General features: G+C 38.2%; 3 protein-coding genes across 4 annotated transcripts; all 3 read right to left on the reverse strand.

Annotated features, from left to right (window-relative positions):
• LOC109830563 (phosphoglycolate phosphatase 1B, chloroplastic-like) lies at window positions 5097-12396 on the reverse strand. Its single transcript, XM_020397863.1, has 11 exons — window positions 11999-12396; window positions 11833-11900; window positions 11648-11740; window positions 11486-11557; window positions 11261-11332; window positions 10234-10293; window positions 10041-10093; window positions 7567-7664; window positions 7092-7191; window positions 5470-5573; window positions 5097-5392 (listed from the first exon to the last, which is right to left on the reverse strand). Exons 1-11 carry the CDS (start codon window positions 12228-12230, stop codon window positions 5286-5288), a joined length of 1059 nt encoding a protein of 352 aa, XP_020253452.1. The 5' UTR covers window positions 12231-12396; the 3' UTR covers window positions 5097-5285.
• Window positions 20987-27478, reverse strand: LOC109830564. 2 transcript variants are annotated; one of them, XM_020397865.1, is made up of 4 exons: window positions 27000-27478; window positions 22129-22606; window positions 21417-21529; window positions 20987-21305 (listed from the first exon to the last, which is right to left on the reverse strand). In XM_020397865.1, the coding sequence occupies exons 1-2, from the start codon at window positions 27446-27448 to the stop codon at window positions 22354-22356; spliced, it is 702 nt and encodes a 233-aa protein (XP_020253454.1). In that variant the 5' UTR covers window positions 27449-27478; the 3' UTR covers window positions 20987-21305; window positions 21417-21529; window positions 22129-22353. The 2 variants fall into 2 exon arrangements, with proteins under 2 accessions (XP_020253454.1, XP_020253453.1); XM_020397864.1 differs by having other exon boundaries at window positions 20987-21529.
• On the reverse strand, window positions 46084-47035 carry LOC109830963 (protein ALP1-like). The gene is made up of 3 exons (XM_020398314.1): window positions 46943-47035; window positions 46633-46861; window positions 46084-46544 (listed from the first exon to the last, which is right to left on the reverse strand). Exons 1-3 carry the CDS (start codon window positions 47033-47035, stop codon window positions 46084-46086), a joined length of 783 nt encoding a protein of 260 aa, XP_020253903.1.

Raw genomic sequence — 62920 nt, forward strand, 5'->3', positions numbered from 1 at the left:
CTATCATAGCTGTGGCCCAACGTCCAGATTCTCCGCATGAGACAACTTCAGTAAAGTTTGATGACTCTGGCTCTTGAATACACATCTCTTCAGCTATCGTGAGAGCATACGCCACTAATTCAGCACGTGCATATCTTTGAGGAGGTCTGATCTGTCTCCTCTCTCTGCCAGTGGCTATAAGGTTCTTCAGTCTCAACATCATCATCATCTGAGCCTGAATCATGTTGCTCTTCTACAAGTGTAGGAGCAATTTTTATAGATGACTTTTGAGAAGTCTCTCCCTCGGGCTCCACCTGAAAGTTCACCTTATCCATGGTCTTCTCTACCTTTCCTGTAGACTCAACAAAAACTTTTTCATGATCAAGCATATATCTTTTATTAAAAGTAACATCTCTACTAATAATGAATTTAGGAGAATCAGGTTCAAATATCTTTTATTAAAAGTAACATCTCTACTAATAATGAATTTAGGAGAATCAGGTTCAAGACTCCACAAACGATAGCCTTTAACGCCATCAGCATAACCAATAAATATGCATTTCTTAGATCTAGGCTCAAGCTTATCCTCTCTAACATGATAGTAAGAGGGACATCCAAATACCTTTAAATTTGAATAGTCATTTGGTTTACCTGATCATACCTCATTTGGAATCTTGTGTTCAATGACGGTAGAAGGAGACCGGTTCACCAAGTAACAAGCTGTGTTAACAGCTTCAGCCCAGAAGTTTTTATCCAACCCAGAGTTTGAGAGCATACACCTAGCTCTCTCCGTCAACGTTCTATTCATGCGTTCTGCCACCCCGTTTTGCTGAGGAGTGTGTCTGACTGTGCGATGTCGTACGATCCCAGAATTTGAGCAGAATTGATTAAACTCATCACTGCAGAACTCTAGGTCATTATCTGTTCGGAGACGTTTAATCTTCTTTTCAGTTTGATTTGCAACGAGTATTTTCCACTTCTTGAAAGTTTCGAACACCTCGCTTTTGCACCTGAGAAAGTAAACCCAAACTTTCCTGAAAAAATCATTAATAAACGTCAGAAAATAAAGAGCACCATCTTTGGATGGAACCTGAGCATGTCCCCACAAATCTGAATGGATGTAATCGAGAATGCCTTTCGTTGTATGTGAGCCAGTCGAGAAGCTGACCCGAGTTTGCTTCCCAAACACACAATGCTCACAGAAATCCAGTGATGATGTATGGTCACCACAGAATAAACCACGTTTACTCAAAATAGTCATCCCCTTCTCACTCATATGGTCTAAGCGCATGTGTCACAACTGAGTAGTGTCCCTATCAGCATCAGAGGACACACCTGCAGAGCCTGTCACCGTACTACCTTGGAGAACATAAAGACTGTTCATCTTACTACCTTTCATCACAACCAATGAACCCTTAATAACTCTAAGAGCTCCACCTCCACCAGTGTAAGAACACCCAATAGAATCCAAAGAACTCAAAGAAATCAGATTTTTCTTTAAGTCTGGGATGTGTCTCACATCTGATAAAGTTCTCATTATCCCATCGTGGCACCAGATATGAACTGTACCAATGTCAACTGTCTTGCAAACTGCATTGTTGCCCATCAAAACTGATCCACCACTTCTAGATCTATAAGTAGTGAACCAATCTTTATTTGGACACATATAATAAGACGCACCCGTATCCAAAACTCATTCTCTATCGGAACGGCCATCCAAGAAACAAACTGCAAGAACCGTCTTAGCAACAACGACAGTATCATCCTTTACCGTATTAGCTATATCCGAGGTTTTACCACGCTGGTTGTCTTTCTTCTTTAGAGCATAGCATTCTGATTTGTAATGCCCTTTCTTGTGACAGTAGAAACACTCCACATGTTTCTTGTTTTGGGCTGACCTAGACTTTGATCGATTTATGGCTTGCCCTTTATCACCCTCTCTGGTCTTCGTTCTTCTTCTAGCTAGCAGACCATCAGCCTGCCTATCGGTACCTCTCCCATTGAACTTTGTTCTTAACTCAGCAGAATTCAAAGAGGCATTTACATCCTCAATACTTATGGATTCTCTTCCATACAACATAGAGTTAACAAAGTTTTCATAAGAGTCAGGCAAGGAACACAATCTCTTCCATACAACATAGAGTTAACAAAGTTTTCATAAGAGTCAGGCAAGGAACACAACACAATGAGAGCCTGGTCTTCATCATCAAGCTTTCATAAGAGTCAGGCAAGGAACACAACACAATGAGAGCCTGGTCTTCATCATCAAGCTTAAGATCCAGATTTTTCATATCTATGACAATTTTATTAAATTTATCATGGTGTTCCTAAATGGGTGTTCCTTCCTTCATCTTCAATGTGTATAGCTGCTGCCTCAAGTATAATCTCGTAGTAAGAGATTTCTTCAAGTAGAGACTTTCGAGCTTTGACCACAACCCCGCTGCCATTTCCTCATCGGCAACTTCACAAAGCACATTGTCGGATAGTGACAATTGCAAGGCGCTGTGAGCCTTTTCATCCATCTCTTCGATCTCAGCACTAGTCATATCTTCTGGGTATTTCACATCGATAGCTTTAACCGTGCCTTCACGTTGCAACAAAGCCTTCATCTTTATCCTCCATAGGCCGAAATAGTTCTGGCCATCGAAGATTGACACCGAGAACTTCACAGAAGCCATTGTGGAGGATTGAAAGTTGTCCTAGAACTGAGAAGCTCTGATACCAGTTTGTTGGGTTAAGAAACCCTCAGCGGTCCGCAGCGGTCTGATCAAATGTACCAAAATAACACACTAAACACAAAACCAGAAAATAGAGAGACAATTACAAACACACAATATTTACGTGGTTCGATCAAATTGATCTACGTCCACGACAAGAGGGGGCTAAATTTTATTTCTCTCCGAGTTTCCACACGAGTACAAATTTTTTTTGAGAGCTCTCGTAGTTATCTATCTCTCTATCTCTCTGATGTTTGTTAAAACTCTCACCGAAAACAAAATGAGAGTATGATTGATTGGGGGGACCCACAAGTGAGAGTGACCCCCAATCAAATAAAAAATCTCCCCGATATATGCTGTCATTCTACAATCTAAAATTGAGAAAATAGATTTGAAATGGGTCCCACCCATTTTGGATTCAAGCCAAAAGGTCAACACAAATGATATACTGTCTTATACAATAATACTCACTTCCCATGCATAGTATTTGCCAGCATGTATTTCCTTTTCCCTTACAATATCCTTTTACTCGTCACAGTTTGCATGTGTGTGCATATGTGCTATAGTGGGTATGTGTTTATGATTCGTTTGTGTGCATGCGGTGCATGAACGCATTCCCGTTCATTCTTGGATGCTACATGCACCTGTGATTGTTTATGTGCGCGCGCACGTGCGTGTGTATGGTATTTTGATGTTTTTATTACGCTTTTGCTTTGTCTGGAAATTTCCTGACAACTTATAAATGGGATTGACACATTGCAGTGACATCTATTACCGAAAGCACAGTAAATACTTCTGTGGAGTCTCTCAGAGAAGGGACTGAGGGAAGCTTCATTGTCTTTATTTCTAAGGAGTATGGGGAGAAGTGAAGGAGAGAAGCTTCTTGACCTCAGCAAGAAATTTGAGCTAGTCCCATAATTTATGCCATAGTGTATATGGTTGCATAATAGTCATCTGCAGGATGCTCTTAGAGCTGTGCTTCATTTCTTACTTGTATTTGTGGCCATTCTCCATGCTAAAGAGAGATGATTTGAAACTCTCAAGCCAGCTGGTTCATAAGCTTTCGCTTCCTGAACACACCAAGAAATTCATATTTGCTATCCAGGACCCAGATTCTCATTCTATAGTTCACATCATGGCCGCACAAAACCTCTCCAAACAATCTGCTCTTGATGCGGAACAGCCGATCAAAGAAGTTCAGCCTGAGGGTGTAGTATGCTTGGTTGCTTCATCCATCCTGACAGAAATCCAGAGAGTTTGCCAGATGATCAAGAGATCAACGTGCCCACTTCTTCTTTTGGAGTTCTTAAAAAAATGTCTAGTTGATAAGATCAACAAAGAGCAGTACGAGGCGTCTTCTAAACCTCAGGTCTTGAAAGAAATCTTCGGAGTATAACTGTATGGTCACATCTTCGCTGCCAAGAAAGCTACGCATGAGATTAGTTCACAATTCATATTACTTGAATCCCCATACAAGAGGTCTGCTGCACAATTGCCAAGCAATGTTAAAACTGGAGACCATATATCCAAGGTACAAATTCTGTCTATCAGCTATTTGCTTAAGAAAGAAATGCAGCCCAACTTTGTGTCTAAGGAGGCATTGGGCTACACCTGTACCTCTTGAAATTGCTAGTTTAACTGATCTATGCTTCACACATTATTTTTGTCGCGACGAAGATACAGAAACTGAGATATTAGCAGACAATCCTATTGCATTGGGCGCAAGAGCAACTTCTCTATTGAAAGTTGTTCCTTTCTATGCACTCGTAAAGCTTGCTATTTTCAAACTACCCGTTCCAGTGAAGTTTGGTATAGAACGTCTTCAAAGAAGTGCGGGAATTGCTAACGCTGGTGTCAAAACTTGTCCAGTAAGCCTCTCAGGTTTATTTTCCTTAGCTGAAAGAACAGGTTTACTTGCAGTTCAGACTTCATTCTATGAAATGATGAGACGGAGGTCGGTGAAGATTGTGCCATTGGCTATATTTTCTGGTAGCATGGCAACTTGCAGAGGGTTTATGGTGTATAAAGATGGTATATTGTGCAGCTAATCGGTTCATTCAGTTCCTATGATTGCTCCAATGGGTCGTGGGCTCGAGCGCTTGCAACAGCCATCTCAAGGAATTCAGCAGGGGGGGTACTGAACCACAGGAGAGGCTACAGTTTATTATGCCATACCTGAAAAAGGTTAAAATCCAGTGATCAAAGGATGCATTTTTCAGTTTGATGTGCATCTGAAAAAGGACCTTTGCTTCTCTTCTTTCTTGTTTTTTTCATAAACCGATCTGTATATATTGTTTCTTAATAATATTTTTGAAATGTAGGGAGAATTGGATTGAGCAGTGCAGTCAGAATTTAAGTCACTGTCTTTTTTAGCCTCATAAGTCAGATACTTGGCTCTCAGAGTTCTAACAGTGTTCAATTTTATATATCAAAGTGTGCCTCTCATTACAACTCAAATGTTTTCATACAACCAAACAATTTGAATAGAGAAAACTTCACTTGCTTTCCCTATTCCTCTTTTTGGTGTTAAAGAGGGGCTACACCAATGTAACGGGTATTTTTGACATCAGATTCCATGAGTATAGAGCCTCATACTGCTGCACCTTTAAGTGTAAGCATATCAGATATTTTGTTGGTGTAGAAATCTGGTTGAATGGAGTTTTTGGGGCTTTGAAGCGTTTCCAAACTAGTCACACCTGTACACAAGGAAAACACCAATTTTAGAGGAACTTCTACAAGGCTATAAGATAATATTTTAGCACTATAAAATCACCTGAGAGAACAAGAAGGGTTTTGCAGCCACCGTTCTGACCAAACAATATATCGGTATCGAGTCTGTCTCCTACCATGCATATTTGTGATTTAAGAATACCAAATCTGCACCAGAAAAAGAAGGACAATATTACAATTGATTATGACAAAACTATCAAAGGACCATCTCACTTTATGCTATCAACTATTATATATACACTAGCTTGAAACAGACAATTTTTTTAGCTCCTCATAGACAATGATTATGAGAATTTTTTAAATATACAATTGATTATCAGAAAACAATCAAAGAACCATCCTACCATGAATATTTGTGATTTAGATACTGGAGGTTAAACTTCCCTCCTGACTAGTTTCAGGGTCTAAATTTGTTAAATATCCATGTTCGAGAAGATTGCAACTTCAGTTCTGCAATCAAGGTTGGCCTCTTTCACAGCGCTCTGTTGATCAGTTCACAGAGACCTCACTGACCAAGTTAAACAATATGGATGGAAATAATATTAATAGTTGATTCCAGGTTTTTCAAGTGCTTTACATAAGCTACAAAAGTCCTTACATCAAGTTTTTGTATATAATACCTAGCTGCTTATAATGTCACTATAGGTAAATAAAGAAGATTTCTACTTCAACAAAGGGATATAGGTAAGACTTTGTTTTTAGTAGATTTTAGTACAGTGCTCTTTGTAAAATTGCATTTTCTTTAAATTAAAAAAAATGAAATAGTCACAAGTAAAGTTGTGCAATGCATAATTGATCTCTTAAACAGCTTTCATAATGTATTGCTTCTGGCAGTGGAAACCATTCATGCTATTACATTACGACATCTATACGTGAACCCTTTAAACCAGTGTACTATTTGTTATACAAAAACATAATATGTTTGGTTCCGGTTAATGGAAAATTGATTTCTTCATCTAGACAAAGGAAGTCTACATTGGCATAGTCAGATATGAACCAGTATCCTATTTGCTATAGGCAAAACATAGTATGTTTGGTTCCAGTTAATGGAAATTTAATTTCTTCATTTTAGACATAGCAAGACTTCATTGGTATATGGTTAGCAAATTGATGAAATATTCTAAAGATTTGTGAATTATTGTTCTTCCTTGTCACTATACACAAATGCCGTTTGATGCCATTTTTTGTAAAATGGAATGCCAGATCGACTCACATAGTATCCAAGTGAAGATTATAAGTCTACGGCTGAAGTCTGCATGATTTAATACACGAACCAATTTTGCAAGGTTATCCCCACCCCTAATTTATCCATACACCATGATCATTCTCTTATAGTCGTCACTATATGAATTGTCACCAATTGCATGGAACAACAGTCCAATTTATGAAATGATAAAACCTAGAGCATACACACAACATATCTTACTTACAAAGAGCTGCTCTTGTTATGCTCCAATCCCCTCTGTTGCATGAATAAACAACTATGAAGCATGAAACTATATATTTATGTTAGCCTTGACCAAAACACCATATAGTCCCATGTTGGTCATTCTACTATTCTGTCATTTTCGTCAGCCTTCTAATTTCATGTTTACAAAGCCTGTATGTTTATTTTCTCTAGAGAAATGGAAAACTGTTGTAAAGAACAGATTTTTGTTGGCTTACTTGTCTGACAAGTAATCCATCATAAATGTTGAAGGCTTTCCTACGACAAGTGGCTCCCTTTGGGTTGAACCACAGAGTGCACCAACCATTGAACCACCACCTGAAATAGATAAGTAAATTAGGAAGGCATGTATTGTATGCTTCTGTTAAGTTTAATGTTTTAAGAAGTGATATGATATTTTGCCAACAAAACTATATTATCGGGTGCCTTGCAGATGAAGACCCATGTTTTATTTGGTAATATCTGACAAATACTACAATGACTTGAAAGGAAAATTGTAAAACAAAAATAAGGCCCATAGTGATAGGGTTAATAAGAGGTTTTAGATATAATATATAACCTTCTTGAAATGGAAAGATGACCAGGACTACTTCAAGCTCATCTCAGTTTATAACTAAACAATTAACTCCATCTATTATTTTTGTTGAATAGTATTTACGCTTGATAAATGAAAAAAGAGTTATAGAGGTAAACCTGCCCATTCTTGAGCATCAGTAAGATGAGTTACAGCATCTCGGTTTGTTGCAATGAAAAGACAGCCAGGATTTTCACGTATACAAAGAGTTCCATACCTGCAAATAGAAAATGAATATTGGCATCATTCACAGTAAGATAGATTTGACACTCAATCCTTGATTTCACGTAGGGTGTTGAAATTTTCAAGATTTTGGTTTTTTTGAGTGTTTCGGTGAAAGCAAACATGGATTTATGGTGTAATTTTGGGTTAGGGTTGATAAATTGGGGTGAAATTAGGGTTACTGTGTTAGAGTTTGAAGAGGGCATGTTGGAGGAGAGACCTATTTGAAGATGGGTCACAACTTTGGAGCTGAAACTTGGAAGGGGAGACCTGGTATGAACCCTAAGTTCAAAATCAAACCTCGCCCTAAGAGAGGCATGTGCTTCCCACGTGCTCTCAACTATCACTGCCTAATCTTAAAAACTACCTGCCATGTCATTATTTTTTATCCACGTCAGGGCTCAAATGATGCTCAGACCTTTTTTCTTTTTCTTTTTTCACCGCCTTTGAACTTACGGGTCTTCTTGCATAAAGGCGTACTTGTAATACCAAAAAGACTCCGAGCTATTTTTAATACCAACAGGTAAAAGTGGTCTATTTTAATACCAATCTGGTAATTTAGCCTTATCCAAAGTAAGATGAGTTTCAAAGCTATAACCTAACATATTGCAATGTATAAATTTTAAGAAAACCTGATACAGTCCATATGGATGCATATCCAAAGTGATGTTAGTTTCAAAGCTATCTCATCAACCAAGGATTCTGGCAATCCCTTCAGACTATTTCTAGTCAACATGAATTTCATACTATTTGTGGTAATTGGTCTTTCATATTGGTTAACATGATCCTTGAATTTGCAAATGGTACGGAAACAGAGGAACTGGATTACACCACTTCAAAAAGGAACGAGGCATCGATATACTATCCTCATTCTTGAATACAAATCCGATAAGGTCAACGTATTAATGCTAATCAATGAAACATCAGATGTAAAATGACTAAAGAAAGCGACAAGACGTTAAATGCCAGGCTACACCATAAGGGATAAGAATGGATCTCATGCATGGAAGCCGTGACAGAGGTAGAAAAGGGAGACTCATGTTCCTTTTCTGTACTTCCTACCTTTTTCTTGGAGATATTTTTTGCATCTACAAGCCACTTAAATCTTTTTCCTTTTTTGCTTTCGTTCTTTACCTGTTCATAATTCTTTTGCGTCCCTTTCTGCTACTTTTTTCTGTAAACAAGAAGAGAAGGTGCAAGCCCTTTCGGATAACCCAAGAGTTCTTTCTGCTTGGTTTATTTGCATCTCCAGTGGCATTATACCAACATTGACTCCAGTGAGAAACAGGAACATGAATGTGCCCAAGATACAATTTCCCTTCTCTTATAGTCACCAAAGATCTATTTCCCTTCCTCTTTCACCTAGTGAGCCACCATAAACCTAATGAGTTATACATAACTACCAGGTTTTGCCTAGACCTCTTCTACAAAATCATCTTTCTTGATACCCATCAAACTCTATGTACTATTTCATTACCAGCTTGTCAACAACATTTGTTAGTCTTGCTATAATACTAAGTTGCGTCCATATAAATCAGTTCCTATTTTTCACTATCTCCATCCATTATCTGTTATAGAAGTCATTTCTAAGACACTGGGTTAAGTGTTACAAAGTCCAAGATGTCAACATTTTCATCTCTTCATGAAAGTAACAACAAGGCTACTTACTCCATCATAGGATGATGAAGCATTCCTATTAGACAACTTTCAGTGACAGGATGTGGTTCCTCAAAAATTGCCAGAAGAACTAAAAAGGGTTACCTACTCCATCATAGGATAATGAAGCATTCCTATTAGACCACTTTCAGTGACAGGAAGAATGGTTCCTTCAAAATTTCCAGAAGAACTAATTTCTGAATTTATACATGTCCACCTGTTGGTATAGCATGAAAATTTCATTTTCATGATCTTGAAATCCTTGTGCACAGACCAAGAAGAACTTGGTACCAATAAATATACGATTGACTGTATCAGGATAAAGAATAATAAGAACTTGGTTAACTATTGCAGATCTCACTCAAATTTCACCCTTATGATCCATAGCTAACCCTATTGATTGACAAAGGTTCAGAAGATGATGATGATGAGGAAAAACCATAAATCCCGTGCCTGCCAATTTAGGCAGATAGCCTACAGAATTGTTGCTTACAAGGCCATAAAAGATGTTAAAAAAAGCATATGGACTGCCCTTGCACATAAACGTTAAGTTAATAAAATGAACTACGAAGGAAAAGAAATCATGGTGTTTGCTATGAGTCACTAAGTGACACAATGATGAAAAATTATACAAATGCAAATTAGTACCCTATAGTCTATGCGAGTCTTTCTGTCCTCTGATAATACAAACAATACAAGTTAGGAGGTAACTTACTGGACTTTGTAGTAATTGAAATATCGATCAAATCCGACTACAACCGCTCCTACCTAAAAGTTGAAATCCAAAAATATGTTAGGTGAAATTTTGGAAAGATATAACTCCTCCTTGGATCTACATCAGGAGCTCCATAACCAACCAAAAGAAGAAGCTAGATAGTAAACTGGAAACCAAGGGAGAGGAAAAATACACTCTCGTCGTGCTCCATGTAATAACCAGGTTTCAGCTCTATCTTTTTCTCGCCATCTTCCTGAAAAGAAACATACAAAAAATATTTCTATTTGCATAACCAGAAGTTTATATAGAAGATAAGCATAAAATTCCAGCCTGATCGTAAATTTCTGTGGAAAGGGTAGCATTCCTAAGTTTTGTAAAAGTTAAAAGTAAAGATTCATCATACATGAATCAAACTGCAAATTTAAAGCTTAATGCTCCTGCTCCCGACATAAAGTAACTTATTTCCTGTGAAAGGTGATATGTATGTCCACAAACATGCATGCCTTGGGAAGAAAATCTCCACACTAGTCTCTTAAAGAAATCCCTAGGAAGTTATGTAAGGACTACTAGGTCACATTTATTCCTAGTTATCACTGTGGATAATGTATATAGGTTAGAAACCATAGCTGCTTGAGTTTTCTGATATCTTGTTGATTCTTCCTCCCGCTTTCTTATCGCAACTTTGAGCGGTAATTGGTAAATGGATGATTTTGTTATTTACTTCTATCCATCACATTTGTCGAGAAGTCTCCGATATGGATGTTAGGTCCTGTTAGCAATTTTGTTGTCTACTTCTATGCACTCAAGAACACATTTTTCCTTTTCAGCATCTATGCCTAAGGCTCGAAGAACCAAGCACTTGCTGATCCAACCCCTTAGAAGGACTATTCACTTGTCTAGTTTGTGTTTTTTTCCCCCTAAGAACTTCTCAGCCCTTCCCTGTATACTTCATATAACAGTATAGTCCTAACTTTAACATGAACCCAGACTTCCCGCAATTGAAAAATGACCAAGAATTATCGAGTACAAAGATAACAACTTGAACTGGGAGAGGAAATAGAAGCTGAAACTCTAACATTCTAGTCGATGAAATGTATTCGATAACAACTTGAACTGGGAGAGGAAATAGAAGCTGAAACTCTAACATTCTAGTCGATGAAATGTATTCGTTGCTTCTTATTTAACATAGATTTTATAGGAAAGATTATAGTTTACCATACCGGACCACCAAGATACTGGAATCCAGCAAGTTCAAGCTCCTTGAGAATTCCCTCCTCACCTATCACATACACCTGACATTTGAAGAAAAACATTTCAGATCACTAGTTCCTTTCCGCTCAAGGTAAAAACATAACGGATAAGTTCATGAAAAATGCGCAAATTTTAAGGCGAAAACAAATTGAAATAGGTTTCAACAATTAATGCGGTGAAAACAAAGCATGAACCTTCTTATCCTTAGGGAAGTCAATGGACTTCAAGTAAGCAGCAGCAGCGAAAGACGAGGCAAAGATCTCTTCCTACACCAATCCACAATAACCCAACTCAAATAAAAAAACAGAACAACACATAAATAGATACCCAAACGGACATAATAATAAGTAACTGACCTCATTGACTTTCAATCCCAAAGTTTCGAATTTCTTCCCGTATTGCTTCCGGGATTTTGTCGAGTTGTTCGTCACAAAAACCAATCTTTTCCCCTAAGTTACCCAGTTAACAGGATAAAATTCCAATTTTAAATAAGAAAAAAAAAAGCAAAAGCAAAAGCGTTAAAAAAAAAACCCCCCCCCACCTTTGAGCGGAGCATATCCAGGGTTTCAGGGACGCCACTGATGAGACTGTCCCCTTTCCAAATAACCCCTGCACTCAACGAATTTGACAAAAAAAGAAAGAATCAAAAACTCTGAACAAAGTTCTAGTAAAAGGTGGTAAGATAGGCTCAAGGGGACAGAGCTGACCATCGCAATCAAAGATGAAGGTTTCGACGGAGCCGATGAGCTCATCGGGGTCGGTGAGGGTCTGGGCTGACGCTCTGATCGCCGCCGAAGAATTTGATGCCATCCTCCCCGCTGGAAAAAGACCCGCTCGTTTCTTGAAGAGGAGAGGGTTCGCTACAGATTTCGAAAAGGAGCAGAGAGAGGGAGAATAATTAAGGAGTGAAGAGTTTGGGATTCTACTCAACAACATCATTTACTTCCTTCTTCTTTCTTTTCCCTCGGTGAAGACGATGTTGGGGGGGGAGGAGGAGAGGCGCTTGTCTCGGGTTTCGACGGACATCTCTTTTGGACTCGTCGAGCCTTTGAAAAGGGATGATGGATTGTGGATGTGTGGTGCGGGCGAGGGAAATTTGAGCTTGAGATATATAAAAAAAAAAAAAGGTGTGGTGCAAATTTCATGCCTGTTTCCTTTTGACCCCCCCTTGTACATTTTTTCTTGGCCCATTATGTAAAAAATAGGACTGGAAATTTGTTGCTGACCAAGTTCATTCAGAATCGGGGCCGAGAAATTAGTTTTGCCTTAAAATCACAGCTCCCTCTTTTCAATTTCACCTTTATTTTCTTTAAATTTCTTGAATATTCAGCGTGTCCTCTTCAAATTCAAGCTCAAATTCAAAGAGAGGCAAAGGAATTTTATAAAAGAGAACAATGATGGGACTTCGAACATGAAGCCCCAGCCACTATATTTTTACCTCTAAAAAGGTTGGATATAATTAATTCATGGAGCACACCCCCAACCATAGGACGTACTTCTATTACGTTCTACTTGTGACATCCCACCGACCCGAAGTTAGAGTCTCACATCGGTGAGAGAATAAAATATTTAAAGGTTTATATAGTAAGCTAAAGATTCAAGTGTAACATTGACTAGTCGATTTTGACAGTGATTTGAGCCAAATAGCACGTTACACTCGGTGAGTCCCACGGCTCCCACGCGCCAACGGGCCCGCAGGCCCGGGGTGTAACACTACTAATTACAAAACACATAAGACTCGAACAACACCAACCTAAGCCTTTTCAAAGGATCAAAGACACAGACGCAGCCATAGCTACAAAAGTGTATAACTAGAACACTTCATTCTTTGCCCTCCGTCTTTTTCTCACTGCCAGCTCTTCGTTTTCTGAGGTTGATGCACAACTGGTACAGTTCCATCCCCTGTAGCAGTGTCTCCAATTCCGTCTTCATTCATGACCGCAGAGGCCGTTTTGCCTTATCAGCCAAAAGGAAGCAAAATAAGTGACTTTTTTTTTTCTCCAAAGCTGAAGAGAAAGGACCTTTTTGTGAGTGAAGACTGTTATTTCTATCACTCCAAAATGCTCCAAATCAATGCAAAAAGATGAGATTCCCAATCTCTTTAGTGTTGCCCCTGAGCACGGTACGCCTCCAATAGCTCCATATGATACCCAAATCACGTGGCAGAGAGTCACAATAGTTTAAACTTGTAGCACAAAGACTCCCACATAGATCTCACGCGCACAAGGTCTATGAACAAACGTTCATGCGTTTCATTTTCTTTTCCACACGGGACACACAAAGCGTCTATCTGAATTTTTTATTTATTTATTAACAACCTATACTTTGTATTCACTTTCCCCCGTAACGCCAACCAGAATGGCATCTTAATTTTCAAAGGAGTAGATTCCACCCAAATATCTGCGCATAAAACTCTAACATCCCCATCCACTAAGAAGTGATATGGATACTTTGTCGAGAAACGTGCTGGAGAATTTCAGTATCCCCGCGTATTACGATCTCCGCAACTTGGAAGCCAACCCACAATCTGTGGAATTAGCAGCAGAGGTTGACAGGTTAAGATTCAGGCAAACTGGGTGGCGGTCGACCGGCCCGGTCGACCGCATTCGTGCACATTGTTCACTGGGCTTCAGCATTGATGGCGGTCGACCGCTAGGGTTAAGCTTGGGCGATTTTGAGCTGCTGAAAGGGGATTTTGAGGGCTTCTATTGTTGGAGTCTATTGGAGAGATCAAGTGGTCTTATTTTAGGGTTTTGGGTAAGATTTGTAACCCTAATTTGTATTCCCCTTTGATTTGATTAGTAAAGCTTCCCCCTCCTTGCCCCGTGGACGTAGGCACATTGCCGAACCACGTATATCTTGTGTTCTTGCTGTGATTGGTAGCTTGTGTTCTCTTGTGGTCTACTATTGTTCTTGTGTGTGTTTTTTTTTATTTGTCTATTTGGGGCTTCCGCGGCGCACAACAAGTGGTATCAGAGCTCCGGGTTGGATTTGAGAGTTTTACGAAGGATTCATTGCTGGGTTCTTGTTGGAAGAGTAGATCTACAATATGGGTGATACAAGCAGGGCTAGTTCAAGTGCTACTAGTACATCGGGGTCGGCTTTGACAAAGGCGATCCAAAATTTGAGCATCAATAACACTAAAATTAATATCCCAAAGTTCGACGGCAAGATTAACTTTGGTTTATGGAGGTGTCAAGTAATGGACGCCTTAGCTGCACAAAATTTAGAGTAGACTCTTGAGTTTCAAGAGAAACCCGAGGAGATTGATGATAGGGTTTGGAAGAAAATGCACAGTAGGGCTTGTGGGGTGATTCGGTCATGCTTGACGTCGGATCTCATTTATGATGTGATGAATGAGACGTCGGCAAAGAGATTGTGGGAAACGCTCAATGAAAAATATTTGACAAAGAGCATTGAGAATAGGCTTCATTTGAAGAAAAGGTTCTACCAATTCAAGATGAAGAGAGGAGTTTCCATTCGAGAGCATGTTAACAACTTCACAAAGCTAATTTCGGATATGGCCAATGTTGATATCATGGTGGAGGATGAAGACAAGGCGATGTTACTTTTGTGTTCGTTGCCGGATGATGAATTTAGTACCTTTGTTCTCACTATGATAAATGGGCGAACTACAGTTAGCTACAAGGAGGTGACCTCGGCATTAGTGAATTATGAGCTGAGGAAGAATGATTGTGAGCCCTCCGAGAAGGCATCGGGTGATGCACTTGCAGTTCGTGGCCGTAGTCCAAACCGCCAAAAGTTCAACCGCTCAAAATCAAAGAATAGGGGTGGCCATAAAAGTGTTGGTAGAAATCAATGTGCCTTTTGCAAAGAAGAGGGACATTAGAAGAATGAGTGCCCAAAGTTGAAGGATAGAGCCGGGAAGCAAAGGGGGAAAGCTGTACAAGCTTCAGAGGTGAATGTTGCTAAGATTGTTGGCGACACTTCAGATTCGGATTATTCCGGTTATTCTTGTCCCGCACTGCCGTCTGTTTGTTATGCCGACTCTACGGAGTGGATGCTTGATTCGGGAGCTACATTTCATATTTACCCTAAGAGGGATTGGTTTACCAACTTTGAGGAGTTGAAGAGAGGAGACGTGGTGCTCATGGGGAACGATCACGTTTGTCCTATTAGTGAGATTGGCTCAGTCAGAATCAGAATGCATGACAGGGTGACTAGGGAATTGAAAGATGTGAGGTTCGTGCCGCAGTTGACGAAGAACCTCATTTCTATTGGGACTTTGGAGGCATCCGGTTATAGAGTGATATTAGAGGATGCTAGTTTGAAGGTCATGAAGGGATCCATGGTGGTGATGCGAGGTGTCAGGGAAAACAACCTATACTACTTGAAGGGCAAGACAGTTACAGGGGGTCTGGCAGCTTCTATCACCACAGAGGAGGACACTACCACACTATGGCACATGAGGCTTGGACACACAGGTGAAAAGTCCCTTCAGTCATTGGCAAAACAGGGGCTATTGAAAGGTGCAAAGACCTGCAAGATGGATCTGTGTGAGCATTGCATACTTAGGAAGAAGACTAAAGTGAAGTTTGGCACCGCAATTCACAACACTCAAGGTATATTAGACTGCATTCACACAGATGTTTGGGGCCCTTCTAAGCACACATCACTTGGTGGGGCAAATTATTTTGTCACTTTCATTGATGATTATTCCAGGAGGAATTGGGTATATACCATAAAGCATAAACATGAGGTCCTGGATATATTTGTGGAGTGGAAGAAGAAAGTGGAGCTGCAGACAGGTAGAAAGGTGAAGACTCTTCGTTCAGACAATGATGGAGAGTACAAGAGTGATCCATTTCTGCAGTTTTGCCGGGATCACGGCATTAGAAGACATTTCACAGTTAGAGAGACACCGCAACAGAATGGGGTGGCAGAGAGGCTGAACCGTACCTTGCTGGAGAAGGTACGATGTATGATGATGCAGAGTGGATTGGCTAGATCTTTTTGAGCCGAGGCGTTAGTTTATGCGAGCCATCTCATTAATAGGTTGTCGTGCACTGCGATAGAGGGAAAGACTCCTTTGGAGCGTTGGTCTAGTTCTGTGGCTAGTGATTATGAGACTCTTCGGATATTTGGGTGTCCAGCTTATTTCCATGTTAGTGATGGGAAGTTGAATCCGAGAGCGAGGAAGGCTATCTTTGTGGGATTTAGAGAAGGTGTAAAAGGCTTCAAATTATGGGATCCACAAGACAAGAAGATGATCATTAGCAGAGATGTCACATTCGATGAGGCGTACATGATGAAGCCTCGAGTTCCTCAGCAGGTGGAGGAAGATCAGACAGGAGGGATATCGCAGCAGGTGGAGGATGATGTGACTCCACCCACTCCAGTTGGCACTGTTCCCATAGAGACTCCTACAGAGGTGACACAGGAAGGAGTTAAGATGACAGTCGGGCATTTGGGGGATACAGTGGATGATGAGGCTCAGGAGCAGGGTCATGCTCAGGGGTCTATTGCAGCAGATAGACCGAGGAGAGAGATTCGTCGGCCAGCTAGATATGATGATGTCATGGTGACATATGCTTTATCGGTGGAGGTCGTTGATGATCTTATTCCTGCCACATTCAGGGAGGCAGAGTCCAGCCCTGATTCTATTAGGTGGAGGAATGCTATGGAGGAGGAGATGCAATCTCTTCAGAAGAACGACACTTGAGAACTTGCAAAGCTACCGAAGGGTAAGAAAGCTATTGGTTGCAAGTGGGTGTATGTTAAGAAGGAGGGATCTTCTATTGGGGATATTCGGTTCAAGGCCAGATTGGTTGCCAAGGGATATGCACAGCTTGAGGGCGTTGACTACAATGAGGTGTTTTCACCCGTTGTGAAGCATTCGTCGATTAAGATACTATTGGCATTGGTGGCACAGCTGGACTTAGATTTGGTCCAAATGGACGTGAAGACGGCCTTTCTACATGGAGACTTAGATGAGGAGATCTACATGACACAACCTATGGGGTTTAAAGCTGCAGGAAGAGAAGATTTGGTGTGCAAATTGAAGAAATCTCTTTATGGACTGAAGCAATCACCGCGACAGTGGTATAAGAGATTTGATAGCTTTATGATTGGCCGAGGATACACGAGGAGCCCTTATGACCCATGTGTTTATATGCTCAAGCTACAGGATGGTGAGCACATTTATTTGTTATTGTATGTTGATGATATGCTCATAGCTTCCAGGAACACTTCAGCTATTGGGAAATTGAAAAAGGAGTTGTCATCTGAATTTGAGATGAATGACCTGGGAGAGGCTAAGAAGATATTGGGTATGGAGATTGAGCGAGACAGGGTGAAGGGGAGATTGAAGCTTACACAGAGGAGTTACTTGCAGAAGATGCTGAAGAAATTTAATTTTGAGGGTAATACCAAGGTGGTGAGTACTCCATTAGCTCCCCACTTTAAGCTCTCAGCTTTGATGTCACCAGTTTCAGTGGAGGATAGAGACTACATGTCCAAAGTTCCATACACCAACGCAGTGGGTAGCTTGATGTATGCTATGGTGTGTACTAGGCCAGATTTGTCACAGGCCGTGAGCATGGTATCTAGGTACATGCACAACCCCGGGAAGGGGCATTGGGAGGCCGTGAAGTGGATTCTACGGTATATTAAGGGTACCGTGGATGTTGGGTTGATATTTGCGAAGAATGATGAGACAGGGCAGAATTGTATTGGCTACGTGGATTCAGACTATGCTGGAGATCTTGACAAGCGTCGGTCCACTACAGGTTATGTTTTTACATTGGCTAGTGCACCGGTGTGTTGGAGATGTACTCTTCAGTCTACAGTGGCGCTTTCTACTACGGAGGCGGAATATATGGCGGTGACTGAAGCAGTGAAGGAGGCTTTGTGGCTACATGGTTTGTTGGATGATTTGAGGATTGCACAGGAGACCATTCAGGTACATTGTGATAGTATGTCAGCTATCTATTTGGCGAAGAACCAAGTCTACCATGCACGCACGAAGCACACTGATGTCAGATTTCACTTTGTACGTGACGTATTAGATGATGGTGATGTCACGTTGGAGAAGGTCCACACTAAGGATAACCCTGCTGATATGTTGACCAAAGTTGTACCAGGTGTGAAGTTTGGTCATTGTTTGAACTTGTTGAATATTCTTCATTGTTGAGGCCATTGGCGGCCATTTGGATGAACTACGTTCGGCTTGATTCCTTGGGCAAGAGGATACGTAGGCAGTCTTGCAGATGCAGCCGGTTAAGTTGAATTGGGGGTGTTTTGGTGTCGGCTCAGTTTTGGCATAAACGTTCGCCGAGGTGGAGATTTGTAGAGTTGGTGAAAAGTCAGAGGTATGCCTCTGGAAGTTGGGCGGTCGACCGGCAGTGGAGCTGCGGTCGACCGATATGTGCACACAACTCTTAGTGTGCCTCTGGAATTTGGGCGGTCGACCGGACGAAGCGCTGCGGCGCCGCTGCGGGTTTCGGTTGGGTTCTGTTTCCAGACCCGTTTCGTTTGTAAGTTGTATATAAACCCTAAACTCGTTTCTAGGGTTAAGCTTTGGAGATTTTGAGCTGCTGAAAGGGGATTTTGAGGGCTTCTATTGTTGGAGTCTATTGGAGAGATCAAGTGGTCTTGTTTGAGGGTTTTGGGTAAGATTTGTAACCCTAATTTGTATTCCCCTTTGATTTCATTAGTAAAGCTTCCCCCTCCTTGCCCCGTGGACGTAGGCACATTGCCGAACCACGTATATCTTGTGTTCTTGCTGTGATTGGTAGCTTGTGTTCTCTTGTGGTCTACTATTGTTCTTGTGTGTGTTTTTTTTGATTTGTCTATTTGGGGCTTCCGCGGCGCACAACACAATCAACAAGATAAAAAACAACCACAATCAGCAAGAAAGAACACTGAGGTTTACATGGTTTGGTCAACTAACTTCGACCTACATCCATGACGCAACAATACGAGAAATCCACTATGCATCAGGGAGAACTATAAAAGGAACAATTCAACTCTCGTCTCTCAACCTCATATACATAATCAACTCTCATATTCTCTCTAAAACCCACTCCTTATAATCTTTTAAATGGACAAAGACCGCGAAACCATCTCTCAATGTTGTAATATTTTGCATGGATAAAGACTATGAAACCCTCCCCTCTCTTACAATATCCTTGAATAAGACTAGCCTTTGCTAACCTAGTTACAAGAATATTGGCTCTCTCTACTCTTCTTTTTGGTTTTTCCTCTAATAATAGAAGAATATATATAGGGAAAACAAAATCCTATCTATACCCTAACTTCCTAATTAGAATAGGTTTCAAACTCCTCATCATGATGAGACACAATCTCCTAATCATGATAGATCTAACCATATCTAATGCTCATGAAATTATACAAAGAATCAAAGACACAATCCCAACAATACTACCCTTCGCTTTCTGTAACTATTTTCTATGATTAGGACCCTCACTAAATTATGCATGATGTAAAGTCTCTAACAATTCAAGATACTTGAACACTAGATGACCAGTCAATTGTCTACTAAAATGAACATTCCACCCCCACCCAGCCCCAACTTGTTATTGACAAGACTTAACAGAAGTTAAAACATGTAGGTCAAGTTGGTATAACTATGGAAAAGAAGAGGCCAAGGTGAAATCATCAATCCATTTGTCCATGCAAAAGTAAGTTTTCTCCTCCAGTCCCACTTGAACAGGTATATTGATTTAAACCTGAACATACTTCTCACATGCTTCAACTAATCCTAATCACCAAAATAATAACCCTTTAATACACTCCAAGCGATTCGCAGGCGATTCGCAGGTTATTTGGCCGTCGACCAACTTTTGGGTCTATTTGCACAATGGACCAAGAAAAAAAAATACCAAAATAACATGGGAGCGAGAAAAAAAAACACCAAAATAGTAGAAGGGGTCAAAAACAAATAGTAATATGATAATTTAGCCCAAAAGAGTGTGACAGCGCTAAAGTAGTTGGCATCAAGATTTTTAATTGTATTATCTGCATAAGGTAAAACACCAAAAATTTATGACCAAAAGACTAGCTTTTTTTAATAATAATAATAGATAGTGGATACTATAAGACTCATACACAGATCATACTTGTGAATTACTATCATGATTCATATGATTAAGAAAATAAATCTTATAATTCTAGTAGCAACGAAAGAAAGTAATTAAAAAAACTCAGTCTAGCTAAACGCCTAGAATTGTCAAAAAGGTCAAATATGATTTCAAAAGGAGGAGCGATAAGCACAACAAGTTCAACAAAGAACAAATTTTTTAAACAGACCCATTTCAATTTTTAATTTTCAAAACCGACTCTTTTTTTTTATTTTTTTTTAAACAGACCCATTTCAATTTTTAATTTTCAAAACCGACTCTTTTTTTTTATTTACCAAAACCGACCCGATTTTATGATTAGCAGATTAATCACCTTCCTAAATAGTCGGGGTTGGCAACCCCGACTATTTAGGACGGTGTTAAACCCTAATTAGAAGCATTAAACCCTAAAAATTAATGTCCTAAATAGTCGGGGTTGCCAACCCCGACTATTTAGGAAGGTGATTAGTCTGCTAATCACAAAATCAGGTCGGTTTTGGTAAATAAAAAAAAAAGTCGGTTTTGAAAATAAAAAGTTGGAATGGGTCTGTTTAAAAAATTTGTTCTTCAACAAAACATCACAACAGCACCTTGGAAGCAATTGACCACTTATATCAACATTTCAAATTACAGTCAATTATTTTCCAGACTAGTATGAAATTGTTCTTAAATTGTCCTATACACAGTAAACTGCAATCAAATTGCAGTTTGATGAATATACACTGTACAAAAGCTCATGCTACAGCCATGAGTCAGTTCTTTTTCCCAGAAAAAAAAAGAATCAGAACAGAGACAATGTGCCACCTCTGAGCAGGAGAAGGTAAGCAAGCAAGCAAAGGTATCAATGCCAACCAATCCGTACCAAATGGCAACTTGATTTCATGCTCAATTCCGAAAGAGACTGGATAATACCCTACACAGATTCCACCAACAATAATTTTGCAGCAAAAGGGGTTTATGCAAACAATTTGGTTTTTCAATTTCACACAATGTTGAATGGAACTAGCTGATGGAGAGTATTTACGATTTTTCGCATTATCAATAGCATGCTGTCATCACCGGTAACGGATCAGGTATGTTGCGTCTTACTGGGGTTCAAGCCGGTTATTCCCATGACATTATTTGCCTGAGACATACCTGCAAAAACTATCTCAATCAGAATATAATGCATTTTGATATTCAATCCTCTTAGCAAAGACAATAAAATCACTTTTGAGGTCACAAAAAAACACAATTAAAAAAAGACGTGTTAATCACAAATAGACACCACTGTAGTGTCGTTATTTTTAGCTTACTACCAAGCCTTATTTTCGCTGATAGACCCTCTGACCGAAAATTTTTGACTCCCTTCAAAGAAAGAGAAATTTGTTCTCTGACAAACAGAAGTTAAAAGAACCTCTGAGGGTGAAAGAGGCAAAAATAATTTCAAGAGGGGCTACATGCAAAGATAAAACTAGTGGGGTAGTAAGTTCAAAATAGTGGGGGCTATCAGAAATAATCCCAAGAAAACATTGATTACACCAATCAGATGCATGCGCACCAATTACAAAAACAATTAAATGAAAGATAGGGCTGAGCCACTCCGGCAGGAAAATAAATATTTACACAAACGATGGAAGAGAGAAGAAATGACAGCTAACTTGTGATGGAATCTTGAACCATAGAAGATTAGGGTCAAAGATAATACATCATTAAGTACAAGGAAAGAAGTTATAACAAGGATGATTAAAGTTTACCTCGTCAAATAATGAGTTTTTCTTCCACTGGGCAAGGCAGCCGATGATGTCCAACAACGTGTTCTGGTCAATGATCTCCGCCTCTGTCTAATGAGCGGTCTTTAGTGAAGAATCAGGAGCTAAAGAGAAATAAATGCAAACTAACTCTTGTGACAGTATTTTATAATTGCACCCATCTTCTTTCCTTTTTTTCTGCCTGACATGCAAACCACTAGCATCAAAGATTTAATTGTCATTGTTAACCTTATCTGCATTTACTTCTGCATTCAATAATTTTCTTCTTCTGGCTTGAATTTGTCTCACGCATTCAGAAACCAAGACATGAAACTTTGGAGGAGCCTTATTTGAAGAACTAACGCCAGCCTTCTTCAAAGCTTGCGAAATCTGTTTCTGAATCCTCTGAAAGTGCACAGGGCAGAGACAGGGAACTGTAGATCTCAGAACTGGCTTCCCACATGTAATGTGGACACTCTGCGCACTGCTCAATACCAAAAAGGCCAAATTAACCAAGAAACGGCATGAAAGTTAAAATATAGGAAACAGTTTTTCCTAAGGAAACTAATGATCGTGCCATATGGTTCATATCATTCAAATTCATTCAACTAAGAATCGGATAACAATTTGTATCTGTGTGTGCAAATCAACACATAATGATACACAAGTACTCAAGTTTAAATGACATGATGCGTTCATTGAATGACCGTAATGGGGACAATTCAGTTACACACAGCTATATTTGATGTCATAATTGATTAGCTACTTTTTAAGCCATATCCATTGGGACATAAGTATGGATATCAGTAGGTTTACCAATTTCGCAACCGTAACAATTTGCTTATGTAATGGAGTATGCAATATAGTGTTCACATAGAAGTTTAATCCGGTATCAAATAAAGGCATACTTTAGGACATCCTTCCAGCATAAATCGCATGGGAGACTACTAGATATCATGACTTTCACTCTCAACAGAAATAACTTTTGTATGAATAAAATCCTATCACAAAGAATAAATCATAGCTAGAGGATGCTACATTGATGTTGATACATATCATAAATAACACAAATCATACATGTCTAACAAGAATAACGACATATCGTTCAAAGTTACCAGAAAAAGATAATGCAACATCTGAAAAAGACATGGATGTGTGATCCACGTGTCTTTCAAACTTCAACAGTCCTGGATCTTTGGCGGACCTCATTGTGTGTACATAAGTTCACATGACCTGATATCTATGTTGTGCACAGGTAGGAAAAGCAGGGCAACTTACACATGCATTCATGCATGAGAAGCATGGTTATGCAAAAGTGTACTCTAAAGGGAGAAGATTTGGGTATTACTGCATCTGTATTTGTCTTCTCTTTCTGATACCGATCCTGGTACAGACATTGTCTAGGCACTAAGCTCTTTATCCATATCGATAAAGCCAAATTTAGACTCAAATTAGATTTGTATGCTCTTCAATATTAATGTATAATCCAATAAAATATCTTTTTAATATATTATGTGATACTAATTATATTAATTTCTACAATTGTATATGCTTTTCTTTTTTTGGTATTGAGGGAAACTGGGTCAGGAGTGTGCCTTTCATAGGAGCACCGAGTTTGAATCCCACCTAGGTCGAACTTCAACCGTTACGTAGGAGGACTCAACCCAGGTGGGACCAATCTCCAGTTCAACTCAACAGGTAGACCTACTACAGACCAAGCAAACGCTTGAAGGTATGGGTCCCATTTTAATATTCCAATATTTGGATTTGGAGATCTATTCAGATGTATTGGATAGTTTAACACTGTTCATATTTATATTTTAGGTATTGCATATGTGGTTATACATATATGTCAAAATACAGACATTTTGTTGAATTTACATCTGATTATTCATATTCACGCACTCCCCTAGAAAATGTGTGCATATATCCAGTTTGCACATTCAGTTTATTATGAATGTGTAAATGTTAATTTGTACAGGATGCAGCACAGGACTTCGTATACCGAGCATGTTTAGCATGATGTCCATGTTCATTGAAGAAATACCTCAATATGACTCAAGACACAAGAACTTGTTTCAAAAATATTTTCCATATAGACAATTACATACACAAATCCCCACTGAACTGTTAATCCAATGAAACTGATAAGCATGATTCCTTGAAAAGGACTCAAATCTACATGCTCATTAGCAGCAGATTTTGAATCTCGCATGGATACCCTTTCACCGTCAAGGCATCTTGTGTGATACATATATCCATGCTAGTTAGTAGGTTTCATCATGACTTGCAGATATAATAATATCAAGTCAGATACAGCATTAGATTGGAAAATTTAATGCAAAATTTTTTGTAAATTATCTATCTCTAACGTGATAAAACGAAGCATATTCTAGTATGAATGTGTTCATTAGTTGATAAGAAATTATGCCATTTCACAATTGCATGCCTCTGAAACTAGGTTAACAAGCTATATGGGGCAAATTGAAGGAACTCTAAATATGCTATGGGAACAACTGCATGCCTCAGAGACTAAGTTAACATGGTATGGAGCAAAATGGATGAATACTGTATACTACTGGAACAAATGCATGCCTCTGAAACTAAGTTAACATGGTATGAAGCAAAATGTAGAAACGCTAAATATGCTATTCGGAAAAAAATTGTGAATTTAGAAACACTTGCAAAAGTACTAGGTTAAGTATATAGTTTTGATTTGATTTAGTTGTCTTTAGAGCTTATTGTATGAAAGATGTACATTATTTTGCTACACAATAACTCTAAAGCAAGGTTGCTAATAGCGGATCGCGGCGCCGCGGCGAGGTACCGCTAAGGCTATATCGGGCTATTGCGGCGAAATCGCGGCAAATAGCGCACAGTCAAATAGCGGTCAAATTTAAATATATTTAAATATCCTAAATAATAAGAAAATTCATAAAAAAAATCTAAAAATTCAATTAGTTGTAAATTTCTTGTATTATCAATAAATAACAATTAATAAGCTTGTTGTATGAATGAAACTATGAAGAAATTCAAGAAATATAGCATCATAATATGTGTGATAGCGGGTTTAGCCGCTTTTAACAACAAAAATCTGCTTTTAACCGCGAAAATCCGCTTTTAACCGCGAAAACCCGCTTTTAACCGTGAAAACCGGCTTTTAACCCGCTAAAATCCGCTTTTACGCGCTATTCGAATGAATAGCGGATTTTCCCGCTTAAGCCAGCCGCGAAACCCCTACGCGTAGCGCTAAAGGGCCGCGACCGCTATTCGCGCCGCTATAGCCCCGCTATTGGCCGCTATTTACAACATTGCTCTAAAGATGCTAAAACTAAATGCTCAAATTGGTGAAGAAGTGAGTGTCACAGACCTGGAAAATAAGACAGTTTTCTGGTGTGATTGTGGAACCTAACAGGTCAAATTTCTAGCAAGATGTTGGATGTGACAAGATGTGTGTGCAGTAGAAAGGTAGTATTCTGTTTTCCACTGAAACAGGAGTAAAAGAAGTCAAGTATATTTGAAGAGTTGTATTCATCGTACTCCGCCCATCAAATACTTATCCTTCTTTTGTGAAGAGATCTCTGCAGATCTTTGCTGCAAATCAAATCTCATATCTAGAATATCTTTATATACTCCACATTAAACTTATTCTTGTATGGCATTGGAACCACCATGCTTTTGGATAATTTAGAATTAAACGAAGTACGAGAAGTTAACTTGAATGCCAGACAGGATCTATTATGGATAAGTTGTTGCAAAGGTATGTATTCAGTTCTGTCTCATAATGTTTGTGTCATCAAAAGTGAAAATTACAGTAAGTTCTAGACTCTTAAAGTCCAATGTTACCACATATGTGGTGTGCTGGGGACTACTTAGCAATACACAAGAATAGGGTAGGGCTAGCTAAATTGGTATCAAGCTCATTATACACTTGAGAGTTTTTGAACAGGCCATCTTGACAATTCAACTGGTACTAAAAGGGTGTGCATATAAACAAAAAACAGATACATAGTACATGAAAAGTTTGTCAGCAGCTTGAATCTCTTAACCTTTATAGTGTCCTAATTTGATACTAACAAAATAAAAAGCAGCAACTTTAACAAAAAGTCAACATCCTAATTAAGTTAAATAATCATATATCAAACTCCAAAAACTACAGTTATGAATTTACAGGGGTATTGGGTTTCATTTAATTAGCGCCCGTTTAGTCCCACATTAACTAAACAGGGAGACAATTGTGGATTTGTAAGGGAATTGGGTTACCTCCCTCTAATAGATATAGCTTTTAGGGGTAAGCTCTCCAAGGTTTATAACGGTATCATAATCAACCCCACCTTCCTGGTTGTAAGCGAGCAACGCAAGAGGTAAGGCAGGAATTGCGGTTTTCGACTGAGACTAGATTAGTAGTTTTGACTAGATAGTGCAAAACCAGCCCAAGTGGGAGCCAGGACTAACGAAAGCACAGTGGTATGTTAGGGTCCATTTAGTTAATAACGAAACTCTAATGCAAACAATAAGCAAACTGAAAAAAATCAACAGCATCATTAGATGCCACAACACCCAAACCTATCAAACTTCACATATACTTTCGTAACTGCAATATTTGTAGAAATCCCAAAAAAAAAAAAACCACAAATATAAAATTAAAAACTCAGATACCTCTTCCACACAAATCCGCAGGGTTTATACAGTGTGTACTTACATTTAGTCCCACAGTTACTAAATAGGGAGTCACTCTTACAAATTCTTGTCAATAACTAAATTATAACTCAAACAATAAGCAAACTGGGAAACCAAGAGCCACATTAGATGCCAAAACACCCAAAACCCCAAATTTCACACATACTTCCTTAACTGAAAATTTTAAAATTTCATACCTTTTCGTCGCAAATCCGCAAGGTTTGTACAGCGTCTGCTTGCCATCAGCCAATATATGCTGATGACAAAACCTCGTCAGCGGCATCGCCTTCGATTTACACCCAGAAAACCCGCACCTTTTCCTCTCGCCCTCCTCATTCCCATTCTCATTCTCCTCCTCCAAAGGGCTTTTCCCAAATTCCCAATAGTAGTCCCGATGCTTAACCCTAATCTCCTCAATCAACGACCAGTAATGCCTTCTATAAACCCTAGCGAGCTGCTTCGCTCGCAGAGATCGCCGGCTGAGGACCTCCGCCCGCGAGAGCGCCGCCGCGTCGCCGGAAGAGCCATCGCCGGTCGGCATTGGATTGGGATTAGGGTTAGGGTTTGGAGTAGAAAAGAGAGGTTCTTTATCTTTCTTTAGCTTGATTCCATTCCCACTCGCTGAAGAACCCATGGCCATGGGCATTTCCCCCTTTTAAAAAAAAAAAGATTTATTTCTTTTTTTTTTCCGAATTTTTATGAATGAGGAGAGAGAGGAGTCGGGAAGTGATATAGAGGTTTCCGTGTGAGTCTCGCATACACGTGGGAAAGGATGTGTAAGTTGTCTCTTTTACGGTTAGGTCCTTTAAATTTTTTCATGTATTATATTCTTCTAATTATGGGGAAGTTTTTTTATTAAAGCACTTAAACTCCGAAATTTGTAAGCTAAACTTTTTTGTGGATGTTAACGTATCATAATGGTTAAGCCTCCTCCGGATGGACAATAAGATCTGAATGTTTTTTTAAATGATGGATGAATAAGCTCGATATTACAATTGTTTGCTTTGTTTTATGTATCATTTTATTACTAAACATGATAAATAATAATAAACGTGGTTTAAAAATAAATAGAAACCAATAGATTTGTCGATATATAAAATATCCATGAGATTAAATTACAAAGGTTATTATACTAAAAGAAGTGGATCTATTTCTAATTTATGAATAAATTATTTCACTATATAGATATTCAGGAAGTTCATTAATCACAGATGTTATGAATTAATATCTAAGTAATAACGTTATATGAATTCACTGAGATTTCTTTATCAATGTTTCCGTACATATGTACTTAAGAAAACAGTAGGTTTTACGATCACAATGATCATTATAAGAATGATTATCCTAACTGTATTTGACTTTCTTTTCCTTTTTAGTTTTGTTTCATTGCAATTTAATGAGAGAAAATTTCCACAGATGAAGAGAAATTGAAAGCAAAGCAAGTGATTTTTTTTTCCTCAATCAAATAGAAAATTGGGCCATAAATACACGTAGGACAAGGATTTGAATGCAAAAATCTCATTCTTTTTATTTTCCTTGACGAACAAGAAAGTGATCGTACCTGATGTAAGATGTCATGGAATGAAGGACATTTTATCATAGGTGATTGTACGACGATTAGAGTACTGAGGATAACGCTGAATCCAATTAGGAAAAGAAGAAAAAGAACTTTACTTCTTGGCCGACTTGAATATCAAATTAGCTCATACAGTGATATTTACTTTTAAATTAAATATAAAAAATTAATGTGGGCAACCAAAAAAATTAAAAATTAACGCACTTTATCAATAAGACCTACTCTAATAACAGGAATTTTGACTTGAGCGGAAAAAATTAAAGATTTTTTACATATGCACCCTCAAATTCCTTACATACATATTTGCCCTTAATATTCAAATATATGTAGAAAAAAAAGATCTCAACTCTCTCTTTCTCTCCCCATCTCATTCATCTGCCTTAGGGCCGGTTCTGAGATTTTAGGGGCCCTGTGCGAAAAGTAAACATATGACACTTCTCTATATACAAAATATCAATAAATTCCAATTTGAATCCCTAAAATGCTAGGGAACAAAATGTTAGTGATCAGACATTAAAATGCTACCTGATTTTTTTGCATCTAGATAATCTTTAACATACTTTTCAAGTGCTATTGCACATTCTTCATCTCTTCGGTCACTTGAATAAAATATTATTAATCAGATAAATGCATGTAATCTCACCTTAATAAAGCTTTACAATAGAGCAAATAGTCCACAATAAGAAATACTTGCATGTTATGTTCCTCTTGTATCTGTGCTTACCTTTATCAAATATTGAAGCCTTTAGCATCAAAAAGTATCATCGAAAAATTGTCCTCCTTGCATTTTTAGCTACAAAATCACTAATTAAGTCTTTAACATCAATTTTATCTATAAAATCATTTTCAATGGATATCAAAGCTAGTCCGCTTAGTCTTTCTTGTGACATGGTCGATCTCAGATAAGATTTTAATATTTTTAATTTTGAAAAACTTCTTTCTGCAGATGCGACTGTGACATGTATAGTCAATAATATTCTATAAGCAATACATGCATTTGGAAAACAATTTCATATTTTTAAGAAATTCAGTTTATCAATAGCCATCTTTGTTTCTTTTGGTAAAATATTTTGTAAGGTTTTTAGTTCTCCAAATAAATATTTCAAATCAAGATCAGAAAATGTTTTTTATTTTAGAACAATTTTAAGATTATCACAACCTGCTTTCAAATTATTATCATCTAATGAGTTTAACTTTTCTGAACCAAACAAAAATCCAAAAATATCTTCATATGCTTTATATTGCTCAAACATTTTCTTTAGTGAACCAATAGCTTGATCTACAATATACAAAAAATAATTGATTCTAAAAGATTCTTCAGCTGATTGTGTTGTCTCCTCATTAACATTCTCATCAAATTATCTTTTTCTACGGATTTGACGTTTTACTTGAAATACATAATCAATTTCCATTTCAGTAGTAATTTCTTTAGCAATTGTCATAGCTTGTGTGAGCCCAACTTCTCTATAATCCTAAAAAACCTAATCAATCCTTTTACTTGATCTATAGAAATATTAATAAGCATGTCTTTAGATTGTAAAAAATTGCTAATTAAGTTAACAACAAACAATATATCATACCAAATAATCATACTTAATAAAAATTCAAAATTTCCAATTCCATGTGTTACTAAAGAATCTGCTTCACTCCTTATTTTGGAGTCATTATCAGTTTCTGCTAACTGAATTAGTGCTTCTCTTATTTCAAGCGTTTGGAATCTAATTGCTTTAACGCTTTCAATATAGCTTTCCCAACGTGTAGCCGACAATGGCTTCACAGTTAAACCATTTACATTATTTATCAAAAAATTTCATCGCTTTGTTGAGTGAGAAAATAATGTATAAATACGTTGTATCACTCTAAAAAAGTCTTTTGCTTTATCATAACAATTTGTCAATCCACAAAGTGTTAAATTAAGACTATGACAACCACAAGGCGTGTATAATGCTCTAGGATTTATATCAAGTAATATTTTTTGTACACCTTGGTGTCTCCCTTTCATATTAGACCCATTATCATACCCTTGACCTCGTACATTATCAATATCAAAATTAAGAGTTTTTAGCACATTTGCAATTCTTTAAAAAGTCCTTGTCTAGATGTATCATTTACTTTTAAAAATTCTACAAAAACTCTTCTATTTGTATCGGGCTTGTAGAAATATCGAGACATCGTAATATTAAAGTTATTTGTTCTTGGTGACTTGCATCCGGAGTAAAATCAAGTATCACTGAAAAATATTTAGCTTCTTTAATTTTTTGAACTATTGCACATTTGATTTTAGAAGCTAACATACTTATAAATTCATTTTGAATGCTATGACCAAGATAATGATAATGAATTTCACCATGGTCAATACGTCAAACATGTTCTTGCATTACTGGATCCTATTCTGCAATCATTTCAATTAGGTCTAACAATTTTCCATTATTATTTTGATAAATTCTCTCATTTGTTCCTTGAAATGCCAAGTTATGTTTAGCAAGATATTTAACAATAGAAATTATTCTTTGTAATACTTTCTTCCAATATTCCTTCTATTAATTTGCTCTTGAATATTTTTATCGATTGTTTTGTTTTTCTTTAATCTTATGCATAAATCAAGCCAAGTACTCATGTTAATGATGTGCTCATTAGTTGTTTCATGTTCTTTAAGCCTAGCACTAAGATGTATCCAATCATTAAATCCTTCATTTTAAAAAAAAAACTTTTCTTAAAACCATTTTTAAACAATTTACAACAAATACAGAAAACTTTATCGATATCCTTTGACTAAACTAACCATTCCCTATCGTATTTCTCTTTATTTGATAAATGTCTAGTGTAAAATGCCGAAGAAAAACATCTTCCTAATTTATCTTTAGGACCTTTTTCGACTACTAGATCTCTTATAGGGCCATTTTCCACTAATATATCTCTAGATTTTGTGTCCAAATTATCCCAAATTCTTGGATCATAAATATTCAAATTCATGAGCATAGACTAATTAGGTTGTTCATTGCCTAAAATATTTTCGTTCTTATTTTTATTTTCATTGTCAATATCAATTTCATTCTGATTCTCATTCTCATTTTTACTTTCATTTTTATTTTCATTTTCATTCTGATTCTCATTTTCATTATCATTTTTATTTTCATTATGATTCTCATTTTCATTATCATTTTTATTTTTACTTTGATCATCAACATTTTCATTCTCATACTTATTCAGGCCCAAATCATTAATGTTATCATTTTCAATTGAATTTTTAACTAATCTTATGTAACAATGAATTTATCAAGCGCTCCACTTTGAGTTTGGATAAATTGTTTAATTTTTCTTTTTTTCTTACATTTATCATATCCAGAAAGATATTTTCTTGGAGGTATTTCTAATATAAAAAAAAAATATTACAATCAAAATATCAAATTGAAAGAAGTCAAAAGATTCGGAACAATACAACCTGATGAACAGCTCTGGCTGAGCATCGAGCTTGCTCTTATCCGTCAAGCTCTCGTAACGAATCTTATCCAAAGCCTTTACAAGTACAACAACAATAAAAATCAAACAAAAGCATCAAATCAAGAGCTCCTCAATCAACAAAAACCCTAACTAATCCCAAAAATAGACCAAAATTTACATCCGAGGAGGCGAGGAATTGCTAGCGAGCTCGACAGCGGCGAAGTGGACTGACTGCTGACTGCTAAGCTCGACGGGACGACGAATCTGAGCGAGGGCAGAAAGCTCCGAAGTTGACAATTTCGAGGCCTCGGGCGGTGGAATCGGAGAGGAGGAGGGGGAGGTGATGGCGAGGGCAAGGCCGCAACCCGCGAGGGTGATGAGCCGACGTGACGCTGAGTTGAGCGAGGGGATGTCGAGGGCGGAGGACAGGAGGAGGGGACTGGGCAGATCTAGTTTGAGATGTGAAGATGGGTAGAGATCCTTTTGAAGGAGAGGTTTTTGAATGGAGGGTTGAGATTAAGCTGAAGGTTGTGAAATGGACGGTCCACGTTGGTCTTAGATTCATTTCTCCCTATATATAAATATAATTAAAAATTTTTTGGGGCCCCTAATTTTAGGGGGCCCTGTGCGGTGGATCACCCCGCACACCTCCAGAGCCGGCTTTGATCTGCCTCTCCTCCCATCTCCCACATCCCCCCCACCCTTCTTTTCTACTCCTCAAGATCCTCATCTTTTCCACCTCCTTCTCCATCATTACCCCTCTTCTCGACCTCTCACTTATATCTCCTCTTACTCTTCTCCTCCCACTTCCTCTATCCCCTTTCTTCCCTCAAACATTTATCAAAAGTGGATGAGGGAGTGGAGGAAGAGAGGAGAAAAGGATGAGAGAAGGGAAAGTGAGGCAGAGGAAGTGGAGTAAGAAAGAAAGAGTTTGAATAATGGGTAATGTAGTGGGGAGGGGGGGGGGGGGGAAGAAAGATTATTTTTTTGTAATTATTTAAATTTGGAGGGTAAATCCATAAGTATGGTAGAGTTGAGACATATATATACAAAAATTCTTAATCTTGCTACTCAAATCAAAACTACAATCACGGTGATAAGCCTCACTGGTTAAAAGTGTCAATTTTTTGATCTTGTTGTGGGCAATATTAGATTGTATAATTAATTGGAAAATAAGTGTCACTTTATAAGTTAATTTGGTATCTGAGCCTTTTTTGTCTCATCTTTAATTTTAATACTGTGTTAATCTTATATTATTTTTAATGTTTCATTATTTTGTTTAGGCTAAATAGCGCTTAGATACCTTATAGTTACACTAGTTTAGCAATTATATACCCTAAGTGTAGGCAATAAAAATTACCTTTAATCCCTATTAGAGAAGTTCAGAACAATACTGCTAAAACCTCACTCGAAAGAGCAAAAAAGGGAAAAATGATAATATCTCTCAAACTATAAGGAATTTTGCGAAACAGAGGTGGAAAACCCCCTATGGAGGTTTGGTTGGCCCTGTCTCGTCGAGATAGATGATTTTCATATATAATTCGTCAAATTCCGAGTTACGGTTTGAAAGTTACGACCTATTCTTCGTAGCATATTCTAGAGCTCGCCTGAAGAGCAATCCCGCCTGCAAAGGGGTTTAGCTCGCCTGAAGGCTTCAATCTTTAAGCTCGCCTGAATGAGGCTGGCTCGCTTGCACAGCCTTGCCTACCAAGTTCGCCTGCATATTTAAAGCTCGCCTGCACAAGGCAAGCTCGCCCGATAGTTGGGAGCTTGCCTGCATGACCCAAGCTCGCCTGCACGCTTGAAGACCCAAGCTCTCCTGCACGCTTGAAGCTCACATGCATGTTTGAAGGTCGCCTGTACAAGGCAAGCTCGCCCGACAGCTGGGAGCTCGCCTGGCGATCCCCTTAGGCTCTCCTAATGCTTGAAGCTCACCTGCATGATCCAGCCTCACCTACACAAGCTCGCCTACACAGCCTCGCCTACACAGCCTCGCCTACAGAGCTCACCTGACAGCTTGAAGCTCGCCTGCATGATCCAGGCTCGCTCGAAGGTAAGTTCACCTGCACAGTCTATCCTATAGAGCTCGCCTGGTAGCTTGAAGCTCGCTTGCATGATCCAGGCTCACATGAAGGCAAGCTCGCCTGACAGCTTGAAGCTCGCCTGCATGATCCAGCCTCGCCTGCACAAGCTCGCCTCCACAGCCTCACCTGAAGACCAAGCTCGCATGCACAGCCTTGCCAACTCACCTAGCCTGTCAGCCGCCCACTTGAAGTATGGGAACAGTCAAATCCCTTGAATTAAAGGATTGGTTATCCTCATGACCATACCCAGCACGAGAATAGTCATTTCCCATTATTTAAGGGATTTGGTCATGATTCTCCTCATGGCCATACTTAGTATGGGAATGGTCACTTTCCATGATTTAAGGGAGTGATTACACTCTCTTTCTTCTTTATAAAAGGCCGTGATCAGCCATAGAGGAAGGGTCTGAGGACCCGACTCCTTTGAGGACGAATTACAGAGAACTTAAGACCATCTTGGACTCGAGATCAATCTTGTTCTAGGTACGCTGTCGGCGGAGTCTTGGTCTTTGGAGATTGGACTTCTTGTCATTCAAGAAGACAGAATTCTTGACATCTTCGGCCTACAAGCACAAGAATTTATTTGGCCTCGGTTGATCGAACTCATCCAATCGAGCTTCTACTGTGTACTGAAGCTTCAAGCACTTGTTTGGCCTCGGTTGATCGAACTCATCCAATCGAGCTTCTACTGTGTACTGAAGCTTCAAGCACTTGTTTGGCCTCGGTTGATCGAACTCATCCAATCGAGCTTCTACTGTGTACTGAAGCTTCAAGCACTTGTTTGGCCTCTGTTGATCGAACTCACCCAATCAAGCTTCTACTACGTACTAAAGCTTGCCCGCAACTTCGATCGGATTGTCCAAGGGAAGCAAGCTCGGCACGAGCACCGAGGGAGGCATCCTATCGCTACCAAAGACCTCATGTTAAACAAGGAGGGTCATTCCCTCCACTTATGTTGTAAACTTTGATCATTAGTTTGTAATAAGCCGTTCTTATAAATACAAACAAATTCCCCATTCTCGGGAAATCAAATTTTACACCTACAGAAGGTGGCGACCATAGTGGAAGAAACTGTTTCTTCAACTGAAATGGTAGTGGCGCAGTTTGATGAAATTACGGTGGTGACAACTATTGAGTCCCTCGTGATCGAGTTCGAAGAGTACTTATCTTTATCCTGTTCTTGCAGTAATGCGTCTCACAAGTGATACAGAGTTGTGCGTGTGGCCTAGCCCTAAGTGGCCGAGGCAACCACGTTGGAGAGCTCCGCCCGAGCAAGCATAGGGGCTTCTATCTCCCCCAAGCCCATCACGGCCGAGCCAGAGGCAAAGGATGCAAGTTCATAGGCTGCTCGATGTGTCGTTGAATGCTCCTCGTAGACCCCCATGCAAGAAGAGACGTCAATTCCTGTTAGCACGGACCACGCCTTCTCCATCAACATGAATGCTCCCCTCTCCAAAAGAGCCAAGCAACGGCGATGACAAGCTCTCACCCGCCAAAAAATGCAAGCCCTCGTCTCCGATGATGGCCTGGATTACTATTCAGGCCTGAAGAGATCCAAGCCAAAACACAAAGCTCCCAAAATTGACGAATTTAGTGTTTTTGACGAGCCTATCAGTTCAGGCGAGTCCCATGAGCTTCATTCAATGAGTAAGGTTCCTAATTTTGGCGAAACACTCAAATCAGGCGAGCCCACCTACACAGGTGGGTTTCGCTCTTCAGGCGAGCTTCCTAAATCAGGCGAGCTTCGCAAATACGGTGAACTCTATAGTTCAAGCGAACTTCATCAAGTTCGCCTAACGGCCCAACTTTGCCCGCAAGCCGACCTTCACAGAAAGGCAAAACTACAGCTCACTTAACAGGAGAGCCTCAACAAGTTGAACCTCGCCAACACATGCGAGCTCACCAACAGATGCCAGCTCGTTCAATAGGCGAACCTCAGCAGACTAAGGCTCGCCGATGAGCTCGAGTATGCCAAACAGGTGGACCTCGGCAAGATCGTCTAACAGCTCAACCCCGCCTGCAAGAAGCGGTAGTTCACCAAAAATGCGAACCTTGCCTAAAAGAACTGTAGGTTGAACCTTGCCAACAGGCTCGAGGTCGCCGACCACGCGAACCTCGTCTGATTGAGCAAACGGCTGAACTTCGCCAATAGGCCCAAGCTCGCCTGTCTAGGCAAGGTCACCTGAGTTCAACGCTTGGGAAATTTCCCAAGTGTTCCTATTTGGACTCCCTTGAGTCTCCTCTATATGAACGCCAACAGTCGGACGAGGCTCAAGCTCGCCTTGAACCTCGCCTAAACGACCAGTCGGCTTAACCTCACCAGTAGTCAGCTAAAGGTTGCCTAGATTCCAGACCTCGCCAGCAGTCGGCTGAAGGTCATCCAAATGCTCGAGCTCACCTACAGTCGGTTACACCTCGCCCATATTCCATACCTCACTTGTCTCGGCGAGGTTGGTTGGATCCGACACTTAGGGAATTTCCCAAGTGTCCTTATGTCGGCTCCCTTGAGTCTCCTTCATGCGACTTCACGTCTCGTCCTTCCGACATTAGGGGTTGTCACTATCAACCTACGGGGGATCTCATAGGACGATTGACTTGCAAACACATTCCCTACGAGACTTCCGATGATGTGGGGCTCCCCGCCGCAACTGTCAATGCGACAGGGAAGTCTAAGGCTATTGGGCATGCAGATATCCACAAACGCACTCATGCCCAAATGGGGGTAGCCATTCTGTTTGACTACACGTGCCTAGCACCCATCTCAGACGACGACGATGATGATTGCTCGGTAGTAGCAACGTCATAGGCTTCAAGCTCTATTCAGGGTGAAGGCCCGAAAGTGCACATGACCAACACCCCTGATGAGATATCTAAGAGACTCGACGAGCAACATGTTAGACCCTAGAGGGGGTGATTAGGGTCTTATGCTAATCTAATCCGATTTTATGCTAATTAAAACTAATTAACAAGTTATCCTAGCAAGTATAAAATACAACAAGATACATGAGCTAGGATAGGCAATATGAACTAATGAATATATCCTAGCAATGAGATATTACAAATATATGAGCAAGGATATATAAACAACACAAGGGTAAATAATATAAACAAAGAGGTGGACAAACTAAAAGCAAGGATATATAAACAACACAAGGGTAAATAATATAAACAAAGAGGTGGACAAACTAACTAATGAGATAATAGCGATATGAGTAATGAGCACAAATATAAATGAATGCCAAAGCACACACAAACACAATCAAATGATCACGGAGTTCGGACCTTCCGTTCTACGTCTTCGCTCCCCACTCCCGGGGAGAAATCCACTAACACAACCGGGTTTTCTATGCTTACCCGAACAACATTTACACCTCACACTCGGTTTTCTAGCTAACCAAAAACTTTACAATCACCACTCTTGCAATCCCACTCTACACCCTCTCAAGTATTAGAACTAGACGTGTCTCCCTCAAGTGCTCGGATACAACCTCTCCCTAGGTTCGTCAACCGACGCCACTCCTCTTGGGACGATCCCCGACTCTCGCCACATACTTCTCTCGGTGTACAAGTATATTACAAAGTGATTCTCATAATAAGCACAATACAATAAATGATTGTTCTCTAATATGGATGAGAACACAATAAAAGCTCACACTCAATTGTTACAACTCTCACCAACCCAAATATACTATGTATGAAAATACAATAAGCTCAAGTGGGTGTGCGCAAACAATGAGTGAAATAAAATCTAAACTCAATATAAAAACTAGCTTTAAAGAATGATAATCAAACAAATATGCAAATGTAAAGCTAGATAAGAGTTTAGAAATGCTTCTCTGAAAAACAAGATGGAGAGATGGATTAAGATGAAGCTCAATCAATGTAGATGATCTCCTCCACTTGTGTAAAACTATTTCCCAAATAAAAACTCTTTTAAACAAATACTAAACAAACTTAAACCCTTGTTAAACTCTTGTTTAAAAACTTCTTGGACGTGGAAAATAGTTATGGTAAATGGGTATATATAGGGTAGAAGAAAACAACCCAAAAAATCTCAAAAACCCACTAAAAAACCAAAAAACAGAAGTTACCATTACTGTTCAACGGTCGGGTGCTACAGTAACAGCGGTCGATCGTGCTACAGTACGGTCAACCGCACTGTTTATGGACAGTTTCTGTTTTTGATAAATTCTAGAATTTTGCGTATCTAACTTTGTAAAATCAATTAAAAATAGTAAATCAACTCCAAAAATCATGAAATTTTGAGAGAAGGTTATAGACATGTAGATAAACATATTAGAGAAATAATTTCTAAAATATAACTTCCTAGTTGAGAGAAATAAATATTTGAACATAGATATATAGTTTCTAAAAAAATGCAGAAAATACTATTTTGTAAATTCAATTGAAAATAACAAAACAACTCCAAAAATAGTAAAACTTGGGGAAATATTTGTATATATGATGATAAACATTTAAATGAAGAAAATTTTTAAATCACATTTCCTTGAAAACGCATCAGTTTTGCAAAAACATGCACGAACATGTGCACGAACATGAGCTAATTAAAAACTTGATTTTGTAAATTCAAATAAACATAACAAATTAATTCCAAAATTGATAAAACTTTGGAAAATATTTATAAACATGAAATTGAATATGTTAGGAAAAGAATTTTTCAAATTGAGTTTCCCATTTGTGAAAACTCATGTATTTTGCAAGTGTGTCCAAAACATAAAAATGTGATATACATGAAATTTGATGTTTTGACATAAACAATATTTTGAAACCCTATGAAATGATTTTATAGACTTAATGAAATATGTATACAATGATTGTTAAATCCATAAACCAAAACTTGTGTATATATATAACTATATATATAAAAACCAAATGTGTGTGTGTATATATGATTGAGGTTAAAGTACTAACACACATAATATAAAACCTAAACTAAATATACCCAAGCTTGATTGATCTTCGATGTAGCTCAACTTGGTACACTTGTGAATGAAGCTAGAACTTGGATCTTCCATTTGAATTTCATAGGCTTCACTCCATAATTCCACTAACCTCCATTTGATATAATCGTGAATGCTCGATTCCATCCATCCTCCAACTTGTTGTTTGTCTATAATAAATAAATAAATACAAATACTAGACAAACAATATTAGTGGTAAATTGTTTATTAAACATCATCAAAATAAAGAGACCAACACAACAAGCAACCATCGATTCCCTGAAGGAGATGTTGGAGCAGCTTCTGAGTGAGAAGAAGAGGGAAAAAGAGAGGACTTTGTGGGCTTCGCGTAAATCCACGAAGCACAAAGAGCAGGTGCCTACTCCTTCTCACTCCTCATCCGAGTCATCTAGAGGAGCATCATCTTCGGATCATAATCTGAGAGACAAAAGGCTCGATGAGTTTCAAAGCCAACTTGACTCCTTGAAGCTCCAGAAGCATATGAACAAGCTGGGAGTTGTCAGACCATATCCAATCGAATGGGATACAGTCTCCTACCCGACAAAGTTTCAGCCACTGGACCTCCTACAGTTCGATGGCAAGGGTTCTCCTACCCAACATATTTACTACTTCCAGACGCAAACTGGACACATAGTGGGGAATGATCCCATTATGACTCGACTGTTCATTGGTACCCTCAAGAGGGCCGCTTTTGAATGGTTCCGCAGATTGAACCCTGGATCCATCACTTGCTAGAAGAACATGGAACGACTCTTCATGGCCAGATTCTTTAACGATGACAAAGAAGTATCTGTGGCCATCCTGCTAGCTGCAAAGCAGAAGAAGACAGAGTATGTAAGCAACTTTGTCAAGAGGTTCAAGAACCGATAACTACATATACGTGATCAGGTTTCTAAGGCCACTCTTATTGAGATGTGCTAGAACAATATCTCCATCGACATCCTATTTAATATGGGCACAGTCACAGGTCGCTCGTGGAAAGACTTAATCCGCCAAGGCGAACAAGTCGAGAGCATGCTCAAGCACATAGATGCAGAAGAGCCATATGAATTTCAAGGGGATGATGACTAAGACATATTGGTAGTGGAAACCACCTCCTCATCCAAACCCTCGTCACAATAGAGGGGCACTGCTTCGAAGCACAAGAAACCCACAACGGTATCTGTCGAGTTCACCGACTCGAACCCAAACTATGGGGCCGACTGTGAAGACTTGGCTACTGCTAGCCGAAGATGATCAGTGATGCTTAAATGCGTCAATTGCCAGAAGACATGCATCTGATGGTAACTTCATACCCATTCGTAGTAGAGACAGTCTACTCGAGCGGGTAATGTGTCAGCAGAGGATTTCATCCTTCAACTCCCGTGAGGTCAACTAAGGCGTCTTTACCCTTCAACCCAGATTCTCGTTGGAGCGGGGTGGTCTCGATTTCTCTGCGAAACTATATACTTCCCTAAATCTCCTCCAAATTCCCTCATTGTTCCTCTTCATCAGGACAATGGGCCCACATGAACTATCATCACCTCTGATAGTCAAGTTTTGTTCTACCATGTAATGAACACACTGATCAGAAATGATGATCTACCATGCGATGTGTCACTATTCCAATCAATGTCGTTATACTCATTCTTGAGTCAATGAATGGCTTGCTAACCTCTCACTGTGGCTGTTTAAATCATGTCCAAAATGATTAATACCCTCCCACTGGAGCATGAGGTCAAAATGCTCCTTCCACCTCCCACTCGATCAAACCTTCCTACAGTTAGGACCAGAATCAAAATCCCCTCTCGATTCCTTCCAAGAACGAGAGGTCCACTTTTAAAATGGACGACTAAAACTTTGAATAGTTAGGGTCATCCCTACATCTCCCACCTGGTCAAACCTTCCTACAGTTAGGACCAAAGCCAAGTTCCCTCGCCAACCTTTCTAATAAGATGGCGGGTCCCCAAAACTATCAAGTTAACTGTCACCTCTGATAGTCATTCAACTAGATGATGGATCTTATAAAACTATCAAGTTAACTTTTACCTCTGATAGTTTCCTCCAAATTTTCCCCGTCGATCCTCTCCAATAGGACGATAGAACAAACTCTCACTATCATGTTAACCATTACCTCTGATAAAATCAACTTACCAATCCTCTCCAATAGGATGATAAGTCCACAGAGTTGCTCAAATCGTAATAAACAATCCTGTCATGTTAACATCATACCTCTGGACAAAATCTACTTACCGACTCTCTTTAATGGAGCAGTAGGTCCACAAAGTCGCTCCAATCACAGCAATTCCTATCAGGTTAATGATTACCTCTGATAGCCGACATCGTCATTCCTGCATATGATGTTGTGTGATCAGTCATCATACTCATACGTCCCTAAATGACCTGATCCTTTTCGAGCTTTCTAATATCCTTAGAACAATCGATGGGTAGTAGCCTATCATGCGATGGCTCCTATAACAATCAATCGTCACACTCATCGTCCCTGAACGATTTGATTCCCCCCGCACCGTCTTTCCCACAAAAGGTATTGTTATTTGATAATGGCCTACCAAACGATGTGCCTTTATCCAAATAGTGGCCTACCATGCGATGTACCACTATTTTGGGTTCGTTTTTGCCCCAAGAGAAAACAAATCAGGGTTCGTCTTTGCCCTAAGGGGCTGTTTGTTTCACCAAGGGCTAGGAATAGGATTAGGAATCCAATTTAATTTATGGATTCCAACCTAATCCATAAAATTTTTTTAGACAAGTTTGAGTTTTATGGAATCCCATTTTTTTGGTCATTCAATGTTTGTTTCCCCCAAAGGATTAAGAATCTCACTTTTATAGAAATGGTCCAATTCCTAATCCCATGTTTGCTTCAAAAAGACCCTTTTTTGGGAATCGTTACTGTAGCCAAAGCCAAGCCCCCTTTACAATTAAAAACTCACTGTAGCAACGGATTTTAGCCACCAAAATTCAGATTTCTTGCTGAAATCACTGTAGCAACGGCTATTTTTAGATTCAAAATTCAGATTTTAAAATTCAGAAACAAAACACTGTAGCAACGGCTAGGAGAGGGCCTTGGTGGCTATAAATTCACCTTGAAGCCTCACAATTAAGGCAAGCATTCTCATTTTCAGCATTTAAAAAATTCCCATTGTCTTCAATTTGCTGCCCCCGACATGAAAATGATATCAGAAGAGTGCTGGTAGAATTATGAAGTTTATTGCGACTACCATCTCCGAACACCGATGAAAGTGTGCAAGAATGGTAAAAATAAGGGTAGGTGTTATTGGGGGTGTGCAAAATTCCCAAATAAAGAATGTAATTTTTTCGAATGGGCTGAAGAAAGCGGAGAGTCATCAAGCAACCAAGAAAGCCAATATGTCAAAGAAAATAGGTACGGAGAAAAATATATTTTGCAATCAAAGAAGCTGAAGAAAGAATTGAGACTTGTCGAAAATCAACTACTAATTTGGAAAATTTCTGCAATTTTCTTAGCAATTTTTTTTGTTATTTTAATTATTACAAACTTTATGTCATGTACCTGTACTTGCAAAAACTATTGAGGATGTAATGAAAACTGTTGTTTGAATTGGGTACAAATTCTAATTGATATTGTATGGCTCAGTAATAGATCAACTTATCATAATTGATTGCCCCACCTATAACTTACATGTTTATTACAGATTGCATTATAAGGATGAATTGCCTCGCCTAGACATTGTCAATTCAATGTAGGCTGCAATGTCATCCCCTTTTGCCTCATCTGGATATAATAAACGATGTAAGTTAGATTGCATTCTCAGTAAACGCTGATCATCATCATTGCCACATATCAAGTGCAAGGAAAACCACAGGCAAGGCAAACCAAAACAGCAAGTAACCCACAGGCAAGGAAAACCAAAACAGCAACACAAAATGCAACCACGAGCTACACAAGCTCTTAACAAAATAAAACAGACCCAGCAGATAGGGAGTAAACAAGCAACAAACCCCAGCAGCAGCAGGAGCTGCACAAGCTCCCAATAACAGCCACAACCCCAAAGAGCATCTATGTTACACAAGCTCAAACAAAACACCACCAAAACCCAGCTGTAGCAAATGCTGCACAAGCTGAAATCAAAAGGCACAACCCCAGCAGCAGCCTAAAAAATACACAAGCTCAAACAAAACAGCACCAAACCCCAGCTGCAGCAGGAGATGCACAAGCTCCAATTATCAGGCACAAACCCATACTGTATTGGAGCTACACAAGCTCAAAATAAAACAACAACAAATCCCAGCAGCAGCAGGAGCTGCACAACTGAGGAATAACAGCTTAACCTGTAATAACAAGGAGCTACACAAGCTCAAAACAGACAAGCAACAAACCCTAGCAGCAGCATGAGCTACACAAGCTCAAAACAGTTCAGCAACAAACCCCAGCAGTAGCAGGAGCTGCACAAATTGTTAAATAACAGGCACAAACCCAACAAAGCAATGATCGAATACAAGCTCAAAACACAGCAGTTGGCAAACCTCAGCAGCAACAGGAGCTGCACAAGCTCCAAATAACAGGCACAAACCCAACAAAGATTGGAGCTACACAAGCTCAAAACAAAGCAAGGAATAGGACAAGCTCAAAAGAAAACAGTTGGCAAACCCCAGCAATGCATGAGCTACACAAGCTCCCAATAACATGCACAAACCCAAGAAAGCAAGGAGCTACACAAGCTCAAAACAAATCAGTTGGCAAACCCCAGCAGCAGCATGAGCTGCACAAGCTCCCAATAACAGCCACAAACCCCAGAAAGCAAATGCTGCACAAGCTCAAAACAAAGCAAGGAGCTACACAAGCTCAAACCAATGCAGTACTCAAACCCCAGCAGCAGCAGGAGCTGCACAAGCTCCCAATAACAGCCACAAACCCCAGAAAACAAATGCTGCACAAGCTCAAAACAAAGCAAGGAGCTACACAAGCTCAAACCAATGCAGTACTCAAACCCCAAAACAAAGCAAGGAGCTACACAAGCTCAAACCAATGCAGTACTCAAACCCCAGCAGCAGCAGGAGCTGTACAAGCTCCCAATAACAGCCACAAACCCCAGAAAGCAAATGCTGCACAAAAGAAAAACAAAGCAAGGAGCTATACAAGCTCAAATCAATGCAGTACTCAAACCCCAGCAGCAGCAGGAGCTGCACAAGCTCACAATAACAGCCAAAAACCACAGAAAGCAAGGAGCTACACAAGCTCAAAACAAAGCAAGGATCTACACAAGCTCAAACCAATGCAGTACTCAAACCCCAGCAGCAGCAGGAGCTGCACAAGCTCCCAATAAAAACCAATGCAGTACTCAAACCCCAGCAGCAGCAGGAGCTGCACAAGCTCCCAATAACAGCCACAAACCCTAGAAAGCAAATGCTGCACAAAAGAAAAACAAAGCAAGGAGCTACACAAGCTCAAACCAATGCAGTACTCAAACCCCAGTAGCAGCAGGAGCTGCACAAGCTCCCAATAATAGCCACAAACCCCAGAAAGCAAGGAGCTACACAAGCTCAAAACAAAGCAAGGAGCTACACAAGCTCAAAAGAAAACAGTTGGATTTTGTGATGTACCTCTGCTGACCTTCCTTGGATTTTATGAAAAACCTCCTAGCTTCACGTTCATTGTCCTATAAATGGTCTAAAACCCTATCGAGGAACTCCTCAGAATATTTAGACCTATGTTCCTTCAACGCTGCAGCCAACTGCTCAGTCCAGTGTACAACGTGTTGATTTCTCATTGACTGAGACATGGACTCAACAAAGGCACATAGCATTTCCTCTTCACGATTATATTTTATGGTTTTTTTGTTAGATGATGAAGTCATGCTGTCTTTACTCTTAGTCTTATATCTAGTGGGTTGTGGTTGGTTAACAGCACCAGAACGTGGTTGGTTGCAAGTATCAGACCGTGGTTCAGTTTCACTCTCCTCTAGAATCTCGCAATCATCATCGGGAATAGGTATGGACCTACTAGACCCAATGTTAGCGTACACGGGCCTAACAAAATCACCCTTGGCTTGATCATCACCCATGATAACTTGTAAATTTTTGAAGTGAGGAAGGGGTTTGTTTATGTACGCTTTGTACTTAGAATTGGATTTGTCCTACAATAATAAATACTTATAAGTAGTGAATCAAATGTATTAAATTGAAGGTGACAATATAGATAGATGCTGAATTGTTATACCTGGGCCCAAGATTTCAAGGTTTCCTCATCCAATGTAATCATTTTACTTGTTTCATCCCACCCAGCACCACTTATATCAAGGCAAGCTTTCATGTCATTGAATTTGTTCCGCAAACATTTCAAGTGGTTAATGACATGCAGGTGAGTGAAATCAGTCTTGAATTGCATGTTGATTTTCATGGCAGCCATTTTATAAGCTTCAGCCTTGAAGTTCTTGTCTGGCTTCATGCCATCCAATGCTAAATCTGCAAGATAAGGAATAAGCACATCATCGTGCTCTGGAAGCCAAAACTTATTAGCCACGCCTCCTGAGTTCAACCTGGCACACGAAACCTTTTTTTTATGGGCTAATCTTTTCCCTCTTTTCAATGGCGAAGTGTGCTCCACACCATCAACGTCATGAATATCCTTTCCACCTGAATCACCAGTGTTCGGTGAAAATTGATTAGGTCCACTACTTTGAGAACTGGCTGTGGGAAACATCAAACCTTATGGACTGCCTAATAAGCTCATGTATGACATTGGCGGCTGTGTCATCCTACCATAATTACCATCCCATGGTGGGAATGGTGAGAATGTATGCGGAGGTAAGGTGAATGGCTGTGGTCGAACAGGCATGCAGTTCATGTTAATTCCAAAACTAGGATTTGGCATTGCATTTGAATGAGAAGGGACGCTTTGCTTATCTGCCGGATTGTTAGCCATACCTAATATATTTTGTAAGCATAGCCATATTAACAATAAAGAAATATAAAACAATATGGGATATGTATGCATTTATCAAGGAATATACGAAACGACGATATTTCTCAAACAACATAACAAAAGAGCAACCGATAAAAGTAGTAATGTTTTGGTACAAGCAAAGAAACATTAAACAATATCGATGCGAACAGTATTTTAAAATTCACCAAGTTATTACATAGCCATAGAACAGATACCACACTAAGTTAAACCGCTCTCCATTGTGTTACCATCATTGTACTTTGCACAATAATCCACCTACATCGCCCAAGCAATTTGATCTCGCATCTCCTTCCATTCATTTCTAACATCTCGATCCTCTCTTTGTGTCCTACTTTGAGTATAGTCCATCACATTTGAATCGTCTTCATTTGTCTCTTCCCCAGTATCTTCATCAATTTCAACATTTTCATTCAAAATATCATCAGCCGGATCCTCCAAGGCAATAAAGTTGTGCAACACAGTACACGCTAGTACAATGTCCACTTGAGTGGGAAATGGATAATTCGGCTTCGCCGCAAGAATTTTAAACCGATTCTTCAGTATCCCAAATGTGCATTCAATTTTTGATCTTAAAGATGAATGCCTTAAATTGAACAACTCCTTCCTATTCTTTGGTATCCTACCGGCGTGCTCTTTTAAATGATATCGGACACCGCGATACGGGGATATAAAACCTGGCATTATGGTGTATCCAGCGTCACATAGGTAATATTTACCTACATTAATTAAACAGTATTTTAAAATCTAAAATATTGCCAAGTAGTTAATATATTATTCATAATGTGCACAAGTAAGAATGAATACCATCATAAACTCGGAGCCCGTAAGGCTGTGGTCTAGACAGGGAGTCTTGTAATACCCTATAATCATTTGCTGCCCCCTCCCAGCCAGCCAAGACATAAGTAAATAGTTTATTGGGGTTGCAGGCTGCTAAGATGTTTTGGGTGACCCCTTTTCGCCCTCTAAACCGTGCAACTAGGTCACTAGGTAAAACCGCGTCGACGTGTGTGCCATCTATCAAACCAATGCAGTCCTATAAAAAAATATAAATTATACATAGTTGAATAAAAAAAGTTTATTTGGAAAATTGTTAAGCTGTATGTATTCAATTTACATTAACGTAAGGAAAATAATTTGAGTTGTTTGCAATCTCCTCGGGAACTTCTTTTGGGGCTTGCTTCATGTACCGATCACGTAGTCCATTCATTGCTTGCAGAACTTTATTGAAATACCTGCTAACTGTAGGATCTGAAATAGATACACTAGAACACTAGAGGGGGGGTGAATAGTGTTCTTTTAAAATTATTACAAAGTAGATAATAAATTGCAAAGAAAAATGGCATTCTCAGAAATTTGCAAACACAAACACAAGGATTTTATACTGGTTCCACCAATCCGGTGTACATCCAGTCCCCAAGCAAATCCCGCTTGAGAGTTTCCACTATGACTTTGAATAAACTTACAAAATCAAATGCAAACCTGACCAATTTGCAAGTCCCTACAAATTACAACACCAATTGACAAACTCCTTGCCAATTTGAACCCTAATCTCTAAGCCAAGAGATTAACCCTCTCACAACCGAGAGAAAACTTATTGTAGCAATAACACAATGATCCTATAAGCCTTGAATGTGTATTGAAGTGCAGCAGTGGCTTAGGATTCTTTTGATCTCGAAGGTATATAGGCAATTTCAGAAACTCTTCTTTTTCAGAAAATCAGAATGTTTTTCACTTGGAAAATTGCTCAAGAATCAAAGCTTATCGGTATGTATATGTCCGAAATTTTTCTTAACACATAACTTATATATAGCCCTTGAAAAGACAAGTTTTTAAAGTTTAAAAACGTTTAAAAACGGCTAAAAACTGTCAGAAATTCAAATTCTGAAAACTGAAAAACTGTCTCTTGTAGTCGACTACTGTAGTCATTAGTCGACTATACTGAGTTCAAACAGACTCTGTATTTTCGGAAAGTGTTCTCAGTAGTCGACTATAATGCTCATTGGTCGACTACACTGTAATTTGACAGAAACTTGAAAACTGATATTTTCCTTCAGTAGTCGACTACTGTAGTCATTAGTCGACTATACCGTAAAAATACAAAAATTTATGTTTCTGTCAAACACCTCAGTAGTCGACTATAATCTCTATTAGTCGACTATACTGTAAATTGACAGAAACATGTATTTGAGTTCTATACATGAGTAGTCGACTACTATTCTAATTAGTCGACTACTAAGGTCAAAAATTCAGTAAAAAGGAGTTTTTATAATTAAGTTTTAACTACTATTCTAATGGTTAACATAGGGGATTTCTATAGTTAACCAACACACTAAGCCTGTGTTAGTGTGTTCTAAAATTGTGTGTGTGTGCATGTGTGTGATCAAGGCTTGTACAAATATTCTAAGTAAAGAAAAAAAATCAAATACATTATCTTTTGTTCTTCATTTTCTTCACTTCAAAATGCCTTGATATCCACTTGCACTTGTACAGATTCTAATATTGAAATCTGTATATGAAAGTTAGTGCACACAGAATATAAATTGTTATCATCAAAACACTATCATGGAGATATGATATTCAACACTAATTGTTTCCCCTGATCTTATGAACTCGGTTCTTATTATTCTATTCTTAGTTTTGTGCCCAACAATACTTAGGAACATAGCAAGCTGTTCTTCAACTTGAACGTGTCTTGTATCTTTTAATAAACCGTTTGCTTTTATTACTTCAACAAGTTTAAAAAAGGCCATCGGTCTCATTCTAATATAAGATTGGCAGCTATCTTGATAGCCCTCCAGTACACGTCTGAAGTGAGCCTCTCTACAATATATTTTTCTGATCTTTTCTTGCGTCGTACAAGTTGATATTCTCTTACGCTTAGCACGCATTCTCAAGATACATATTACCAAATTGACCACGGCGCAGACAGCTGTATTAGCACACATCCTCTTAAATTCTTCCTTATCTTCCATATCCATCTACATCCGTTTTAAAATTATTATACAGCTACAGCTTAAGATGGTTACTTATTTCTTAAAAAAAATTAATTAGATAATTGATACAAATATTTATTTCTTCAAAAGCAAGAAATCTAATTGAAATGAAAATTATTTTAACTGAAGTTGCATTCTATCTCACACAATTATCAAGAACAACACATTTTATTACCCGGTGGATTTTCATGTAATGAACTTAACCCTATACTTCATGTCATGCATTCACATTCTTTGGTAAACACATATATTGTAAACAACTCATTCACACAAATATCATGCATTCTATTTCACACAATTAACTGAAATAGAATCAACATGTACCCTATTTTCTGGTAATTATACATGTAACGAATTATCAAGAAAATTATCATTCTACATAAACAGTTCATCACATTAAGCACGAAGAAATAAGTCTAAAAAAGGGTTTAAAATTTTATACCTAGCTGCAGAGGGGGGGAAAATGCCGACGTCCAAGCAGTGAAGTTGCCGAAGACAGAGAACCCACCATAGCCAACAAAATGCTCCGAACCAGAACAAGTTCGAGTAGGTAACACCAAGAATCAAAGGCCAGAAACCCACCAACAAGATCGTGGAAATCAAATTAAATAAATCAAAGGCCAGAAGCCCGCCGAAGACAGAGAATCTAGGGTTTCGACAAACAGCCCCGACCCCAAGTAGAAGAAGACGAAGGGCGGGAGAAGAGGCGCGAAGACGAAGGGCAGGAGAACGGCGATTCCAGATCTAGGGCTTGATTTCGTGACCTCTAGGAATCGGAATCGACATTGAAGCAAATGTTAGAAATCTCGCCCAAATCCGGTGAAACTTCTCCGATTTGGGTTTCTATAAAAAACCCATACTGTTGCTACTTCTAGGAATTGGTAATCCCAAAAAATTTTCTGAGCCAAACTCAAGAATAGGATTCACAAAGAATTCAAAAATTACAATTCTGCCACTGTCAGTCCCCAATTCCTAATCCTTTCTATAAATTGATGAAACAAACAGCCCCTAAGAGAAGATAAATCAGGGTTCATATTTGCCCCAAGAAAAGACAAGCTTCTACTATACTCCAATTGGTATACGAGGCTAAACTGTTCCCCACCTTTGATGGGAAGTTCCTGAAGAATATTATTAAGGATAACCCGCCAACCTCCAATTGGTATATGAGGCTAAACTATTTCTTATCTTTGACGGGAAGTTCCAGGATAATATTCTTAAGGATAACCCGTCAACCTCCAACTGGTATACGAGGCAAAAACTGTTCCCTACCTTTGACGGAAAGTTCTTGGAGGATATTACAAATAATATTCTAAAGGATAACCCGCCAAACTCCAACTGGTATACGAGGCTAAACTCTTCCCTACCTTTGACGGGAAGTTCCTGAAGATTATTATTAAGGATAACCCGCTAACCTCCAACTGGTATACGAGGCTAAACTAAGTGCAAATACAAGATTATAAAAAAATCTCTAATACAAATTAAAAATAAAATTTAAGCTCTCTCTCAATGTAACAACCCCACAACCCAATAATATAATATGTGTAATACTAAAGCTTAATTTGGTTGTGTGTGTAAACAATAAGTAATAATGAAATTTAAACTCAATTAAATCTAGCAAATATATATATGAGAATCAAAATGAGAACAAGTTAGATAAATGAGTTTAGAAAACTTCTCCGATGAAAACACAGATTTGTAGATTACGATTTGAGGTTGAACGCCTCAAAATTAAAATTTTGATTCTTCTCTTTGTAAACTCTTTTTCAAACAAACAAACCCTTGATCTCTTAAAAAAACGAGCAGCCAAAATGACTTAAACAAATTGATGAAACACTTTAAAAACTTAGCTCAAAAATAAGCATTAAGGGGTACTTATAACCTCTCAAAAAAATCTATCAAAACTAGCCGTTATAGCCAAATTTCACTATCGGTCGACTGATAGGTTGGGGTCAGTCGACTAATAATATGACTGTTGGCTGATCCTAGAAAATAATAAACTATTAGTCGACTGATACATTACATCGGTCGACTGATAACACTGTTCAGTCGACTGATAAAGTTTGGTTGACTGGGTAGAAATAAAAATTAACAATCCAGAGCAGTTTATTAGTCGACTGATATGAACAGGCGGTCGACTGAAAAACGTGCACAACCCTTATATGAACGGTAAACCTGATTTTCAAAGTATGTTTAAAAATAATAAATAAATTCCGAAAATTATGAAACTTAGGAAAATGATTATTCTGATGAAAACAAACATGTTAGAAAAGAAAATTTTCAAATATCATTTTTCTTTTGTGAGAACTCATCATTTTACAAAATCTTAAAAATATGAGTTCGTTTAAACACTTGATTTTGTGAAAATGATTTCAACCAAAATTTAGAATCCTTTTTAGTGGATTAATAGACTTTGAAAATAATGTAAAATGATAGTGTTCAGTCTATAATCCAAAAACTCAAAATATGAAATAATACGTGTGTGTGTGTGTGTGTGTGTGTGTGTGTGTGTGTGTGAGAGAGAAATTTGAGCTTAAAGTATAAACACACAAAGTATAACCCCTAAACTAATATACCCAAGTTGATGTGCATGAAGCTCGATCTTGAGTTGCATTAGCTTCATTTCAAAAATTGTCGTTACGGCGCAAATCCTTTCAACCTGGATACACATTCGAGAAAACACAAATACTAGAAAATATAATTATAAATTGTTTGTTAATCATCAAAACTAGATTAGAAGGTAGGCTCATAAACATGAGTCCTAACAAACTATATACTACAAGTTTATTAGAACTAAAAACATTAAACAAAGAAAGTTAAAATTTAACAATTTCAGAGTTAAGGTGCATTAATAGGTAGTTCGTGAGTTTTAATTGACATATATTAACAATTATTTGATGTTTTACATTATATAGTCTTATTCAAAAGTTAACAATTACTCAATTATATTTAAGAAGGACTAGGTAAATGTTAACCGTCAATCAACTATATTTTACACATATTAGGTAAAACATAACTTAAACATAATGGTTAATCTACAAAACTTATCATTTAAAAGAATAAAAATAACAGTTACTCAATTATACTTATATGGAACAACTAAACATTAAAGTTAATCGGCTATAGTTCACATGTAATAGGTAAAACTTAACAGTTAATTAACATAACTTAACAGTTAAAAAAAGTTAACACCTACTGCACTATACTTAACATGAAACAGGTAAACGTTAACAGTTAATTTGTTATAGTTCATTTGTATTAGGTAAAACTTAATAATTAATCTACTGAATATTTATACATCCATTATTTTAAATGAATATTTTTGTATGTAGGTTTTTATTTCTCAATTATCAATACATTATATACAAACTACATATAATTTTCAAGCCAAAAAATAGTCTATGTATAATAAAATTTTAAGCAAAGACTAATCCACTCAACATCTCGGCTAAATATATAAGTAGATACAATTGTCTCTCACTCCAGGAACATCTTGGCTAGATATACACATAGATTGGTTGCTTCCAATGAACAAAACATAATCACACTGTCCTTTTCTATGGGGCTTGAAGACAAGACGATTTTTTCATAAATTTCTTCGGGCGAGGAGTTAGGAGCAAAATCCAGCATAGTAGAGATTGGAGGGAGTCGGATTTAGGATTGAGTGATGGGATTGAGCAGTATCATCTCCAATTGGTCGTCGACGGTGGCTAACCAACTATTGGTGGAGCCTATGCAGAGTGGGCGGCGAACTAGAGGATCGTTGGAGAGGAAGGAGGAAGAAGGATGAGGGAGGAGAGAATGAAAAAGGAGAAGGAGACGAGGAAAAGGATCGCCGGTGGAGCGTTGCAGAGTCAGCAATGGTCTAGAGGATTGCCGGGGAGGAAGGAGGAAGGAGTGTGCAGAAGGAGAAGGAGAAGAGGATGAGGAAGGAGAAGAGGGGTAAAATTGGGTTTTTAGATCAAATATGGGCTAATCATGAGTTGGAGGGGTTGGGCCATATTTTTTTTCAAAATTTGGGGGCTGCAGCACATTGCAAAAAGTATGAGGGGCTGGGGCACATTAAGTTTTGAAAATTATAAACATGGTGCAGCTTAGAACTAACATGCTAAAATTAGAACTACATGGCATAAATTGGACTAACATGATTCTGTTAGTTCAACTTATGTCACAGATAAACGCAACATGACCCAAATTTACGAACTAAATGAAATAATAGAAACTAACATGGAAAAATAAAACTAACAGACCATACATTTAGAACTCACATGACACAAATCAGAACAAAAATACTTGCTTGATGAGTAAAACATGGCGAACTTACACACATAGTGTCATTGCAACTGGGCACATTTTCATCCACTGACTTCTTCTTGCCCTTCAATCAACCCCAATGCCGCTGCATAATTTCTGAATAAATTAATTGGCCATTGCAACTCCATTGTCGACCCTCTCAATGCTATCAGGTACCTGAGTATAGGTCTAGGGATACCCTGCCGCATCTGGGCACCATATCAAAAAGCATGCTATCAGAATTTTTGCAGCCAGAACAAAGTCTTGGATATCCTGCTTTCTGTTAGATTCCACAGCCTCTCCATTGGCCCTTCGAGGTAACTGCGATGGGTCTTTGTTTCTTTTTTAATTTTCCCTCTTCAGTCTTTGGAAAGAGAGCGAAAGTATTGCCCACCAGATTGTTTTTTGAGTCCCGATTGATATTGGGACTTCTCCATCAACTGTAAATATGTATGTTTGTGACCCATTGGTGTATCAATATAACTTTTACCACCAGTCTTTGAATCAGGGATAGAAAAATTTCGCCATTGGCTTTCATCAAATAGCTCAGCAGCATTCCAGTAAGGACGATCAGGCCAGGAGGCCCAAATAAAATATAGTGCTAAATATGAGCACGTACGCATCCCTGTGCCACTGGCGCATCTTCGGGGCAATCCGCTTCATGAATTTCCAATACGCCCGAAAGTTGCATTTAGCCTTATAAATTTTTTCTCTGATTCAGTTCCAGCAATTTTTTCCTGTAAAGAAATAAAAAATTTTCAAGTTAAATTGACACTAACGCCTACTGAAATAGACCTCAACACCAACGTCATCTAATAGAACTAACCGCGGGCTGTTATAAAATAATCATGAACTCAATCTATAAACTAACATTGACTCAAACTAGAACCAACGTGGGCTGCTGCTTGAACTTCCTTTTAGTCTATTGAAATTAGAGGCAAATTACTGTCAGGTTCTCAAAAAGTAATAAAACCTAGCACATTACTTCTTTTGTGGGACGGTTCGCTGGGTACGTCCAACCTCTGCCCTTTTTTCTTTCCCGGTCTCGGCGTTCTCGACTGCCTGCCTTTCATGACCAGAGGGTTTGAGTGGCTTCCTCCGCGCCTGCCATCCCAGATGAACATCTTTTCCCTTCGAATCGGAACGCAAATGTGATGAGCGACTTCGGATCTGTTAACGGAATTCTACTCCATCTGCGGCGACTTTCCGACGATATCTTTACCACTGGTGAATCCGTCGAGAAATTGAAATTGAGAAAGTCATTTCTCTTTAATATAAAAAAAAAGAGAGGAGAGAGAGATAGGAGAGAGAGCGTACTTGATTAGGGAGTCGGTAATCCCATGTTAGTCCTTTCAGCATGACAAGTTCGTAGAATAATTAATAGTTATATCAAATTGTTACGTATATATTATATTATATTTTAACAATAACCTTATTTTATATTAATATATAAACATAATATTATTACTATTGTCATTATAATATAATCATGCATATAATATATATTTTATAATGTGTAATATTATTTTATGACTGGTATGTTTACTAATAATTAATGTGTTATATAATATTTCTAATTATTTTAATATACTTATGGTCTTTAATAGGGCTGAGATTATAATAGTAATTTTAATATATTAGTAATTTATGATAATATTATAAATAGGTGTTGTGAATAATATATCTTTACATTAACATATTTTACCAATAAATTATGTTATGATATTACATTAACATGTCACTCTATATGCATTACATTTAGATATATTATGCTAGATATTGTATTAACACTCCTCCTCAGACTCAAAACCAAAACACCAAATTAAAACTCTTTTTAGTTGTTTAGGAAAAGTCGATAATGTTTTTGGTGAAAACGATTTAGACCTCAAAAAAACACATGATCCTATACGGAGCTAAGTCATTTGTTTTTACTGGTTTTGTTTAGTTCTTGTTAGATGCTGTTAGTTTCTGATCATCTTTCGTGTTAAGTCTAAGGGCACTAATGTTGTTCTATAGCGGCTGCCGCTAGTTAGAGCTTTAAGTATTGATCTAGGTCTTTGTTCCTTCAGCTCATGTTGTTGTAAGTTCTTCGTCTTCTCCAGTGATAGATCAGCTCTCTGGCGTGTTATTCCACCTCAATATAACTTTAAAGTTCTAGTTTAAGTGTTGGTCTATTGTAACTTAATGAGTTTGTCATTCTCTATAATTATACATATTATTCACATAGAATTAAATAATCTTAATAATTTTGTATTTATCAAATTGTTACGGTTATATATTATATCTATATTTTTAAATAACCTTATTTATTATTAATATAACATAATATTATACTATGTCATTATAATTAAATATTCATTATAATATAATATTTTTAATAATGTTAATATTATTTTATGACTGGTATGTTACTAAGTAAATTAATGTGCTTATAAATATTCTAATATTATGAATATATATGGTCTTTAATAGGGCTGGATATTAATAGTAATTAATAATATATTCAGTAATTTATGATATTATTATAATTTTAGGTGTTGTGAATATATTATCTTTACATTACATCTTTTACCAATAATTTATGTTTGATATTACATTAACATTCGTCAACTCTATATGGCATTACATTTAATTATATTATGCTAGATATTTGTATTAACACCTTCGCTCCTAGATCTCAAAACCAAAACACAAAATTAAAACTTATTTTAGGTGTTTAGCGAAAGTGTTAATGTTTTGGGTGAAGACGATTTAGCTCAAAAACACCATGGAATCCATACGGAGCCTAAGTCATTTGCTTTTACTGGTTTGTTAGTCTGCTTAGATGTGATTAGTTCTATATATTCCGTGTTAAGTGTCTAAGGCATCATGTAGTTCTTTAGGCGGCTAGGCCTTGTTAGAGCTTTAAGTATGGATCTAGCGTCTTTGTTCGTCAGCTTAGTTGTTGTAAGTTCTCGCTTCTCCATTGATAGATCCAGCCTGCTCTCGTGTTATTTCCCTCCACTGATAACTTTAAGCTTCATGTTTAAGTTCGTTGGTCTATACTTATATGGAGTTTATGTCATCTTATTAATTGATTACATTATTTCAAATAGTTAAATAATTTAATAATTTGTATATCAAATGTACGTATATATCGTATATTATATTTGTTAAAACCTTATTATTATTAATATACATAATATTATATATTGTCATTATAATATAATCATTTCACTATAATATAATATTTTTATAATGTTAATATTATTTTAATGATGGTATGTTACTTATAAATTAATGTGTTATAAATATTCTAATATTTTATGTAATATACTTATGGTCTTAATAGGGCTAGATTATAATTAGTAATTTACTAATATCATTAGTAATTTATCGATATATATAAATAGGTGTTGACTCGTGAACTTATTATTTTTACATTACATATTTACCAATAAATTATTTTAATATTTTACATTAACATTCAACTCTATATGCATCTTACATTTAATATATTATGCTTAGAATATTGCTAATTAACACTCCTCAGATCAAAACCAAAACACCAAATTAAAACTTATTTTAGTGTGTAGGAAAAGTGATAATGTTTTGGGTTTGAAGACGATTTAGCCTCAAAAAACACCATGATCCATACGTGCAGCCTAAGTCAGTTTGTTTACGGTTTTAGTTAGTTCTTAGCTTAGCATGTTGTTAGTTCATATCATCTTCCGTGTATCTAGGCACTCATGCTTGAGTTCCTATAGCCGGCTATAGCGCTTAGTTAGAAGCTTTAAGTATTGGCATCTGGTCTTTGTTCGTTCCAGTTAGTTGTTGTAAGTTCTCGCTTCTCCAGGTGATAGATCCAGCTTGTTCTCGTGTTATTTCCACCCCATATACTTTAACTTCTAGTTTAAGTGTTGGCGTCTATGTACTTAATGAGTTAAACTAACATGTTTATAAATTAGAACTAACATGTGACTCACACTACTGCCAGTAGTTAGAAGTATACATTGGTTATAAGTTAGCAATCAACAAGATAAGTTAGAACTTAACATGGCATAACTTAGAAATCTAACATGCAAAAACCTGGTCATTTTTCTATCTGATTCGGCTCGATCGGGGCAACAGAAAATATAGACTAAGCGGGAACTAACAATACAAACCAAGATCTAACTTCGTGAACAATGTCCATAAGCCTAACAATACAAAGACTAAACAGGAAGATAGCTTCACAACTAACAGTAGAATTAATGCACAGAATAAGCTTAACAACAACAATTTAGATTTGATTCAACAGACGCTGAACTACGCAACCAGTCAAAGTTGACAACAGCAGTCGCTAAACTTCGCCAATAAATCGGGAGGTTGAAAACAAAACAATAACTTTGACAATCTGTCCATAAGTTGACAACACAACGGAAACATAACAATACAACCAGTCCATAATCTTTACAATAAAGTTATGACTTAACAAAAACAACCTTGTATTAAAGTAATTGTCAACTGCATGTACAATCTTGTCTTTGCTCTTAGTTCAGTATCTTGGGTGAGTTATACTGGTCCCTTCAATGAGCTTGTGCTAATAAAACGTAAGATTCATAAAGCCGCATGGAATACGATCAATTCAGCACGGGTCAGTACCGTGAAATCACCTTAGGAAGGCATGCGAATGCCTAGCCAAAAGATAGTCTCCTGCTTACGTTAACACTGTATATGCTATAGAGTGTTAACGCTATGCAGAGGACAATTTCTCTCAGCATTTGCATGCTCCCCAGTGATTCACGCGATGACCCATCGGAATTGGTCGTATTCCATGCGCTTATGAATCTTAAGCTGGGTTAATGTCAACTTTTTGAAGGGAAGCCAGGTATTATTTCACCATGGATGGAACTAAGAGCCAAAGATAATGGGGATAAATCTTCCATCAGCGTGAGCGGATATCAAGATCCACATCAGCCGTGCACGTCCCAGCAGGCAATGACCTTCATCGGATTGTACAGAAACTAGCCTATTTAATTTACAACGATATATACAGTTGGGAACTTGAACGGTAGGCGAGAGGGTAAAAGTTATGGGGTTTATAAATGAGGCAAAGGTCTACAGAGAGCGGCGATAGGGGATCGGAAAAAGATGTGCGCGAAAAGGTAATCATATACTATCCTGGGGTTTGAACAGGCTTGGGGATGCTGATTCGCCGCGTGGGATGTGGGATTAGGTTCCGAACCAGGTTATCATACTCTCCTCCTTTGGGAAACTGCACTTTTTGCAGCAAGTGAGTTTGTCCTTTTCCAAACCTTGGAACTACGCCAAAAAACACGAATGCCAGTCAAAACCTTATAATATCTCGTAACCTTCACAGCCAAGTGCAAGTGAAAATGTTAGATTTATGTTGGATCTATTGATATGTTGTTTCTTTACCTGGCGTTAATGTTCGTTCTAGCCGTTTCCGTGTTCTTTTGCCATTCTCGTGTTAGCCTAACGCAAGGATCTAGTTTAAGTGGGTTCAATGCCCTATTGTAGTTCTAGGTGTTCTAATGGACTATGTTAGTTTCTAGATTAAATGTGATTAGTTTAGCTGATCTGCCCTGTTCAGTATATCCCTTCTCATGCTAGTTTCTCTGAGGTGGCGTTATTTTAGATAGCATAAGTGTGTGTTTTGTTGGCCATGTTAGCCCTACCTAACTGCTGTTGAGTTCTAGCTGCGCTGCCTCGTTAGTTCTATCCCTTCTCGAGATGTGTTCTACTGCGGCTGGAGTTTATTTCTAGCAAAAGTGTTGCTCTGGTGGCCATGTTAGCCCTACCCTCTACGCTTGTTTAGTTCAGACTTCTAGCTGCCTTTCCTGTTAGTTCTATCCCTTCTCGAGTTAGTTCTACTGCGGGCTGGCGTTATTTCTAGCACAAGTGTTCGTTTTGGTGGCCATGTTAGCCCTACCTCACGCTGTTAGTTTCTCTAGCTGATCTCCTAGTTAGTTCTATCGTTCCTCGAGTTAGTATCTACTGCTGGCTGGCGTTATTTCTTATCCAACAGTTTTTGCTCTGGGCTATGTTAGCCCTAGCTTTACTCTCTCATTTAACATGAAAATACTTACAAACAACAACAACAACGTACGTGTCTGTAAATGTACACGCAAAACAATTAAACAACATCTATAATCAACATGAACATACTTACAACATTGAACCACAACAAAACCTTGGAGAAAATAAAATATATTTACAAAAAAGGTGAAATCGCGTGCATACAAAAGAGCAGCACAAACCTTCGCTTATTTGCACAATCTCCTTTTGAAATTGTTTTCGACCGTTTTTCACAAATGCTGTTAAGAATTCCATCAATTAAAGATCCCGCAATCTAACCGTTCTGCATTTAAGTCGGAAAAATATTTACAATATTAAGAATGACTGTGAAACAAAAACATGAACAATTTAAATTAGAAATGCATGAAACACTTCGGTCCCTTTGTTGTGGCACGCAACTGACACAACACCATGATGCTGCCAATTTCCCCAAATCCCCAATTACTTCAATAAACTCATAAATTATTTATAAATTTCAACGCATCGGCGGTATAAATGGGGGAGTTATTGAGATTAGTGATTAAATTTTGTCTCCTCTATCTTCACTACTTACAGGTGCAATGTCCGCGATGCTACAATCGGGATCTAGAATGTTCTTCACAGTTCCAAGAAACTTCTGTGAGAAACATTTTCCTTCATTCGTTTTGCACCATTTTCAAGTTTCCTTCTAGATCAAATGCTTGCTAAAAATCCAATAATGTCAACATTGTGGATAACATAATAATAATATCAATATTAGTGAGGGAAAAAAAACAAGGATAAACTTACTTGCAAGCCAAAGGTCTTGTGAATGTATCTTCTCGATCATAACTATCACTTGTTTCAATCTTGTTACAAAGCCGCAAAACAATGACGATCACCTACAAAAATTCCATGAAATGAATAAATGTTATTATAAATCTTCTATATACACATCAACAATCAATAACCAATTGTTTAGAACCTAATCGTCACTGAGTTCACTCCCGTTAATAGATATATAAGCATCTGTAGAGAGATACGTCTGCTTCGGCACACTTCCAAATGGTATGTATACTATATGCAAGTTACAATCGTGTGAGAAAATTCCTACTAGAATTAAGTAAAATTCAAAGATTATTATTAGAATAAGTCAGTAACAGTTTACATGTTCATTTTCTTCGATGTTAGAAAGTCTTCAATTTAATTTGTTCTCATAATCAAAACGCCAGTGCCTTACCTGGATAGTCTCTAGATGTAGGTATGAAGCCTTCTTCATTTTCTACTTTTTTTTCCCATCAGATATCCAATATCTGGATGACACGGCTCTTCTTTGTGCCTTCTTGGCTTGATCTAGAGGCATTTATAAGGGAAGTAACAGCAGGGTACCATCTTCCTCCTCCTCTGTTTCTCGAACAGCCCGTTTGATAGATGGGTTTCTCTGTTTTCTCTTACCACTTCATCTTTTTTGAGAAACATGCTCTATAGGTCGGAGAAGGCAATATAATTAACAAAGAGTTACACAAGAGTTATATGGAGAAAATATAAAATATAAAATTTGCAAGAAATTTAAAAACTAAACTCACCGAGCCTCTTCAAAATTCATGTCTCTTGGGCTCTCACAACAGTCATCACAATAATTCGGCTTCCGCGAGTTCCTTCGCAATTCTCATTATCCTTAGCTTCCATATCCTCTTTGATTTTTTTTTCTTCAGTTACATTTTCCTCATCCTCTTTTCTCCTTGGTTTTTTTTTTGGCATCTAGCCACCACGCTCTTCTAATCTGAATTCTGTTAGTGAGCTCATTCAACTCGTACGTCTTCTCCGCAATTAAGAAAATTTATTCAGTTTCTTGATCTTATTTTGACCAAAAAAGCTAGTAATTAGTCGTATACTATAGTTGCAAACTATAGATTACTAACAAAAGGGACATAAAAATAATGAACTATTATAGAGCAACGATATGTACAAATACTATTGTGCGACTGCCGTTATGAATAGAGGAGTATTCTCTTGGCCCATTATCCGTAAACCAACTTTGGGACTCTATATAATTTGCTTCATAGTAGTCCTCTCCACTTTCCAGTACTCTTCAACACAAAGAGCGGGCGGTAACCTTTCAATATTTTATTGAAGTTTACTCTAATTCCCCTACTTTTTCATAAAACCAAACCTACAAAAGAACTTACACCATTAGACATGATGCATAAAACAATAATCATTATTCAAAATGAAAAGATATTAAAATTCAATATTCATTAACTCACCAGTAAAACGGTAGGAAAACACCCATTACCCGCATTTGACGCTGACCTAATTCCCGCATACTAAGAGACTTCTTTTGATTTACTCAGTCTCTTTTGCAAAGAGAGTGAACACCGCATGGACCAATTATATTTATGCAAAGGTTGATAAATCTGCTCCGCATATCTAAAACGCCCCAAGGCGACATGTTCTTACATGTCCGCGCATAATATGAAGCCGTAATGAAAAAGCCCACATAAGCTTTCACACATATTTATAGGGTCTTCATTAATCATCATCTACAATTCATCTCGGCCATTCTATCGCTTCCCCGAAATCACTGCCCTTCTTTTACCTATCGGCTTTCTTTAATTCTTTACAAAATGGTGGTTAGATTGCCTATTAGCGCCTGCCACTCATTTTTATCGAATCCTTCCTTTGGCAATCGGAATTCGGTAATATCACTATACCCGAACACACAATTTTCTAATTTTCCAATCATGAGACATAGCCATTATCAGGATTAAAATTTTGAATCAAGCCAATCAATTGCTATTGCTCACCTTGCTCAAAGTTATGTGCGGCTATATTGAGAAAGCTGTGAAAAAGGTTCGTCATGTAGGGCTTTTAGGTGTCTTTCGATCTAATTTATTCGCTTATCCAAATTAAATCTTGAAAATAACACAAATTGGCCGGAATTCTCAAGTGTGTTATTCTTAGCCCATACAAGAAAAATTATCAGGTTCAGAAAAAGAGTTTTAAAATAAAATACTATTCTGGGCAAATTTAAGACGCATATTAACAAGTTTATGTTAACACAAACATTTAACATCATGCATACAACAAAATTATAATCAGAAAGACCGTTAAAAATATTATATTATCATGGCAAATTCTACAAGTTGGAAGATTATTGCATTTAGAAGAGGTAGGCTTTGATTTTGAAGATATTCGAAGACGTCGACTCTTTCATTTGTCAAAGCCATTAGGGCAGACTCGAGGTTTGGCTCGAGCTCCGGAGCGGGTGCGATACCCTGAGGGCTGAGCTCGAATGCCATTGGAGGCCGTGGCTAATGAACGAGCTACGGGGGTGGGCTCTGAGCTCGACGGCGAGGAGGAGTAGACGGCGATGCACCCGCCGGGCGACGTTCTCAGCGGCGGCGATTAGGACTGATGAGGAGGTGAATGGCTAGGGCAAGGGGGACGGCGGCGCGGCTTTTAGGGACGTGATCGGCTCTGGCCGCTGGGCGGCGGGCTTCGGGCGGGAGGAGGTGTCGTTGATGGCGCGATCTGAAGCGGGAAAGAAGAGAGAAGGGTAGGGTGATTTTGGGGGATGGGATTTTTTCAACGAAGGGCTCAGATCTCTTCTATTGGGTTTATAATAAACCGCCAGATCCCGCACTCAATGACAGCCTTTACGGAGTCACCGCAGATTCACTTCTCATATATATATATATATTATATATTATATATATTATTACATAATATATATATATACTAATATAATTTATTATAATATATATAGGAAAAATTTGTGCCAGGCTGCC

The sequence above is a fragment of the Asparagus officinalis genome, chromosome 2, assembly GCF_001876935.1.
Source record: "Asparagus officinalis chromosome 2, Aspof.V1, whole genome shotgun sequence".
Taxonomy (NCBI): Eukaryota; Viridiplantae; Streptophyta; class Magnoliopsida; order Asparagales; family Asparagaceae; genus Asparagus; species Asparagus officinalis.

Coding starts and splice junctions, on each gene's coding strand:
- LOC109830563 (XM_020397863.1), bottom strand. CDS start 12,230: ATGATGTTGTTGAGTAGAATCCCAAACTCTTCACTCCTTAATTATTCT. Junction 11,558..11,647: donor TGGGATTGAAAGTCAATGAG/GTCAGTTACTTA, acceptor GGATTGGTGTAG/GAAGAGATCTTTGCCTCGTC. Junction 5,393..5,469: donor AACCCTTCTTGTTCTCTCAG/GTGATTTTATAG, acceptor CCTTGTGTACAG/GTGTGACTAGTTTGGAAACG.
- LOC109830564 (XM_020397865.1), bottom strand. CDS start 27,448: ATGCCCATGGCCATGGGTTCTTCAGCGAGTGGGAATGGAATCAAGCTA. Junction 22,607..26,999: donor TGCGGATTTGCGACGAAAAG/GTATGAAATTTT, acceptor GGTATTGAGCAG/TGCGCAGAGTGTCCACATTA.
- LOC109830963 (XM_020398314.1), bottom strand. CDS start 47,035: ATGAATGGACTACGTGATCGGTACATGAAGCAAGCCCCAAAAGAAGTT. Junction 46,862..46,942: donor ATTATTTTCCTTACGTTAAT/GTAAATTGAATA, acceptor ATTTTTTTATAG/GACTGCATTGGTTTGATAGA. Junction 46,545..46,632: donor CGGGCTCCGAGTTTATGATG/GTATTCATTCTT, acceptor TAATTAATGTAG/GTAAATATTACCTATGTGAC.